This window comes from Papaver somniferum, chromosome 3 (genome assembly GCF_003573695.1).
Source record: "Papaver somniferum cultivar HN1 chromosome 3, ASM357369v1, whole genome shotgun sequence".
Classification (NCBI taxonomy): Eukaryota; Viridiplantae; Streptophyta; class Magnoliopsida; order Ranunculales; family Papaveraceae; genus Papaver; species Papaver somniferum.
The window spans coordinates 93,024,291-93,089,102 of NC_039360.1; the positions used below are offsets into that span (position 1 = coordinate 93,024,291).

At 37.9% G+C, this 64,812-nt stretch overlaps 2 protein-coding genes and 1 pseudogene across 6 annotated transcripts; 1 reads left to right on the forward strand and 2 right to left on the reverse strand.

Annotated features, from left to right (window-relative positions):
• The first annotated feature begins 11,215 nt into the window (after positions 1-11,215).
• On the forward strand, positions 11,216-13,681 carry LOC113356836. 5 transcript variants are annotated; one of them, XM_026600065.1, is made up of 5 exons: positions 11,216-11,371; positions 12,010-12,128; positions 12,447-12,500; positions 12,635-12,896; positions 13,092-13,681. In XM_026600065.1, exons 2-5 carry the CDS (start codon positions 12,051-12,053, stop codon positions 13,163-13,165), a joined length of 468 nt encoding a protein of 155 aa, XP_026455850.1. In that variant the 5' UTR covers positions 11,216-11,371; positions 12,010-12,050; the 3' UTR covers positions 13,166-13,681. The 5 variants fall into 5 exon arrangements, with proteins under 5 accessions (XP_026455850.1, XP_026455845.1, XP_026455848.1 ...); XM_026600060.1 differs by having other exon boundaries at positions 12,635-13,681; XM_026600063.1 differs by having other exon boundaries at positions 12,450-12,500; positions 12,635-13,681.
• An 18,459-nt stretch (positions 13,682-32,140) lies between these two features.
• On the reverse strand, positions 32,141-42,726 carry LOC113359743 (annotated as a pseudogene).
• Positions 42,727-46,677: 3,951 nt separating this feature from the next.
• Positions 46,678-49,602, reverse strand: LOC113356837 (abscisic acid 8'-hydroxylase 4-like). The gene is made up of 9 exons (XM_026600066.1): positions 49,338-49,602; positions 48,928-49,255; positions 48,549-48,698; positions 48,199-48,447; positions 48,005-48,094; positions 47,791-47,869; positions 47,595-47,701; positions 47,385-47,503; positions 46,678-47,278 (listed from the first exon to the last, which is right to left on the reverse strand). Exons 1-9 carry the CDS (start codon positions 49,535-49,537, stop codon positions 47,143-47,145), a joined length of 1,458 nt encoding a protein of 485 aa, XP_026455851.1. The 5' UTR covers positions 49,538-49,602; the 3' UTR covers positions 46,678-47,142.
• Between the last annotated feature and the right edge of the window lie 15,210 nt (positions 49,603-64,812).

The window sequence follows — 64,812 nt, forward strand, 5'->3', positions numbered from 1 at the left end:
CTTGTGTCAGGCCTATTACAGCTAAGAGGAAGAAGATGGAGGTAACCCCTTTTACTTCTAAAACTCCCGATCCTCGAGGAGGACGTAATAAAAAAATTGGGAGCGGGAGGTAGAGGAGACGATATTGAAGAACAACCTAGACAAGCAGAAGTTGATCAAGAATAACATCAAGAGGTTCATCAAGAAACACAACCCCAAGGAAAACCCAAGAAAGACAAGAAATAAGAAGGTGGCAGAACCCGAGAAAGAGAAGGGTGATGATGATCGGCGGATCACTGGTTTTCACATTCCTGATGAAGATGACGTAATTACACCTCGATCAGATGGTGAGCCTCATGGTCTTCCGGAAGATGGAGGAAATGTGTTGATTGGTTATGTAGAATCTTGGGCGAAGAGAATTTATGAGACTCCTGATCACAACCGTGTAGTCTGAGTATTGAGACACCAGAAGGAAGCTGAATGGAAATTTTCTGAAGAGGTTCCTAAGGTGATTGCTTACGTACAACGCAGTGCTTTATGGCCTATCATCAATTATGGACATAAGGAATATGATAGTGTGCCGGCCTCTGCCTTTAATGAGAAATTCTGTGCAGAAACATACACATTTCAACTTCCTTTTGGAGAGATGGCAATCACTCCTGATGAGACTAGTAAGATTGCAGGCCTTAAAGCAAGGGGTAGAAGTGTAGATTCTGATTTTTATGACATGAGTTGGGAAGAGCTCTACAATTTGTACAAGGAATACCTTGGTTGGAGTGAGTACAAAACTGAGTTGGATTTTTGTCGATCCTTTAAAGACGTCGATTCAATAAACTCCCTTTGGCAGAAATAAGAAGAATAAGAAGATCAAGTTGTTGAACTTGAAAATGGAATTTGAGAACACAAAGCAGAGATAAATGGATCCCGTCAAAGTGAAGCAAGCCGGAACTGCCTACTTGCTTTATACTCTTGGTAGAGACATCTTTCCCGACACTACCGGAAATAAGGTAAATGCTAATTATCTCCAATTGGTAAAGGATCTTGAAACTTGTAACAAGTATGCTTGGGGAACGGCTATGCTCGCTTACCTGCTGGACCAACTTGCCACCGCGTCTAGGTTGAAAAGTACAAACATAGAAGGAAACTTCACTTTGCTTTAGGTAAGTTTTGGGAATTCAGTTCATGGTTCGGCTTATAACCATAAAATCTTATAAGCCGAACTTGGTGTTTGTTTGTTCGGCTTATAATACCTGATTCATATAAGCCGAACACTTCTCTGTTTCTATCAATTCAACTCTTATGATTTTTGAATGTTTTTATTTGGATGTAGGTGTGGATATATGACCATTTCCCACTTTTGAAATTGGCCAAAAATCTTGAAAAGGATGTCGAGTGGGTTGATACAGATCCAACAGCAGCAAGGTACGAGTATGAGGACTCTAAGAAAAGGAACAAAAAACAGTTGCTGGCAAGTTTGAGGGAGACGTTAGATACAATGGGTGTTGATGACGTCGTTTTTCAACCATATGTAAAGGAAGATGAAGAAGATGAAGAGGTTGAAGATGAGGATATGCCGCTGGATATGTACCATGGTCCATTGTTTTATGCCGGTGGTCATGTAATGTACGATCCTCGGAGAATACTTCGTCAATTAGGATGCATCCAAAAGGTTCCTTTGTTTGACGAGAAATTCCAGTTGGTGCAAAAGGGTGGTAATGGAACTAAAATCACCACTTCATCATGGGAAGCAAAGTATGATCCCGAACCCACCCTTGAGTATTGGAATAATTTAGATACTAACATGTTAGATGTCAACAAGTTAGCACCTTTAGGTGATGATCCATGTGAAGAGGATGAGGGATACATGGATTGGTATAACCAGATTTCTCATCCCTTCATTATCAATAAGATAAGTCAAAAGAAAGATGATAAGATTAAGGCGAAGGCAATCTTGATCTCTGCCAAGTCTACTTCCGATGAGATAGTGAAGGATTACAAGATAATGGTAAGAATTCTTTCACTTTATACTCTTGCATATATAAGTTCATGGTAAAAATTTCTTCGTACTCATGGTTTGAAGTTGTTGTCAAATGAAAATAGGTTGTTGCGGGTAGGGAGATGTTGAAAAAAATGAAGAAGAAAATTGGTTGCAAAGAACCTTTGTCTATTGACGAACAGAAATACCTCCACAACCAGTGGGATGCAATTATAAACAAAGGATAAGGAACCGAGGAATCCTAGGTACACGCACAAAAGGATACCACAAAGAGGTCTCGACAAGTTGGTGAAGGTACAAGTGGAGGTGGTACTTGGGATGATGCGTCGGAAGATGAACGCCAAGGAGGAAGAGGAGGTGGTCGTGGAACTAGCAAGAAGGGTCGTCGTCGTTGATTGCACATTTAAGTTTGCCAAGTTCTTTTTAATGTTTTCTTAAGTATTAAGTACACTTTGCAAGTTCTTTGAGTTTTATGTGCTGAACTATCTTTTTAATGTTTTTGTTAGTACTCTGGATTCGTGTTATGGACACACCTTGAAATTCATGTTTTAATCGATAGCGTAATAGTTAATTATTTAAGTTGTTTTTCTAGTATTCTTTGTTATGTTCGGCTTGTCCTGTAATTGGGGTTGTAAACCGAATCTTGTATTTCCAAGGTTCGGCTTGCTCTGTAATTTGAGTTATAAGCAGAGCCTAAAAATATGGTATCTTTTTTGTTGTCAGGTTCGGATTACTCTGGTATCTTTTTTGTTGTCAGGTTCGGCTTTCAGTGAAATAATATTATAAGCCAAACCTTACAAAAAACTCTGGTATTTTTTGTTGTTGTCAGGTTCGGCTTATATATCTTGAGCCTAATCATCTCCTGTGTTCATGGTTCTAGTTTCTAGAAAATGACACATTCCATAACTAAAAAGTAAATCATTCAAGTATTTCGTTTTGATGGGTACATGTAACTTCAATTCTAATCAAAAGATCATCCTCATCATACACGGAAATCAAAAGACACAAAAGACGCGGATAAATCCATGAAACGTTGTTTTTATGGAGATCCTAAACGAATCTCATCCTCTTCACGGACCTCGTTCTCATCATCTTCACTAACCTCGTTCTCATCATCTTCACTGACCTCTTGCTTATCATCTTCATCCTCATCACTCGACATCATAATTACTTGTCCACTTGGAGGATTTCCAAAGATTTCCAAAGATCCATTTCCATCGCATAGTTTGCACACCAATCCATCGCAAATTTTTTTTCAAATCTAGGCCAAAAGGCTGCACTCATCAAGGGTGGTAATGGGCAACCGGGTCTAAGTTTGAGGCCGATAAAATGACAATTTCGAACGAATCCAATAACAAGTTTTCTATCCTTTACACCATCATTGCAAGGTTTATTTGGAGGCGCGTAAGTAAAGCTACTACACGTCCATGAGAAACAATGTACGACGCAATTGAATGTCTCTGCTATTAAAAACCCACAAATGGGCATTGCTATCCAATGTTCTTCGGAAATTAAAACATCCCCATGCAAACGGCGTTCGAATGCAATGTACTCCGCTGCCACCCCCGCATCTCTATTTGGACCTGTTCTCATCATTGTTTTATAGAAGTCTTTGTTTTTACGTAGGGTTTGTAACAACCGTTGCCGAATATAGTTCACTTCATTTTCATGGGGCACCGGATTATTCCCTTCCATAAAAGGACCAAGTTGTTCCGCCATGACGTAATAACCACAATTTTCATCACCTTGCATGTCGTCCATTGCTATAATATGCTCATGAATTATTGGTGATAGATCTTCCAAGTAGTTATCGTATATAAAATTGATAGGCCTCAAATACTTACCGTACTTATCTCTTCTAGGTCCTCTCATCCTACCAATTTCATGTACGGTCTTTTTCTCCTTTATCTTAGTTTGTGAGGGATACATCTTAGCCTTCCCCTTGACATACTCTTTACTATCCTTTATCTCATTCACCTCTTTGTTACTTGTTTCAGCTTTTTGAATACTCGGACGACCTCATTTTTTGGGAATTTGGACTTCTTCCTCCTTCATCAACTTCTCAATTTCCTTCTTTCCATTTTCATACCTTGCATCATGGTAGTCAACGCCGGATGGATCCCTTTTGAAATTATCCAATAGTTCCTTGTTGTGTTTTCTAGTTTAAAAATTATTCATTTTCTTACTCTTCCTACCTTTCGGATCACTCTTCTCCGGTTCCAAAATATTTTCTTGAGTGAAAGGATACATGATCGGCATCATGTTGTCCCAGAGAAATTTCTGTTGAGGTCGGGACATATTCCTATACATCTCCGCCAACTTTTTCCCATTTGTCGTGTCCCATATCTCTAAATCATCCTCCTCGTCTTCGGTTGGGAGAGGATCGAAGCTTAATTGTTTCCAAAAATGATCAATCTCCTCAAATGGTATGATACCATCCTTGTAACGAAGAAGGTCGTGGTGGCATGGAAGTCCCATAGATGGCCTCATTTTACAAACACATTCTTCCTCCAAATTGGCGCCTAATGTCTTAATCAAATCCACTTCTTGCATCAACAAGTCGATGCATAGATGAGAGACTTTATAAGTTAATTGAGTAAGCCATTTACTACCATAACGTTTGTGTCTAAACATAAGTTTATGCTCGAACGCGGCTTTAATTCTCACAACATCACTTTTGAAATATTCATCAATTGCATCAAAAACCGTGACAAAAGTGTCAACACATCCAAAAAGGTTCTTCTTCAACTGATAATGAGCCGACTCTACCATACTTGTGGCTTGGTTGTCGAAGTTTTTGTGCCGATTTGTGAAACACATCACGAACCTTTCTTTATTAGGTTCTAACACATCATTGACCAAGTAAGTAATGACTTCGGGGTAGTTCTTCCAATGCTCAATAAGCATTTTAAAATTTTCTTCATAGACATCCGCGGTGATTGACCATATCAAAGCTTCCCATTCGCCTTGGAAAGAAGCCCACAACATCTCATTATGTTCATATGCTTTCAAGAATTCCTTCTTTTTCTTTACTCGTGTTTCCAGCGGTAGTTTAGCAATAGTCTCTAATTCTTTCATCTTAAGTGGTTGAATTTTCGGTTGGCATTTTTTTATCACATTGCACCATATGTGAAACGTACAAAGAAAATTGAACGCATACGGAAATACCTTCTTAATAGCATACATCAATGATGAATCTTGATCGGAAACGAACACTTTAGGAAGATCACCCTCCCGGAAGAATAACTTCAATTGTTGTAACCCCCAAACATAACTCTCTTTTTTCTCGTTTTTCAAGAAACAAAAATCCACGGTGAACGGTGCTTTTGTCGAACTATGCCCCACAATGTTCATCAACGACATCTCATATTTATTAGTCTTGTACGTGCAATCCAATATAATAACTTGTGGGAAGCATATATCCAATTGGACGCATTCCGGGTGGGCAAGGAAAATGTGTGTGACTTGACCAAATTCATCCAACTTCTTTTGGAAAACGTAGTTATTCTTCACCCCTAACCACATTACTTGTTGCATCACCATCCTACCTTGCAAATTGAGTCTTCTACTCTTTTGTATTGCATTGTAGATAGTTTGCATAGTCGACTTGTTATTCTTGTTGTCCGCCTTCAATTTTCTAAGAATCCTAGACGGTGGCAAACGTGCTCGTGTCATTTTATCCACTTCTAGCATCTCCTCGGGTTTGAGTCGCGCTACTTTCGCATGTCCATGAAGGTCTTTGGGACGTGGGTGGTTATGACGACAATCCATATATTTATTCATTATCCAATATTGATCTTCCTTCTTCATGTTCTTATTCTTGAGGTTGAAAACGATCTTGAAAGGGCAATTTCTTTTCTTCGTCTTCGTCCTATTCTTTCTCCCGATCTTCCGAACATATACGGAACCCTTTTTAACCTTGCTATCTCCGGTTCCACTACGCTCACAAATCATTTCAAACCGATCCCATCGGCCTTGTTGTCCTTTAACTAGTACACAATTTACCTTCAACGCATGTTCCTCAAGCCAATCAAGAACTTCGGGTTTAGTTTTCCATGTCTACGTTCATTCCAAAACAAATAATTTGTAAGAAAAACTTTGGAATATTCCGACAACATTAAGGTAAACAAAAAGTTGTTACATACCAAATCGTTTTGGAAGTGATCCTTGGTATCCTCGTGAATCATGTCTACAGGATCAAGTTGATTTTCCATGGGTCCAAGCACGATCTACAAAGAATATCACAAGGTTAATTACCAGAAAAGGGACATAATAGCCATATTCGGCTCATTCGATAATCACATTAGGTGCCGAACCATGAACATTTTCAGGTTTCGGCTTATACGATATTATCAATATGTGCCGAACCACGAACTAAATTTCAACCCAAAGTTAACAAATTCATATTCGGCTCATACTATAATTATATTATTTGCCGAATCTATAAGGTTGAGGAGACTTCGGCTTATACTCTATTATAAATATAAGTCGAACCAACAAAATATTTTACCCAAAAATTAGCAAATTCATGTTCGGCGCATACGATTTTGAACATATAAGCCGAACTATGAATTTTCTTATTCCGGGCTAGACAGGATGTTGTTCGGCTTACTATGAAACTTTCATATAAGCCGAACTACTGTCTAGCAAAAGGGATAGAATTAAAAATTATAGGTTCGGCGCATGCTGTAAACATACTCAGTGAGCCGAACCGTTCAGGATTTGATTGATTCGGCTCATAGATGTGAGCCGAACCTCAACCTGGTTCGCCGAACCATGAAGAAAAAATCCAAACTTTTGATAATTTCTAGCTATAGAAGTGAGATTGAGCATAAGATAGAAGTGTACCTGTGTATTAGAAGCATTGGGTTCCTCATATATGTGCTCATCATCTGGATTTGGCTCATAAAAATCATCATCTTGAGTTTGTGTTTGAGTTTGAGCTTGAATTTGTGTAAAACCCTAATGGGCCAGCCATAAAAATCATCATCTGGATTTAGACCCATTGGTTATTGCTGGCCCATTAGGGTTATACTTGAAAACTACTACCACACTCATTTTTCTGATTTTTTCTACCGTCAAACCCACGCCCTGAAAACTTGAACCGCGCACCCATTTGAGGGGAAAAAATTGTTTAGAGGCCCATATTTTCTGAAATTATGCTTTCGTTTGTATCTGTCTTCGTTTTTTTTTCTTTTTAGTTTTCAAGCAGGCATTTGATTTTCTCCGTCGGAGGAGCTGAAAGTTCAATTTCTTTTTGAATCAACTGAAACACATTCTAGGTTTCGCTCTAATCTTATTTCATTCTTTGTTATTCAAGTATTCAAAGTTTTAAATTTCTTAGGACGAATATCACGTCAGTTTGTTCCTCGATCGAGTTTGATCGAGGTTTTCGATCTCTATCGACAGATCTACAAGAAGGAAAGACACGGTGGTTTTGATTTGTATCTGATTTAAGCTAGGGTCTGCTATATCAGTTGAAAACAGATGAAGAAATAGAGATTTAGAAAAGATTATTAATGGGTTTTGCTTGAAGTTGACTGTGTGAATGAATCATATGGAACTGAGTTCGAATTCGATAATAAGAAGATGGGTTTGGTGGTAATTGTGTGGTAGTGTGAAGCAATTAGGGTTTGATTGAGAAGACTGGGAAACTAGGGTTTATGTGATTAGATGAAGTTCTGAATGAAGAACATATTATGACGTAATTTGGTGATTGATTAAAGATTAATGAAATTGAAGTTTTGGTTCGCCATCAATTACCGGGAAAAGATGAACTACTGGAAGACTGGTGATTAATTAAAGATTTATCGGTGTAGTTAGTTTTTGTTGCTGGTACATGAGCTAAGTTTGAAGTACTGTGCTACAAGAGCGGAGAATGGTGGTGATGTTCTGAATGGACTGAAACAGGATATTTGTTTTGGTGAGTTGTTTTGCTCAAATGTGTGGGTTACTGTTACAGAGAAGAGAAGATGCTAGCCAGGGTCGCGATGAGAGTTGGTGTATGAACTGTAACAAATGGAAGAAGGGCTTGGTTGAAGGAAGGAATGAGTAGATATATGTTAGGACTAGTGTGTTGAGCTGAGAATGAGCTAGGATTGCAGGTTATAAAGAATGGCTCAAGTTGTATTGTTGTCAGTTGTTGCCAGGATATTGCAGGTGAAATGAATGGAATGGTGGTGCACCATTAGCAAGATGAAGTTGGCAGATAATTAGACTAAGTTGTTTATGTTATCATCTTGGATATAACTAAACGCAATAGTTCAAGGGGATGGAGAATTCACACAGTCGGACGATAAATGACTGAATGGAAGCTTAAATGGAGTTTGCGGCTAAAATGATGAATATGGCTCACGAGAGAAAAGTGAGAAGGGCTTTATTTGACTGCCACTTGACATTATATGTTGGCGCTACTTCATCCACGCATGGCCAGAGACAGAGAGGAGCTGTCTTTGTCAATTCCACGAGTCCAAGACATAAATTCTACTAGTGGTGTTATGATCTAGGTTAGCATGCCAAATGAGAAATGAAAGTGTGAACGTGGACTGCTTTCCTGCCACATATCTTTCTCTAAAGCATCATAACATCTTTACCATAACCAAAAGAAAATCTCATTTCTTAAAATAGGCAGCAGCAGAACTCGTTTTGTATGGTGGTTGTTGGGTCTAAAATTGGTTGTAGTTGGTTTCGATCCATTAGCGTTACAACTAGTTGAAGTATCGACATGAGTTTGGAGTCTCGAACAAATGGTGGCGTCGATTGGTTGAGACGGAGAGAACAAAGTGTTGTTGTGGCTGTAGAGAGAGCTCGGTAGCGATGATATAGAAGGTTGTGTGTCTTACTGGTGTTGGCTCGAGTGTGGAGTTAAGTTTGGAGTTTTGCTGTCATATTGCTGAGATGGTTCAAGGGGATGGAGGATAATGGTTGGATAAACTTATTTGAAGGAATTGGTGTTGTTATTTGGGAAGCTACATGTGTATTAGTATTGGTATTAATCATAATGGTTGAATAATATTTTATGAAGCTACGAAAATGGTTGCATAACATGTTATGCATCTATAAAATTTGTTGCATAACTTGTTATGCAGTCCCAAAAATGGTTGCATAACACCTTATGCAGTTATTATCGTAGGTGGATGACAAGTTATGCAGTTTTTTTTTTCTTGCATAACTTGTTATTTTTTCTTAGTATTGAAACCAACAAAAAATAAGGTTGCATAACTTATCATGCACCTACAATAATATCTACATAACATGTTATGCAGTAGTGAAAATGGATGCATAATCTGTTATTCATCCAAAAATATGACTGCATAATGCATTATGCATCGAGAAAATTGTTGCACAATCTTTTATGCATCGAGAAAATAGATGCATAACCTGATATGCATCCGTAAATATGGATGCGTACTGCATTATGCATCAATTTTTTATGTACGGACTAAAATCAACCAAAGCAATGGTTACATAACTTGTTATAAATGCATAATTTGTTATGCAGTCGAGAAAATGGTTGCATAATTCGTTATGCGTCTGCATAATGTGTTATGCATCGTTTTTGGTGGCTGCATAATGGTTATGTAGTCAGTTTTCGAAATTTTGCCTAAAATGATGATCGTCTCCGATTTTTCGTGAAAAACAAAAATTTGATATTGTTGTTTGTACTCGTTGCGCAGCTCTCTTAAAAAAATTTCCAACAATATAAAATTTGTAAAATTCCAAGGCGCGGATTTTTAGATATGTTATATCCAAGTTGCGTTGTCAATTATACTCATGATGCATAACCCATCATGTGGATGCATAATCCGTCATGCAGACATTTTTAATAATTTCATATAATTATGGGTGTCACGGAAATAATTATGGGTGTCACGATACCTAAAATTAATTGTGGGCCTCACAGTGAGAATATTATTTTTTTTGGGTATGCGCCTAAGTTTCCCTATCTTCTTTCCCTCGAGAGCCAGAGGTCCTCTTCTCTCTGCTTATAAAAGAAAACGAATAACCTATGGACATTTCTTCGTTTGTTCGCAGGGACGGACCCAGGAATTATTGATGGGTAGGGCTAAATTATCTAAGAACTACAGTGAAAGGAAAACCATGTAAAATTTTTTTTTGTTGTTGTACCGAGATATCGATTTTTCTTAAAAGAGTTGTTGACAGTGCCTTCTCCGTGCAAATGAACCCATCACTTGAAGAGTTAGCTGAAACACTCTTAAGAAAACCTAAATTGACAAGTTAAAGAAAAAAAATATAAATCACTATACCTTTAGAGCGTCCACAGTGGTGCGAACATAACTAAAGACCAAAGACTAAGAAAAAAGATCAAATTTGGGTTTAGTCCCTCCTGTGGCGTAGCGGATGACGAGTAAATTTGGTCGCGCGTTGATATAAAGTCCGCTTCATCGTCCAGCATAGATAAAGATTATGCCTGGCATGGGGCGTTGATAAAGATAACGCCTGATATGGGGCGTTGATAAAGATAACGCCTGGATGGGGCGTGAACTATAGCAACGCCTGGTGTGTGGGACGGAGATTATACGTTCGCCCGGGTTCAAAAATTAAAAAAAAAAAAAAATGGGGCGTTGATAAAGACAACGCCCCAAGGAAAGTTTTCAAAACTTTTCAAAATTGGGATCATGACTATATCAACGCCTGGTTGTCCGGCGTTAACTTTACGTACGCCCCATCCAGGCGGACATTATACCAACGCCCCATGCCAGGCGTTGATTATACCAACGCCCCATTCAGGCGGACATTATACCAACGCCCCATCCAGGCAGACATTATACCAACGCCCTGCATCAGGCGTTAACTTTACGAACGCGCGACTACAGGCGGACATTATACCAACGCCCGTCGGGTAGGCGGACATTATATAAACGCCCGACTATATTTGGATTTGGTCTTAATCGCCGACCAAATTTGGTCCGAGTTTTACTCTTTGATCAAATTTTGATCGATGGTCCGTCCCACTACGCCAGCCCACTCGACACCAAATTTGGGTTTAGTCGTCCACTGCAGTTGCTCTTAGGTCTGTTCAGAGAATCAATTAGGCGAGTCAAGGGTTCAAGATGTTTCCAGATTCCTTTCAACCTCTCTAACTCTTGGCTGTTAGCAACTGAGAATAATTTTCAGTTTTCAATCGACAAGATATAGCATAGGTATTTCTTATTTATGACATTCCTAGTCAAAAGAGCGTTCGTAGTGGGATAGGTATTTAGGCTATTATCAGCTTACACTGGGCTACAACTACAATTTCTCATAAATGCATATGGTAAAAAAAAAAAGCTCAACATGTGAGGGGGCGGGCTAAAGCCCCACTTAGCCCCCTCATAGATCCGTCAGTGTTTCTTCGCCTGTCTATCTTTCTTGATCAAGTTAGGGTTCGAAGAGGTGAGTTATATTTCATTTTTACTTTCGACGTTGGTTTGTTGATCTTATCGATTTTCTTATTTTCATGTTTGAAAGAATTTGGGTGTCTTGATGGTTTACGAGTTGGGATTAAGATTTATGTCTGGAATATGGTTCTTTTATGATTGAGCAATTGTTTTTATTTTAGGGTTTGAAGATGTGAGTTATGTTTCATTTTTACTTTCGACTTTGGTTTGTTGATCTGATCAATTTTCTTATTTTCGGATGTGAAAGATTTTGGGTGTCTTATGGTTTACGAGTTGGGACCAAGATTTATGTTTCGAATATGATTCTTTTATGATTGAGTAATTGTTTTTTTATTTTCGGGTTTGAAGAGGTGAATTATGTTTCATTTTTACTATCGATTTTGGTTTCTTAATTTGAGCAATTTTCTTATTTTTATATGTGAGAGATTTTGGGTGTCTTATGGTTTACGAGTTGGGATTAAGATTTATGTCTGAGTAATTGTTTTTTATTTGTTGAAATACGAGTTGTTTATTCTGGCAACCTCAATTTGTATCCATTGATTTATATGCTGCTGTTTATCATCTCGTTAAGATTGACAAAGTGGTCATAATCCGTGCTTTTTCATTGATATAATTGTTCAATCTCTCTTGCAGACACAAAACTTCAAGGTGGTTTTATAACTTTAACGGAGGAGATGGCGCTGTTGCATACGGGTGATGTTATGGTCTATGATGAATTTAATCCTCCAGCCGAACATGCGGATTTCTGTGGTGTAAGTAAATTTTTGTCTTGATGATTGTGCGTCAATTCTTTCGAACCCAGTATTATAATAAGTTTCATCACCCCAGCGATTTTACTGCTGTATCTTAATATTATAATAAGATCTAGCATAACTTACTAGATGGACAACAATATGAGCTTCATATTGCTTGAATCACGAGTGAATCTAAGATAGATACATTATAACACTAGCCATTACACATAAAACTGAGGTAGCAGGATATGCATATAACACTAAGATCATGTTATGCAGCCAGTTCATGATCAGCTGGGGATTTTGACTGGAAATTTTCATTTTCCCTTTATGTAGCAGACTCAGCATATGGACATCAAGGACAAGGCTGTTGTGACAAAGCGTTACCGGGTAAGCAAAAGCAGCATAATTTTGTTAGGACTGAAGGTTTTCAGCTATGCCTAGTCATAATTAGTAATAGTTGATGTCATTCAAAGTAGTTATGTCTCTTCTTGCCGTATAAAATTGCTACAACATATTTGCAGGCTCAGAATTTGGCTAACAAGGACAAGGCTGATTGCACAGATCATATTGACAAATGTGCCAAAGAAACCCCTAGGCCTTATTTGACTCGTAAAATTTTGTATACTGAAGACCTTTGGACAGAATGGGCTCTGCAACCATTTGATCTTTCAGTCCTAATAGCAAGGCGTAATAAGGATGGAGATATGTTCTTTATTCATGTTGCTAGTATCTATGAGGCAGATGGAGTGTCAGGATTCGGATACATTATCCGTGACTGTCATGGTACGCCTATTGTTGAATATTCTCAATATTTTGTTACTAAAGAGATTACTAAAGATGTTGGGCCAGTTTCAGAATCTTATCTAGAGCTGAAAGCTGTGGACAAAGTTTAGAACATGCCGAAAAACTTGCCCTCAAGTATGTTTCGATGGTTAGTACATCATGTGAAGTATCCTTTGCGGTTGATGATTGTTACAGGGAAGAAGTATCCGGAATGCGTATTGATGACAAGCAGGATGATAAGGTCACTGATGTTTGTGTTGATATCATAAAAAAGCTGAAACGAAGACACCCAAATGAGGAGGAGAATCATTTCTATTTCCATATTCATCCAGAACCATATGAAAGATTACTTAATGCTGCAGTATGTCTGGTAGGACTTGAAGCCAGTGGGAGGGTGTCAGAACTTTTATTTGAATTTAATAAGGGTCAGCAGAAGATGCCACTAGCCATGGACAAACTTTCTGAGTTGCTGAAACTTCTCCACACAGATGCAAGTACTCCAAGCTTATTTCATCCTTGAATGTGTTCCAACTCTCCTATGCTGGGTCAACAGAAGCTCCCTACTGCAACCTGCTTTATAAGCTGTCTTTTTAGTGTCGTGTGTTTCTAAACTCTTGTTATATACTGAACCTGATGCTTTATTAAGCTGCTGTCTTTCTAGTGTCGTGTGTTTTTAAACTCTTGTTATATACTGAACCTGATGCTTTATTAAGCTGCTGCCTTTTAGTCATGTTATATACTATCAGGTTTTAAACTCTTGTTATATACTATCAGGTTTTGTTGAAGCAATATAGCTAAAGATGTTGGTTAACTTTGGTCATTTTCATGCCCTGTGTCGATTCCCCTTAGATTCAAAGCCAACAGCCAAACTTTTGACTTACGTTATGTGCCATCCTTCAAATGAAGTTATGTCCTCTATGAAAATTAGGTTTACCCGCATACACTTGTCTAGTCTTGGCTCTTATGTCCTCTACGAGAATTAGGTTCCCTTTAGCATACAATTGTCTAGTTATTGACCAAAAAGAAAAAAGAAAGCAAAAAGAGAATTAGGTTCCTCACCTAGTCACACCCGCAAATGCACCTAGCAAATATTTTCCTGGTTTAATTGGGGGCCAAAAATATTAATTGGGGGCCATGCACTACAGGACAAAAAAATGTCACCCAATCCTAAATTGGGTCATCCCTTAATTTTTTTTTATAAATGGCAAAAATACCCTTATATGATTAGTATTAAGAACTCATTAGTTTGATTAGTGTGGTAAGTGTATTTAGATTAAAATCTGATTTTAGGATAAAAATTTGGGAAAAATGTGTTTTATGTGATGAGAAGAAGAGGAGTAGTTTTTAGAGGAAAAACTAGGGTTTTTAGAAATGAGTGATTCAAGTGGAGGGAATGAGGTTGGTGAAGCTTCAAACAACAACCATGATTGTGTTGATGGTTATATTGTCTCAACTAATAGTATGGAATGGATGTTTGATGAAGAAATGTTGATAGATGAAGCCTTGGATAGTGGTGCAAATGAAGATTGGATTGCTCAAAATGAAGGAACCGATCCTCCAAATGCAGAACCCGAAGCTCAAAAAAATCAGGTAAACTTCCTATACTCTTCAAATCGTATGAATGGTGCTCCAAGTGGTCGATTCATGGTTACCATGAAAGCACACAGAGTGAGAGTCGTTATAGTCATGTGTTGTGTAAACTAACGACTCTTTAAAGTCGCCAGTGCTTTGACTCAACAGTTGACGACTTTAACCTGCAACTTTTACAGGTTATGAAAAATCGTTAATGTGGTGTGATACACATTGACGACTGTAGAGCTTCCAAACTTACTGTAAAGTAGCAACCACAGGTCGTTATAGTCGGATGTTGAATAAACTAACGACTCTGTAAAGTCGTCAGTGCTTTGACTCTACCATTAACGACTCTAACCTGCAACTTTTACAGGTTATGAAAGATCGTTAACCTGGTGTGATACACAATGACTACTCTAGAGCTTCCAAACTTACTGTAAAGTAGCAACCACATGGTCGTCATCTATGTAATCATACTAACTACCGACCCTGTTCTAGTCGTTAGGTATGGTAGTTATATATACTAACGACCCTTGGTATGTAATATCATAATTTATGATTTCATAGAATCATTTCATTGAATCGTAAAGGCATACATCTTGCATAACATTGCATTGAAGGAAATGAAATACAATAGATAATAACGGTGCACTTAAGCCTTTAACCATAGATGTTGTAGTTATACATGGTGCCTTCCAAGTAAAATAGCAATCGTCGAACTCAAATTTTCCCCACGAAGCTCTTGATAATAGGCATGCGCCTTCCCCAACTGAAAACCAAAACATACTTAGTTAGTATCGATCAAAGCTTTGTATAAGTTTTACCTCTTGTTTAAATACTTACTCTTATAGCACACTGCATATCCGGAAAGGCTTCCCTTACGGCCGTAATTTCTCTTTTCAAGCAATGACACTCGAATGTTATCTCTTTGGAGCGTTCCTTGACTTGTTTCAAAGACCTTGAGTTGCAATTTCCGTCTAACGCCACAAAAACGATGAATACACGGTTCCACCAAGCATCCGATTTTTCATCAATATCTTTTCCTAGATCTTCAAAGTGGTTTTTGACTGTTTTCCAAGCTCTCACCATGGCACAATCCTCTTCATTAGTGTAGGGAGTACTCATGGTGTTTTTCTTGTTTTTGCTCTTGGATGGTAATTAAATGAGAAGGAAAAGAGAAGGTTGATGATTAGGGTTTTGATATGGAAGTGGTGAGATACGTGCCTCTATATATAGAATGGATCGACCAAACTGCCTCAACCACATTGGGTTGAGTTAAATTCAAAAATAAATGCAACCACTTTCATGAATCGTTAATCTGTTATGATTAAAACCAAACGACTCTTAGAGTCGTCAGTTAGTCCATATATAAGCGAACGACTCTATAAGAAAAACGAGCACAATGATATGTTTGTCAGGAGTCGTTCGTTTATATGTTAACCAAGTGACGACTATGTTGTCGATCAGAAGAGTCATCTTTGTGTGTTGTTAATAGGATGACGACTCTATTGAAGAAGAGTCTCTGTGTTAAATGAAGTTTACAGTCGCTCATATATCTTTCTGTAAAACTGACGACTCATGGACACAATTTCAAACAATCTATAGAGTCGTCACTCGTTGTTTTACAAACCATGACGACCCCTTTGAACCAATATTTGAAGCCACACATTTTATTGAATATGAAAAAACATACATGTTTGTAAAACACATAAATAGAAGGAAAACACATAAGATTGTTCACTACATCTCGATAGAACACCTAAACGATTTCAATCATATTTGTCGAATCGCCATTCACTTTCCCTCAACAGAGTATAGCAGTCCTCGTGCAAAAACTCGTGGCCGTACTTGAATTCGTATTGGCTGCGACCCAATGAGTACTGCGAAATTTTTTCCTTTATGAGTTTCTGTTTTTAAATACAAATAATCGCAGAAATTTATTTTAATGTACAATTGATTCACCAACTTACTGTATTCATTCGGGGTTCGTTAGGATTAGCCTCAGACCGAGCTTTCAATTCGTCTCTCAGCAATATGCACTCATTTTATATAGATTCGTACCTTTCCTTAATTTGTTGCAGCGTCCTTCTATTATCATTTTCGTTTAGTGCTTTAAAGATCGTAAATACACATTTCCACCAAGCATTGGATGTTTGATCTAAGTAACTAGGCATCCACTCCTCCTTTTCGATATCGTGCTTTGTGAGAGTGATGTGTGCTCTAACAATAGCAACATCTTCTTTCTTATTGAATTCAGTCGGAGCCATTTTTGGTGTTTGAAAGTGATGGGTTGCTTATTTGGGAAAAATAAAGTGATGGGTGAGAAAATTTCTAAGGGAAAGGTCTCCTTTTATAGGAAAAAAAACCTAACGACTACATTTGCAATAACTGCTCCTACTAGTCATAGTTATTGCAAACAGTTACATGTGCAATAACTTCTCCTACTAAGTCAAAGTTACCATTTTTTTTTTAAATTCTGCAATAAATTCGCGTACAGTCGTCAATCTATATATATAGGTAACGACTCTAGGTTAAAACTTGGCAGAATGGTCTACATTTGTCAATATAGAGTCGTCATTGTATAGAAAGAGTCGTCTGTTGTCGAGAGAAGGATCGTTTCTCTGCAAAAAGTCACGGTAACGACTTTTACAGTCGTTAACCTGTAAATAATATTGACGACTGTCAGGGTCGTCATGCAGACATCTTATATATTGACGACAGTGTACTTATTTTATTTTTCTTTATCTGTAGCTGGTTGTACGGGCGAGCTCTCAACCTGAACCTGTCTCTACTGAGTTTCCGGATACCTCCCAACACTATATTATCGATTTGGTACGTTTATAATGTTTATATCGATGTATATATTTTTATGAAAATTGTTTAATTATTGTTCTAATGAACGTGTTATTTGTTTCATGTAGACGTGGAAAACAAAGCCTGAAGTCAAGGAATGGATTATTTCCAAGGCAAAAGAGAATATGTGCGTAGTTGTTCAAAGCAAACACGTTGATTAAAAACAAATGGAGATAGTATGCGAGAGAGCGGGGGATAAGGAAGAAAGTCACAAAGGGAAGAACTACAAGTATGTGAAGAAGACGAGTAGAGTCTACAAAACTTCGTCGAAGAAGATAAAATGCCCCTTCAGGATTGTATTCAAAAGGCATCATGATACTGATCTATGGAGGTTGTATAGTATTCTGAATGGTCGTCACAACAATCTTCCACTTAGTACTCTCTTAGGGCACCCAGCATATGCCAGATTGAAACCACATCAAATGGAAAAGGTCTGGCAGATGAAGCGTTGTAGGCCCCTCCAGATCCTAAATACAATAAAGGCGAAAGATAAGACAAACTTGTCTATTATTTCCACAATCTACGCCGCCAAAGCAACGATCAAGAGAACTGAATGGGATGGTAGATTAATTATGCAACAATCAGAGTGGTTGGCAGAAAAACTTAACTACGCCATGCAAACAAGGGTTGGGCCGGTTGACAAAGTGACTCACATTTTTCTTGCCCATCCTAGGACGATGGAGTTGGCACAGTGTTTTTACCAGGTCTTGTTCATAGATTGCACCTATAAAACCAACAAGTATAACATGTCGTTGTTGAATGTGGCAAGTCATACTTAGGATAAGCAATCATTCACCGTGGCATGGTGCTTTATGGAAAAGGAAGAAATAGATGAGTATGTTTGGGATTTGGAACAAGTTAGGTTGATTTACCGTGGCAAAGAGACACCGCAAGTTATATTTACGGATAGGGATTTTGCAGTCATGAGTTTCGTTCGTCAAGTTTTTCCACTTGCTCAACATTTTCTTTTGTACGTGGCACATTCAAAAGAATCTTTTCAATAATTGCAAGAATCATATCCAAAAGATCAAACCTGCAAAGGGTAATCAACGTTCCAAGGAAGAAGACGAGCGTCTAAGTAGACTTTCAAAAAAAGAGAGAGCGTAAGAGAAAAGGAAAGACAAGGAAATTTTTGAGGAAGAGGGGGATCTATGGGAGGTTTTCTGCAAAGATTGGGACCATTTGGCCCATTCGAAGACCGAAGTAAAGTACTATGCAAATTTGCAAAAGTTTATTGATGTTTGGAGTATGAATCATAAGAAGGTGGCCGACTATTGCTTAGATACATGGTTGAATCCTTGGAAGGAGAAGTTTGTTTATGCATGGACCAATAAGTACAAGCACTACCAAAATGAGTCGACCAGTATTGCAGAGCAGTCCCATGGACGTTTGAAAAGAATTCTTCAAGAGAACACTGGTGGTGTAGTTACTGTACAGGAAGCTATTCAATAGTATGCCGAAGATGATCTTAGAAACATAGTGACTCAAATGGAGTATAGTAAGGACCGTTTTATTTGGAAGACAAAGAACTGCTACGTGGGGTTTCGCACCAAGTATCATGGTGGGAAACAAAGCATATGATGACTCAACTTCACAAATTTCGAGAGAATGCCTGCAATTGTGAAGTGTTTCAATGTAATTGTACAACTGAGAAGTGGCTTGGTCTACCGTGTAAACATAAGCTTGGTGGGTACAAGGGGCTCATTCCCATTGAAGATATCGATCCTTTTTGGAAGCAACTTTCATTCACCCCAAATCCCACAAGATCCACTGATGAACAATTTGGAGACTTGGAAATTGGCAAGTATATCAATGAGAAATATCGAAAATCGAATTGTGAAGGAAGACAAATATTGGTTTCTAATTTGTGGTCGGCTGTCCGTAAGAGCTTGGGAGTAGAAGAAGAGCCAATCAAACAAAAACCACCGGGTAGACCGACTACTAAAAAGTCATTTAGAGAAACCGTGAAAGCGTCCAAGAGTTGCAAAAGTGACCCGTCACGTCATGAGTATGTGGAGGCGGAATATGCGGAATATGAGAAGTCTCTCCTCCCCAAGGAAAGTGGTCGGCCAAAAAAACAGGATTTGACCCAAAGTGAGACAAAAGTGAAACAAAAGGAAGACATGGAGGTTGGTACCCAGCAAAGCCAAACTAGCGGCGGTATGGTGACTATAAGAGGAATAAAGGGAAATCCGATCACCCCTAGAGATTCTCAAGGAAGACCACATCGTGTTGCTTACACTTTGTATAAAGAGTATACCGATCAACTTCCTTACGTCATCTTGGATCACCTTATATCCACCGACGACGTTGACGGCGATGGAAATTGTGGTTACCATGTTGCAACGGAACAATTAGGGAATTTAAACGAGGCCGGCGAACTAAAGCTCACCCAAATCCAATATGCAAGGAAAAATGGCAGAAAAGCTCGTTGAGGAAAAACAACTATATTTGACAATGCTCATGTTAAGAGATCCAAAAGAGAGGGAAAGGAAGTTTAGGGAGTTGCTTTCTAACGTGAAATGGAGGACGGGGTCGAAGAAGGCCGGTTATAAGTTTTGGATGCAAATGCCTTTTGTTTGGCGGACACATTCACTTGTGTTGTAATTGTATTCAGCCAAGGCTTCCCTGGAGGATCTTGTATGTACGTACCCTCAAAAACTAGGTGCGAGGCGGAGATAAAGAAAAAAATAATTGTAATGGCTCATGTCAACGATAACCATTACATATGATTGAAGATTTCCGAAGAATGTCCTCTGCCACGGGTGTTTGGTGATTGGAGAGAGAACGACAAGGAGTGGAGAAACCAGTATGAGTATGGAATGAACATTTGGAATGCTATGGACCCAACCCCGGTTTACTTAGACATGGGCGATGAATCGTGAGACAAGATGCCAATTCTCAACTCTGCATTGCATTTTTAAGCATACTTTTTGATTATGGTTGTATCTTGAAACCCAGATATTTGTATTTTGAAGAATGCTTAATGAATACAATGCGTTTTATTTTGCGGCATAAATGTTATTCACTCTTTTTTCACTAAAGTCGTTATCTCAGAAGGATTGAAAAATCAACGACCCTAAGAATCAGTTAAGCTTATGAACTAGAGTCGTTATCCTTGTATACGTAAATCTTAACGACTCAAGATAAACAAACTAGACGGTACACTGGATGTTTTTCCAGTAGGGGGTCGTCAGCTATGTTAACATATACCCAAACGACTCTTATCGTACAAATTTAGGTGATTTACTGGAATTTTTTCAAACAAAAGGTCGTCATTGTTTTTAACATAAACCCAAACGACTCTTATCGTAAAAACTACATGGTCTCCTGGATGTTTTCTTCGTCAAGTATATTAACATAAACCCAAACGACTCTTATCGTAAAAACTACATATCTCCTGGATGTTTTCAACTTAGAGTCGTCAAGTATATTAACATAAACCCTAACGACTCTTATCGTAAAAACTACATGTCTCCTGGATGTTTTCAACTTAGAGTCGTCAAGTATATTAACATAAACCCTAACGACTCTATTGAAAATACCCCCAACGACTCTTTTTGTATACACTTTTCCCAAAAAAAATAGCCGTTGGGAATTATTCTATAAATAGAGGAATACATCAATGTGCAATTTCAATTGAAAACAACCTCATGAAAGTATCATTTTGAATGGCAACTCCTACATAAAATACCAATTCTATTGAAAACATACTTAGAAGATGCAAACGACCAACCAAATCAATATTAGCAATAGAAGAAGAGATACGCAAAAGAAGCATGCGACCTACTGATAAACCATACACTTACACCCCATATTCTACGAAGTAAGAAGAAGAGTTGGGCGAGGCCGAAAAACGAGCTGAGGAACAATCTCAACTCCGGGAAAGATTTAAGCAAGTCGAGGAAGAGACCGAATGGGTTAAAAACTATTACATCGTCATGGATCATCACGAAGAACGTCAACATGATAGTTTATTTTGGAGGGAAGTTGGTGGTCGTCATAAACGATATCCTTATTTTCCATCCCACATTATTCATAGGACGCTACTTGTTATGAAATGGTGCAGCAAGTACAACTAGTTTCTCACGAGGCATAAAGGGGATAGGCGTGCTGCCCAGGCTGCGTATACCAAATGGAGGGGAGAGCCATTTTATCACATCCAAGACGCAATAATAGTTGAATCTCGCACCCGAAACAGGAATAACATGTAATGTGTTCATGGGAATTTAGTTAGACCAAGTGTGTTAGGACTACTAATGTTATTTTCACCTTCCAATGAATATGCTAATATTTCTAAGTTTCTGTTCGACTTGATTTCAATTCATTTTCAACAACAGTCGTTACCCTTATAAGTATATTAGTGACGACTCTCCCTAAATCATACTAAGTAAATTTGCAACAACGTTCCCTAGAGTCGTCACGGTTGTTAAACATTGACCCAAACAACAGTACCTGCGAATTTAAAAAAATCAGACCGTTGGAATTTCTTCTATATAATAACACCCACTCCTCTTGAGGAAATACCCCAAAACTATTCTCTTTTCCACCAAACTATCCTAATATTTTAATTGCAATGGCGGAATGAGAACCGTATGAAGATTTGTGTCTCGTTAAATCCTTTGGTAACACGTTTCGTGAACGTCCAAATGATATCTATTCAATGTTTTGGAAGAGAGTTAAGGAGTTCTTCTACGATCGTACCGCGAATCCTAATAACCGGAAATGGAGAGACTTGGCATTACGATTCAACTACATTAAGAGTGCAATGAGAGAGTACGTAAAAGTTAGAAATTTGGTGTACATCCATCATCCAAGATCTCCTCTTAAGGAAAAAGTGAGTATTCCGTTAATATTTATACTTCTCTCATGCTTTAAAGTTACTAACGTATAACATTCCTCGTTTAATTTCAGATGGAACGTTTCAACGACTTATGGACAATACGTAATGGGGAAACTAAGTTCATTCACCACAAAGAATATAGTTGTATCGTCGAGCGAGAAGGTTCATTGACGAACATTTGATGTGTCAACTTCAAGGATACCCATATTAACTCTTATGTAATTCGAGATAGATGTAATGTTATTTTCCTAATGAAATCAAAATTCATTCCTAAAGTTTCAAACTAAGTGTCGTCCTCCTGTATAATATACAACAAAACGACTCTATGTAATTTCAACAAAGAGTCGTCAATTGTATCCATAGAAGACTAACGACCCTAGGAAACTATTTCTTAGGCTCTCCTGGATGTATTACATCCATAGAGTCGTTAGGTGAATTCCAAATAACACTTACGACCCTTACGATCTCTTACTTGCCTCTCCTGGATGTTTTGTGAATAAAGAGTCGTTAGGTATATCAATAAACAAACTAACGACCCTAGCCATCTTTTTCTTAGGCTCTCCTGGATGTTTTGTGAATAAAGAGTCGTCGGGCTGATATAGTTATAGTAAACGACTCTAATACTGAGAAGTGAAATCGAAAGCATCAATTGAAGGGTCGTTGGTCTGCTAAAATGGATGCTGCCGACCCTATTACAGAATCAAGAAAAAAAGTATTTTTCTAAGAATCGTGCACCTGCTAAAATAATAAACTACCGACCCTTCTCTAAAATAAATATTGGCAAACATGTACTTCTAAGCATCATTCCAAAATATCATGAAAAGTTATAAAACATAAGTTCAAGTTTAAAGTTTCCAAACCAAACACACAAAGTTGTTTAAACAAACCATCCAAACATAAGTTATATCTAAGAGAAGTTATAAAATATAACTTCAAGTTTAAAGTTAACAAACGTCTTTGCAACGAGGACCACCTCCTCTTTACGACCTCCCTGATGTAGATACTGTCTTCTTTCTCTTAGGAGGACCCTGAGTTACACCGCCAACATCTTGTTCATTTTTGGGTTGGCTACTTTGTCCCTTGTGAGAACGTTCTTCTTCCATATGTGCACGTGTTTTCCGGCTCCTCTTGCCTTCCTTAGAGAGCTCATCAAACATCTTATTTGCTTTTGGATTTTCAATGTGCTCCATGTATTGAGCGTAACGACGTTGCTTTACAGGATCGAAGACTTCCCCTTTATCAGCCAAGCAACATAGTGCCTTGACAAAAAGCTTCATCTGTTCCCTCTATATGCATTCAAATACAAGTTCAACGTTAACTTGCTTATATTTGAATTTAGATGAATAACACAATATAAAAAAGAAATACTCACCACTAGTTCAAGAATTGTAGAACCATCTCTAGGGTCAGCCGGAGAAGAAGAGAAGGATGCTATGTTGGTCCTCCTAGTTTGATTAATCCGGATAACCCTACCATGCGAGAAACTTTCATACCATTCAAGGTAATCTGGTGTTGCCTCGTTCCCTTTGTTGACATGCGCCAAATTTGTGACATCCACTAACCTAGAGTCTCTAGCATTCTAATGGGTGTAACTGGGTTCAGGGTCGTAAACCACCTTTATGTTCGACACGTCAGCCAGACACCTATCCAACTTATGCTTAAACGGAGGTACGTACTCTTCATCGGGTGAATCTTAAATAAACCCAAGTTGACGCATGACCCTCGTCGGATTTTACATCGAGAAACCGTAAGGGTGAAACAAAGGGCCATCGTACATCACGACATGTTCCATTGCGCCAGCTCTATTCCCCGCGTACGGATTAAAGCATACCTCTTCCACAGTGATGTTGTCCAACTTTTTCCGCATTGCTACCAACGACTCTTGTTGCTCCTTATCCTGAGAACCGGTGAACAAATATCGTGTACCTGTCGGATTACCTTGCTTCCAATCTTTATTGGGTTATACATCTTCATTATCTTTGATCAGTGACGGGAAATGATCATAAAACCACACCTATATTTAAAACAATGAAATAAACATACAAAGATTTAAGGAAAATAACTTAGACAAACAAAACAACTTTCATCAATCCAAATACCTGAAGTAGACCCAAATTGCCATTGATCTGAGAAGTTTGTTCCCTAGATGCTTTGGAAAGCTAACTATTCAAATGTGAAACTATGGCAGTCACCCAGAAGTACTTGCTCACATCTTCCAGAGGACCCAAAATCTGAAGAAGGTTGGCGCTAGCCCTATTACCTTTGCTGTCGGGAAATATAACAGACGCAATGGCGTAAAACAAATACGCGCCCGCAGCGTAACGACATTCCAAATCAGTGAGACCCTCCTTTTCTTTTTCCAGTGTCCCAGCTGTAGATGGTGTATTTTTGACAAAGGATAAAATCGTAAACTCATAATTATACGAAGCTCTGATTCAGCAATCAGACGTGAGTATCGAGACACGACTCTCTCATCGAATTCTCGACGGAGAGTACTTTCTCTCAGAGTACATGTAGATATGTAGTCTCACGACTGGACAACGGCATATCTCATGAATACTGAACACTTTCAGTGATTATTTCTATATAGTATCACGAGATGGATGGCTTCTAGACAGCTTGCTCTGCTAGTATAGAGCGATAACTTCTTCAGGAACAAACAACGAGTTCACCCTGACTATATAAGGATATGACTTACCGAAAAGCTCATATCGGGATAATTAATGCTCCTAGACAGCTTGCCCTGCTAGTATAGAGCCACAAAGTTAATTATTCCTAATTGCTCGTATTCCATGGTCGAATCCACGACTGGTCCTATGGAATGGAAATAACGATTGTTCTGATTCTATGATCGATCCACGACTTGATCTCATAGAATAGCAATAACTATATTATCTCATTACTCCGATTTCATGATCGAATCCACAACTGGTCTCATAAATGGTAATAGATAAATCTTAATTACTCCGATTCTATGGTCGAATCTATGATCCCATGGAATGGTAATGCTCACTTTATTATTCTGAATTCGTAGTCAAATCCTCAGCTGATCCTATGAATTAATAATAAACATCTTATTATTCAGTTTTGTGAATTATTCTCCGCTGAATTCCACAATTAGTAATAAATAATCAACAACCGGTCATTTGAGCTACCTCTAAGTAATCCCCGATTCAAATGGTGAAGGTGTATTCAACGACGATACACTAACAGTCACCGCACGGACGACTATTTGAAAAATACAACGAAACGATGAACCTATGCAAAATAAAGAAGAAAATAATAAACAATTAAAAATATTGACCAGGGTGCTGGGATCACGGACACACGACCGAACGACCGTGTCGTGGTCAATCCCACGCCAGTTTTATATTTTTAATGCATTTTTATTATTTTTCATGATTTGATGAAAATTCTCTCGTTTTATCAAATCTCCTTCGTCTCGAGGAAACTCCTCGGTTTCATGGTACTTTCATAAATCCATAAAAAATAATATAAAATTAAGGAAAGGAGTGTGGGGCGTGACCATTGGCCAACCGGCCATTCCTTGGTCCCAACCGGCCCCACACCCATGGTTCCTTATTATTTTTTATTATTATTATTATTTCTCTAATTTCATGAAAAAACTCCTTGATTTCATGGTATTTTGCACAAATCATCAAATAATAATAAAATAAAATAAATTATGAAAACTTGTGGGACCGGGCCTTGGCCGGCAGGCCATGCCCTAGACGGTCCCACACGCCCCTTTGTTTTATTATTTTATTATTAGTTTTTCTTGAATTCATCAAATTCCTTGATTTCATGGTATTTCTCTCAAATTAGGAAAAATTCCCTCAATCATTAAAATACCTAAAAATATTAAAAAATTAGGGAAACTCGTGGGACCGGGCCCTAGCCGGTCGGCCATGCCTTCCACGGTCCCACACGTCCTTGTTTTTATTATTTTAATATTTTTTGCTTCCCTGAACTCATGAAAACTCTTTCAATCCATGGAAACTCCCTAAATTCATCAAATTTCTCAAAATTCATGAATTTTTCATAAAATCATCAAAATATTATAAAATTAAGGAAAAGGCACCACGTGACCGTGGTCACGACCGGCCGACCATGCCTTGACCACGACGGTCCCACGCCTCCTCATCCCTTATTTTATAATTATTTTTCATCATCTCATGGTGTTTTCCTCAGTTTCGTCGTAACCCTAATTTTGGCATATTTTCTCGAATGGATGCTAAGTTGCACACCAGAAAATATCAAAATTCTCAGGACTGAGACCCGGACGCCTTGGGGACACGAGCACACTATCTTGACCGACCAAGATTGGCTCTTTGGCTCACGGAAGCCGGTCCCATCAATTTTCACAGTTTTGACCTAATTTGCACAATTGCTCATATTAGGTCCAAAACTCTTCCAAACACTTTGGATTTTCATGAAGTGATCTTCAGGCGGTCACGTGACAATCCAGGTCCGGTTTCATGACTCCATGGTCGGTCCCTCGCCTCGCCTCGTCATAATTAATTAGGTTTTCTCACCTAAGGCTCAGACGAGCATTTTTGAATAAATGATTAAGCCAACATCTAATCATTCTTCCACCAACAAATCGTCAACTCTTCAGGAGTTCTTTGTATTTGCTCACGTGAGCATATGGACACTACATGGTTGATCCACGGTCCCATGTAGTCGCTCCCTCCTTCGTCCCATGGTTAAAATTCTGACGAACCATGAATTGATCATCAATTGATCAAATTAGGGTTTCTGAATCCAAGGATCATCATTCCAGATTCCAACCTTAATAATTTTACGACGACCTCATGGTCATTAATTTTATTAATTATGCTCGGTTCAACGACCGGTATTCTAATTAATATTTTTGGTACGCTGCCAATAATCCATTAGATGAGCAACACATGCTCAGACGATCAAATATTCAACAATTAATCACGTGAGCAGCATTTGCTCAAATGAGGAATATTTTCTCAAACCAAGGAATAATGGTTCAACAATCGATATTCAACGATCCATCGAATGAGAAATACTTGCTCGCTTCATCGTAAGAACTATACCTCTGTCTCATGACATGTTCAATTTATGAGTTTCAGAACATCATGTTCAACTCAACAACTACATGGACTCATCGTACCATCAAACCACGAAGCCATCAATTGACTAACAAACCACGAGACGTCAATCGTGTCACTTGGGGGGATATCACTTAGGGTTTTGGTCTGGCGGTCTACGGCACGTGTGTTCAAACACACGATGGAATGTGAGCAAGTCGTGCAATCAGTTGAAGGAATTCATGAGGTAGTGGGTGGAAAATCGACCAAGTCTCCTCACATTGAGCAACTGGTTTCAAACACGATCTCCACTTCCCCACTCCTTGATTCCATCAACTGTCACACTTCATGGAATCATGGTGTCTACAATTCCAGCAATATAAATAAGCCTCTGAATCATGATTGAATCAACATCATCAGTATCATCAATCTCACGTCAAACTGACAACACGAGATCATCAACTCATCAATTGAGAAACTACTCTCAATTGAGCAATTTCAATCACTCAGAGCTTATCGTATTCAGAATTCACACACCCACAATCTTTGATTACCATTGATTCCACACATTTCTCAGCTTCCCTCCTACAGATCAACCCATCCTCTCTTGTGACCGAATTTACTCTGGAACGGTCATTGTCTTGATTTAGGCCGGAGTACTACAGATTGATCTCTCGAATATAAAGCACCCCCTTTGCAGCGGTGCATCTGTGTGAGGTTTAACATTTCGCTCGGTTCGAGAAGTCTCCTCCGTACGGTCGTCTCCTCAATTCCTTAAAAACCAGCAAATCGTTTTTCCCCATTTACACCAGCAAACATCTCCCTAATCTTCACAAGTTTGAACTCTTTCTTATTATAGGTGGTTCCCTTCTCAAATAGCCTATCAGTGGTGGCTTGATCCCATCCAAACAAGTTCTTGGTCCACCCATAGATATCACCTCAATCAGGCCTTCTCTTGAAATTATCACTGGTGGATTTACCTTCGACGTGAAACCCTAATATCTGTTCAGCATCATCAGGAGTAACTGCCATCTCTCCAAATGGGAATTGGAATGTGTCGAATTCAGGGTAATACCTTTCACATAGAGTAGATACTGCAACCTTATCATAATCAATCACCGAGTTCTGAACGGCAATATACAAACCAGAGTTTTCAACATAAGCTTTACTCTTGAACATTCTTTTTCTAAAGGCCACAGCTCCATTTTTCCGAAAGAAGATTGGTGCCCGAAAGGACGGACGACATTCTTATGATCCTACAAAAGAGAAACAAGTCATAATTTGAATGTATTTACAAAGTTATATCAAATAATCGAATAACAAGCAAATATGGTATACTTACGATTGTCTCATAGATGGAACGATCCCACGATCCCGGATATCCAAATAGAACTTTACAGCCATCCCTAGGTTCTCCTCTCGTTTTACCATTGCTAAGACGAGTCATCTGCAAATGTATTGGAGGAACGTGTCTCGCACTAGGTGCAATGTCCGTTCCATCCTTCTTTACCCTCTTTTTAGTCTTTGGCTGTTCAACCTCTTCAACGCCCTGTTTACCAGCATCATCACCTTCTTTACCTTCATCATCCTTATCACCATTTGGATCATCATCCTTCTCTTCATCCTGTTTCTCCTCCTCTTCACCCTCATCCCCATCAGCATCATCATCATCATCCCCATCACCATCCCCATCACCATCCCCATCACCATTACCATTACCTTCTGTGGGAGGTTCTTCTTGTATCTCTTCTTCTTCTTCCTTATCATTGTCTTCAGCAGAAATAACATGAGAGGATGAATATGACGAATCCGACGACTCCTCACCTTTGTCTCTTGGTTGGGTCATGAAAAAGGCTACCTCACTCGGCTTTCTTCCGCGTAATGGACCGACATTTAAGTACCTATCATCCCGCGGAAGTTTGGAAGGAGGGGTTATCATCAATTGAACCTTGGGTTTGGCCTTCTTCTTGTCACTACAGGCCATAAACATAAAAGAACATAACAAACAAAGGAGTTAGATTCATGTCTTCAGTTAAAGGGTCGTCAATTTAAGAATCTAACAACCAAACGACCCTTTAAGACACACCAACGACTCTGTATAGTGGGTGACGACTCTTTCCTTTTTTTTGGACAGATTCTGTCATGTGCTCCTGTAGGGCCGTTGGTGTATAGGCTAGAGTCGCTTATACGATACCAATAGGGTCGTTAACGTACAAGAACCGTCGTTACCAAAGGGTCGTCAAATTCATACTAATACCCGAACGACTCTAATCTAGGTCACCGCAATTGCAGTTTCAGAAAAACGGTCGTCATCTTCAACCTAACAACCTAACGATTTTTTATAAGTTTTACATGCAACTACAGGGTCGTTAGGGTTTTAACATTGCGAAACTGCCGACCCTAACTCTATAACTTCAGTTTTTCGGTTATCAGACTCGATTGCACAATCAAAACACACCAAAAAAACATCAAAATATGGAATACAAGTTGGGTTTTAGTTCACATACCATCTAATTGGGCCCATGCGTTTCTTGGGTTTCGATTTTTCGGGTTTGGAGACTGAGACTGTTTTCTGCTTAACCTTGCCTTTCAATGCTTCGACGAAATTGTGGAGTTGAATTGCTTTGCGAGCGGTCTGCTTTGTCTTGGCCATGATTGTAGAAGAAGTTAATCGTCGATCAAAGTTTTATCATCGACGATTATGCGATGAATCGGATGAAGAAATCGTTTTCTTCGAGGGTCGTTAATGGTGGTAGTGGAGAAGTTGAAGAGGAGGAGAGGAAGAAGATGAAATGAAAGTGAAACTGATTTTAGATTTTAGGTTTTGTTTAGGGTATAAATTGGGGGCCTTGATTAGGGTAGTTAATTAGTCTTCAACTGATTTCTAAGACTAAGGGTAAAATAGTATTTTCATAGGAAGATTAATACACCCTTAAATATAATTGGGTGCAAACAAAATGTCATGGCCCCTAATTAATATTTTTGGCCCCAATTAAACCAGGAATATTTTTGGCACAGATGTAAGCGACAGCAACGTAGTTTAGCCAAAAGTTGATTTTTTCTGTCCTGAACATTTAATGAAACTATCTTGCTACTAGTTTACATGGGAAAATATTTTGCTCTAGCAGCTAGAAGCAAATTTTGAACTAGCAGTTTTGTAAAAGCTGGATACTATAGATGTGATGTCAGCATAAGAGAAGAAACATGCCATGACATCACATTATAGTATCCAACAGCCACAAAACTGCTAGTTCAAAACATGCCATGAAATATATCTAGAGAGACGTAGTGTTAAAAATACGCAACGTTTTCTTCCTAATCTACATCGATTTTTGGCTAATCAGATCTAACCCACATTGCCATAGACTCTTTAGAGAGTGTAGATAGCGGTTATGATTAGATCTTTACCATGTCGTCCTGTTAGATGCCTTCTCATTTGTCATCAGCCTCTTCAACCCGTGGCATGGTCCTACTACTACGTCCTATTCAGATACGTGTCACTTTTTTAATCCGGATGCCTGAGATTGCTTTATTATTATCCGTTAGATGTACAAGTACAACAGTTAGATGTCTTCTCATTCGTCGTCAGCCTCTGTAACCTGTGGAATGGCCCCACTCCTACGTCCTATTCAGAGATGCTTCACTTATTTCTTTTACTCTTTAAAATCATCTCTTCCTCACTTATTTCTACTACTCTTTAAAATCCTAGTTTAAATGGGGGCCACGAATTTGTTTGCCCCCCCCCCCACCCACAAATTTTTCAGGGGTATAAAAATCGGAAGATGAATATATTATTTTATCCTTAATTAACATTTTCTTTTTTCAAGTAACGATCCTTATTAACGACCCTTCATCGATATTAACGACAGTTTAGGGTCGTCATATACATCATGATCAAAACAATAACGACTCTAAACTGTCATACACTAACGACTCTTTTTAGAAATTAACGACAGTGTATAACGACTGTTTAAGTTGTCAAATGCGTAACCAAAACAGTAAGGACCCTTCCAAATAGTCATCAGGGAATTGATCATTTTTATGACGACCCAAAACTGTCGTACATTTCCGCCATTAATGAATCTTCGACAGTTTAAAATCGTCACTTAAACAGTCTAAACATTAACGACTCAAATGTCTCTCGGGACGACGTTCTTAAGCACTTTGAAGAGTATGGAACTGTTTTTGAACTGAAGGTTAGTTCTGTTACTCTCTTTTGTTTCTCATGTCAAATTTATGTTTTCTTTTTTTAGTTTTTAAAGTGAAGGTTAGTTCTGTTACTCTCTTTTTGTTTCTCATTTTTTTTTTCTGCTAATTTTTAGATGGCAACCACAGCTTCTCAAGGAAGCACGCATTCTGTATACATAACGTATCATAAGCAGTATCCAATGTATAAGGCTCTTCAAGATACGAACATGCGTTCGTTAAATGGTAAGAACTTGATCGTTGACAAAGATCCAAGAACAGCTCTTGCTTCTAAACCCTTCGATCGTTGAGTTCGGTGGAAGCAAAACCGTCGGAGGTCCTTCAAGCAAAGGAGAAAGATCTGATCCAGACAAAAACAGTAAAAAAGAGGAACAAGATACTTCTTATGGTAATAACCCGTTTTCAAGTCTACAAGGTGATGATGAAGAGTATTATTGAAGGAGATATTAAGAAAAGAAAGTGGTTATTGAAGGAGATATTATGATCGTTAGGAAGCTAGAGTCTTGTGTTGTTTATTTTCCAAGAAGGTATGCCAACCATGTTGCTGATAAGCTTGCAAAATAGCTAGAAGTAACATTAGCTCCCAAGTGTTGCTGATAATATGGTGGCAGAAACCACTTAATCTCCTTTGTAACGTGTGTGTGTGTGTGTTTTCTTTTGGTAGTTTCCTTTGTAATGTGTTGGAACAAGACTTCTGCAAGGTCCTTATGTTTGTGAAGTTATGCATATTTCTGGGTCTATTGATTAGCTAGAATCTTCAGGAAATAAACTAAGACACTGATAAAGGATAAACGAAAATACAACAAAACTGCAGCGTGTAGGATAAACTGCGGGTATTCCAACAGTATGAATAATTTTATATACCAGTAGAAATCCCCTTGGCGATCGTGAAATTCGATTTTGAAATCGCCAGCCAACTCTGTTAGACCAAGCTCCTCTGGTAGAGCAAAACCCATGACGCCTTTCCTTGGAGCACTAAACCAGAAATCTTCTGACTGCAAAGATAGAGCAAAAACCATGATGCCTTTCCTTGGAGCACTAAACCAGAAATTCTGGCTGCAAAAATGCAGCATATCCATGACGCAGACCCATCTGGACATTCAGAAATGAAAAATTAAGAAACTAAATGACAGTTAGAAGGTGCACCATCAAACCATTGATTCTAGGGTTCTTTTCGTAGAGAAAAGAACACCTGTGAGTAGGAATAACATGTAACATGTCAGTCATATCAAAAGAACATACAAGAATGCTGATGGAAAGAGCTTCACAGCTTACCATTATGATCAGAAACAGTAATGGAGGGTCTTATCCAGTAAGGACACCTGTGAAGCCGAAATCCCCTAAGCATGCATCTAGACAGAAGGAACTGTCAGTAATGCTGCTGGCATATTGACATTTAGTTTAGACCGTGAAACATTATTGATTTCCTATCTGCGGCCAGGCTGATTTTGCCCATGAAAGTATGTTACCATGACATTTAGTTTAGACCGTGAAACATTATTGATTTCCTATCTGCGGCCAGGCTGATTTTGCCCATGAAAGTATGTTACGATGCCCTCAAAGTATTTGACATACCTCTATAAAAAATAAAAACCAAGATGCCTGTAAGACAAACTTCTGAAAGATTTTCTAAATATTTTAGTTATTTGTAATAATAGATAAATATACTGACAATCTGACTCAGAAGACCAAGTCCTTTGCCATCCACACATCTTCTCTGGTTGTAGTAGTCCATTGATTCCTCAGCTGTTGGAAAGAACTGCATGAATACACGATTGGGATCAAAAGATAGTAAGTAAGAGAATGACTACAGACAAAAGAAAACTTAATGAGAATTAAGATCAGAAGCATCATATAACCTTCAGGTATAGAAGAAGGCTAGAGATCATCAATCCTGTCCTTGCCATGCCAGCTTTACAATGGACACCAAACACATTTTCTATATCTTGTCTTCTTCAAACCATGGATATGCACTTTGACAAAATGATGTTATGAGTTGAATTGGAGGGTAGATATGGTCATCGAAACAAGCAACCTATGGATCAGTAAGACATGATAGATAATTAGAAGCAACATGAAAAAGGAGTCCAGCAACTATTCTGCAGTACTTTGGTAAAAGAGCAGAGTCAGGAAGATTGGTCCACATAGCCTCCCTCCGATACTGAAGTCCACAAAAAAGAGCAAATGTTTGTGGTTTTCCAAACTAGCTGTTCCAGAATGTCAATTGAGTATCCCGTGAACATTGGACAAAACCAACAGGTTTGGCAATGGGAAAATAAATTGTAACCCATCGTTTATGCTTCAACAATAAAAAACCTAAGACAGTTGGTTCTTTAAGTACAACGAGAAAAAATAAAATAAAAATAGAGAGAGAGAGAGAGAGAGAGAGAGGGAGACTGAAAGAAATATAACACACCTTTCCCTCAAATAATGAAGCATCATACAACCTTTCTGAACAAAGATTATATACCTTGTACTTGTCCTGTCAATGAAATTTGATTAAGCACTTTGTAGCCATAATAGATATATCCATGCAAAACATGCATTTTATAGAGCATAAGAGAATCCTAAATGCGAGTCTGTGAACAGCTTAGAAGCATACGGCAGTTCAGCGCAGTTTCGGAGGATAAAGCATCCCAAACACCATCACTTGATATGATAAGCCTCCCTCCAGCAGAAGAAAGTTAAAGCAAAGAACAACTTACAGTTATTGTAATGATGACAAAAGCAGGATTAACTGCCAACCGTCATTAAACACATTCTCCAGAGTTAAGGCATAAATGTAACAGCGGGAACAGAGGCATCACAAACTTCACTTGCTGTACGTATGGAACAGGAACGATCACCAACGTCCATATCTCCGATAGATCTAATCTGAAAATTGGAGTTGGCTTAAAGGGTCAAATCGTTTGTTTTCCTCGATAATTCTCACATTAATGAAGTTCTCCTAATTCAGAAAAGTAGTGGAATACGAAGCTGAGACCTACCAAAACGAGATTGTAACAAAAATATCGTTAATGAATGGTTCACCAAGAATCTCAAATTCAAACAGCAAGGCAGTGCTGTTTGTTGTCATGGCAAGGATCACTTTTACTATTTGTGTGTAAAAGTAACTTTGTTGTCATGGCACTTTTTCTTCAGCTATGTAATTTCAGTAGCCAAGAATTGAAGAAGCCTACACGATAAGCAGTTGGGGCATCTGGTCTACAGATTGAGCAGTTAATTAAAGTTCACCACAACAATTAACCATACGGAAAAATCACAGAAGAAATGACTTGTTATTTAACCATACCACTCTATGTTATACTTATTACAAGATAATCTGCATGTTCATTACTGCACTGATCCTCCATGATGATAAAAATTGCATAAATTTTAGCCTCTATAAGATAAAAACGATGCACTATTTTATCAAACGAAAAGGAAAAGAAATGTTTCAGATACAAACACTTTGCACATCCTAGCCTCGTAAAGTAACACAATACTCAATTTGACCATGTCAATATTATCATTTTTCAAACTTGTGACATTAAACCAGAGCATCTTCTAGGCCCAAAATACGTCTATACGAAGTCAGTGAATTAACTCCCAACCACAATCCATTTAGAAGATACAAGTACCTGTCACCACCAACAATATTAAGCCGTCCAACCTCGCCATCGCTTGCTGTTATGCGATCTTTCCTGTTGAAAGTGTTAAGATTCAAGCACCGTTACTGGAGAGAAATGTTAATGAAAAAGTGAAGCAACAACCAAGGTGTTAACCCCGGAACTTACTCCTCTTCATTGCATTCCAGCCTATGATCTTCCGTTAAAGAATATATAGTTCCTTCAGAAGATTCTAGTATGGAACGAGAATCACCAACGGAGGCCATGGTAACCACAAACCCGTCTATTATCACTGACAGTTGTTCCCGACGTTCTAACTGAAAAAATTTAGGCACTTTGTTAATTCACATGAGGTCGGAATTAACCACAAGAAAATAAAAGCAGATGCAAGACAAAAAAAAAAAAAAGAAGGTCTACCTACAGAGACTAAGGCAAGAAGGGCCATCACAGTACCTTTATCTTGTAAATCTTTGTCTGTTTTCACGAACCCTAAAGCTCTTGGCAACGCTGACATTCATTCATCTCTGCTAACATCTGCCGGAATAGCCCACACAACATTATTAAGAAGATTCTCCTTAGTATATATAGCAGCCGTAGATCCACTGTGTCCATCAAATGAAAGAAAAGTTATATTTATTGTCAAACATCGTATAACCCTAAAAATCTGACAAGTCATATGACTGCATTGACAGCCCAAATTGAAGATTGGACAATTATATGATTGGGTGTTTGCAAACTAATAACTTTTGAAAATGGATAACTAATGAATAATTCATCCACATACTCCACATACTGCTAATGTAGAAGACAACTCGACTCAATCCAGGTATGTATCCGGCGAGCTTTTCACTAATGTAGAATGAGCCAAATCAAGAGTAAGTTTTTTCACTGTTAAGGGAGGATGCAGCAGTATTTGCACTAAACACAGAACAATTCCAGTTCCACACACCACTGCTGCCTAAAGCTGATTGGGAATTTCGTAGTTCATCAAAACATTCGAAAAATTGATCTATGCTGCAGGTAACTCAAACAAGAGAGCAAAAAAACAATTAACATCTGTTTGATACAATGATAATCATCGAAGAACCATCTGTAAATACAGCATTCAACCTTCCTAATTTGTTAAATTTTATTTTGCAGTGATAAGAAAAAACACTGGAGTCATGGTATACACTAAAAGGTAAATTTGGAAAAATGAATAGAACACATGTGGTAACGACATAAAGCGAATACGATTATAAATACTGCACTCAAAAATGATATGTGTTTTAGCGGTCTCAGCAACTCCTGGCCCTAATTAGCTAGGAGGGGTAAGGTTCTAAACAGTTCCAAAGGCCAATATGGATCAGTCTTTTTGAATGTACAAATGAAGCGAACTTGTCAAAGCACAAAATTAAGCGAAACAAACCTTGCTCCAAACTCTGGTGCTGCTTCTGTTCTGTCAGTTAGGTTTTTGTGGGCGTATAATGGTACCTAATCCGGTATACCATGCGACCCTTGTAATAATGGATCAATTGTCGTTTCATAACCTGTTTGCGGGAAAAAGTCCAGTGGGAACCACCTTCACTGCATTGTGTCACCTTATCTGTAGCTATTACAGTAGAACTGATGGTAGAAGGATGGAACTGAGATGCCGAATTATGATAAACAGAGTTTGTACCCTTACCGTATGCAAGACCTTCATCTTGGTCCATAGTCTTGAGAGATTCCCACAAACATATCATCCACATTATGGTGCTTGGATGAAGTCTCAGTTCTACAGGATCAATATAGATGTCTGCATCCAGTTTCTGTATATCCAGGGTACCATTTTTCCAAGGTATACCTCATAGTCCCCGAGAAACCACCACCTTCCCCAGTCAAAATGGGAGCATTCGCATCTGAAGTGGACCTTCCCGTATAACATTCACTGAAGGCTGCTCCTGAAGCACTTGGACTTTGTGTCTGGTTGTCAATATCATCCATCTGAATAAGTTCAATAACTGCTCCTTCGAACTTCAGAGAGTTTGTCAATCTTGAAATTCCAAGAAAACTGTCAAATTTTGCAGCTGAACTTGCATTAGCTTCTTCAGAGACACATGTTCCATATTCTGTCTCAGTAATACGAAGAACCAAAGCTCTATGTGATCCTGATCTTTTCCCATCCTTCTCTGAACAAGGCTCATATGCAACAATTAGGTTTTTTATCTTTACATGGAAACTTGCAAGCAACCATCTGACCAACTTGGCAATCGTTTTGACTCCTTCGTGAACATCCAGGGAAATAGATGCTGCAGCATTATTTACCGTTTGGTTCTCGACATTGTCTGAGGAATTGTGAACAGACTGTTTACAGTCTTGACTAGAACTACAAGTTTCAGCCGCAGCTGGTATATCATGCCCCACACGTGGAGCAAGGATAAGCTCAAGTTCTTCTATTTCAATCTCACAATTTTTTAATTTCCAGGGAAATTTCACTAGTAAAGAATTAATCCTTCCTTTACAATTACTAGGGAAATTTCCAAGGATAAGCTCAAGATCCTTCCTTTACAATTACTCATTGGCACCCAACCAATGGATCCTTCCTTCGGGAGAGTAACCTAATGAAAGACTAAGTGGCTCCTCCAATAAAGTGCTAAACCCCATACATCACTAAATAGTGCAAACAGCATAATTTTATCATGTGACATGGATTTTACGACTTGGCAGAAATTCTTAACAACTGTAAGAAGTCCTAGATCTTGCACTCTAATTTTGTGGTCATTCTCGACAGCACTTGCTAGCGTTTGACTAGAAATATTTACAGATGATGCAGCTAGGAGACATCCTACATACTGTTCTGCCGATTCTTCGATAGAACTAGTAGAACCACTTCCCACCAAATTGTTGACGTGAGGTTCATAAACTAGCCCAACATCCACCAGGTTTAAAACAAAAGATTCTGCATAAGCAGCAGTATTTTCAGAATAACCCTCTTGGGCACTATCAGTTCTCCCTTGTTCCCTCTCAGGTGAAGGTAAACTGAAAAAGGAGCATACTGCATCCAACCAATCCACTCGACCGCCAGGAGCAATCAATGTTCCACATCTAACAGTAATAGATGTGAAACTGTGGAAGATATTTGGTTCCTTCAGAAGAAAAACTGTAGTGCCAGCAGAACCTAAAGACAATGCGTTAGCACCTTCTCCATCACCTCGTCGCCTAGTAGAGTTGCTACAAGAGATCAGGAGAAACTCGTGACCAGGGGAACTATCAACGGAACCCCACAACTCACCTTGACCATGGCCTAGCCAAGTGAAACTGGAACCCTTGATTCCTCCAAGATCTGACACAGTTAGCAACTCAAACTTTTGAATTCTCAGTTTAGCACAATGCCAGGAGCCTGAAAGTTCCTTCTGTGTTGAGCATTTTATATCCTCTACCTTGTTCAACTTAACCAAAATCTCCAAAGCATCACATTCCACAAGAATCGATGCTTGAGATGCAGAATCTGCTTTCATTGAAATGTTGTTATCTCTTGGTTCCATATTTGAACTTACTTTACATGATAACACATCCACGGCTTGATTTAGAAGGCGGTTTAAAATCTGATACTGCAAACTACCAAGATCAATTGAAGCAGAAGAGAGACGAATGTGCACAAAAACTGAAGAGCTCAAAATTATCTCTTGTCGGGTGCGAGAATTTATATCATCCAGATCTCCTACTACTGTCACAGATGCAAACTCGTAACCTTTACCTCTCACTTTATTTCTGCTCCCGGAAAATAGCTAGGTTTCGAGCTCGCTTTACTATCCAAGGTCCAGTTACAGGTCCATCCTCTCATTTTGCAAAGATCCTTTTGAAGCCAACGTTTAACACCAGGGTCACTTCTTTTCAGGTTCGCGGAACATGTTGAGCTGTGCATATCACTGACTTTATTGATATTCTTTGTATTGAAAGACTCGCTGACTTCCTTTGACAGATCCAAAAGCATGCTTAGCAGATTGAGGTTCACCCAGAAAACAAATGGTGGCAGCTTCACAGAAAAAGATGATGAAGGCATCGACCTATCGTCCCCATAACTTGAAGTCATACTAAATTGGCAGTGACTGACACTTGAAGTCCTCAGCAATTTGATTTTGACTAAATCATCCTTCGGGAAGATTTGATGCCTAAAACCTTTTCTTTCGGATTTTTCTGACTCGGGATCTTGGGGCAAAGTGAACCCAGGGAGAGCACCTTCAAGCTCAGCCTGCAAATGCTGGATTAAAAGAGCCTGACTTCAAGCACTATTCTGACTACTATTAGCATTATTTCCAAAATAGAAGTAATCATGAAGTTCGATATGCTTCACAATCGCTTCAAACTTCATTTCGTGAGAACAAATCTGTTGACCTTGTCAAAATTGTAAAATTAGTCTAATAAAAAACACATGTAAGCAATATAGAAGAGGTGAAGAGAGTAGTACAACAGAATAAAGAATATGAATTGCATCTCTCAAAACACAATAATCACCTGCAAATCAAGAAGTATGCCTTGACAGTTCACACCAAGAAAATGCACATTTCCAGGGTTGCCAATCTTATCACATGAATACTTCCGGTCTTCATCATTCAAGGAAAGCACAATGGCAACCCCAGCAATGGTTGCCTTAAGATTTTTCTGACAGGTTGCTGTTCTGAAAAGCAAGGGAGAAATGAACTAGAGATTAAGCTCTTAAACAAGAACAACAAAAACCATTGTTAACTGAACCAGGAGGAAGACAAGCAAAGAGCTGTGCAAAACAATGATGCGATTCTGATAGGAAACTGCTAACCAACTCGATAACAAAAATTTATGATATGAGATGTATCCAATTGGTACACTTACAACTAAGAGATACCAATGCTAAGAATTACATACCACAAGGAATATTCAATGATCCAGAAGCAAGGGACGATGCAGCAGTAATTGCACTAAATACAGAACAAGTCCAGTTCCATACACCACTGCTGCCTAAAGCTGATTGGGAATGTCGCAGTTCATCAAAACACTCGAAAAACTGATCTACACTGCAGATAACCCAAAGCATGAGAGCATAAAAAACAATTAGCATATGTTTGATACAATGATAAACATCGAAGAACCATCTGTAAATACCGTATTCAACCTTCCTAAATAGTCAAATTTTATTTTGCGGTGATAAGCAAAAACATTGGAATTATGGTATACACTAAAAAGGTAAATTTGGGAAAATGAGTAGAACACATGTGGAAACGACATAAAGCGAATATGATTATAAATACTGCACTAAAAAATGAGATGCGTTTTAGCGGTCTCGGCAACTCTTGGCCCTAAGCAACTAGGAGAGGTAACAGGTAAGGTTCTAAAAAGTTCAAAGGCCAATATGAATCAGTCTTCTTGAATGTACAGATGAAGCGAACTTTTCAAAGCACGAAATTAAGAGAAACAAACCTTGCTCCAAACTCTGGTGCTGCTTCTGTTCTGTCAGTTAGGTTTTTGTGGGCGTAAAGTGGTACCCAATCCGGTATAACATGTGACCCTTGTAATAATGGATCAATTGTCGTTTCAAAACCTGTTTGTGGGAAAAAGTTCAGTGGGAAACCACCTTCACTCCATTGTGTCACCTTGTCTGTAGCTATTACAGCAGAACTGATGGTAGAAGGATGGAACTGAGATGCCGAAATGTGATAAACAGAATTTGTACCTTTACTGTATGCAAGACCTTCATCTTTGTCCAAATTCTTGAGAGATTCCCACAAACATATCATCCACATTATGGTGCTTGGATGAAGTCTTATTTCTACAGGATCAATACAGATGTCTGCATCCAGTTTCTGAATATCCAGGGTACCATTTTTCCAAGGTATACTTAATTTCATATTCCTTGAGAAACCACCACCTTCCCCAGTCAAAATAGGAGCATTTACATCTGAAGTGGACCTTCCCGTATCACATACACTGAAGGCTGCTCCTGAAGCACTTGGACTTTGTGTCTGGTTGTCAATATCATCCACATGAAGAAGTTCAATTACTGCTCCTTCGAACTTCAGAGAGTTTGTCAATCTTGAAATTCCAAGAAACTATCAAATTTTGCAGCTGAACTTGCATTAGCTTCTTCAGAGGCACATGTTCCATATTCTGTCTCAGTAATACGAAGAACCAAAGCTCTATGTGATCCTGATCTTTTCCCATCCTTCTCTGAACAAGGCTCATATGCAACAATTAGGTTTTAAATTATCTTTACATGGAAACTTGCAAGCAACCATCTGACCAACTTGGCAATCGTTTTGACTCCTTCGTGAACATCCAGGGAAATAGATGCTGCAGCATTATTTACCGTTTGGTTCTCGACATTGTCTGAGGAATTGTGAACAGACTGTTTACAGTCTTGACTAGAACTACAAGTTTCAGCTGCAGCTGGTATATCATGCCCCACACGTGGAGCAAGGATAAGCTCAAGTTCTTCTATTTCAATCTCACAATTTCTAAGCTTCCAGGGTAATTTGACCAGTAAAGAACCAATTGATCCTTCCTTTACTATGACTGGTGTGGCACCCAACTAAAAAAGACAACAGACGTTTTATTTCAGAATAAGTCATAAAATAAAAAATAAAAAAAACATAAATAACTGAGGTATTTTGCAATTGCACAGACACTGGTAAGTGTAAAACATGATTCCTGGTGCACTATAAGACCACCTGCTACTTGATAAGCAAATCAGCTAAAATACTCAAATATGTCCAATTAGACCTTTCAATGGATCAGAAGGTTCAATTCGATGGGTCCTTTAAGAGTCAAAAACTTAATCTGGTGACCTATGTTGTTTATTATTAGTAAAATAGATGACTTACTTAAAGTATATAACTGACTGACCTATGTTGTTTGTTGCTATATTACATCTTGCAATCACACTATTAAAGTTTCTTTGCAAAATGTTTGAGAGTTGTTTAGAATGATGTATAGAGGCTTTGCAGAGTTCAAGCAAACTGCAAAGCAACACGCCACCTCTAGTTGATTAACTTGATTTCGATGGTATCCTACATTATACTGCCTAAATGATATTATACTATTGCACCCCCTGCCTAATTTTAAGGAAGTCTCTAATTAAGGTGCGTAGAAAAGAAAGACTCAGTGGTTCCTCAACTAAATAGTGTGAATAGCCTAATTTTATCATGTGACATGGATTTTACGACTGCACCTAACAACTATAGTTCCTCTATCTAGTTGAAATTATAACTGCATATCTACACAGCTTATCTATTAGTCTCCTCAACTATCTCAATACAACTTTAGACCAAATTGAAATAAGCTAACAGTTCATGCATATGTAGTAAATAAGAAGTAGCTGAAAATTCATATAAAAAGGTATAACAAATAGTTTGTGTAAATCACAGAAATTATTACCTTTTGATTAAGATAATCAACGTTAAGAGCAAGATCACTAAGCTGAACAGTACCAGCACCAATTTGTACCAAGTTGATCTAAATCAATATCACCAATTATAAACTTGCCTAGTTTCTTCTTAAACACGAATTTCAAAACATGAAGAAGACAGGTGTTGGTTTCAGTTGGAGAAATTATAGAGAAAGGAGAATAAACAAGAGAATCAAAACGTGCCCCTCCAAGGAATAGGTGAACATAAATGTTATTCCCAAAAAGCCCATAACATAAACATATTATTCCCAAAATGCCATAAATAACACCCGGACGGATATAAATACATTAGGGTAATCTTGTATCCGATTCATTCCGTCTGAAAAATTCATAAACTAGGGTTTATGGCGCTTGAGGGTTTTTCGAGGAGGTGTGAAAAGATTGGCACGGCAGAGTCTGATAAACCCAAAGTAGACGCTGAGCTTGTGAAAAATTTTGAATTACCAGGTGACTATCAAACTTTACCCAAGTGCTATATTTTAGATAAGTAATGTTTTGGAGCAACACTTACTAGTCGTCAAACCTGAACCTGGTGTTCCATTGGTTAATATTCCTGATACAACACTTGTTAGGTTGTTACTCCCCGCGAAAAACGAAGTGTATTTATTTTGTGATGGTGCATTGAATCTTTCTAGAGCAGGAGTAGGAGTAGTTGGTATAAATCATGATGGTGTTATTGTTGCTGTCTCAGCAAAAAGGTCTAAGGATCTGGGTTCAATCAAGTTACACGAATTAGAAGGCATAGAAGAAGCTTTTGTTTTGGCAGAAAAGCTGGATTCAAGCAAGCGCTTTGTTATTGCTCTAGATAGTTTAAAAGCTGTTAGATGTCTGTATTCATGTTTTGCTAAAAGAACTTATGCTGATGACCCAGCAGCAGAGCCCTTGGTAAAGGGAAACCTAGATAGGGCTGATGATAATTCCAACCCTTGGGAAACACAGGGGAAGAAGCCTAGTAGAGCTCAGATTATTGAAGATTTATATAATGAAGAACAAGAAAAAATGTGCAAAGAATTAGCAACTAAAATCATGCATACGTTTAGATCTGGGTGGGCTAGCCGTTGTTCTTTTAAAGTTGTATCTAGGGAAAAGTTGTATCTAGGGAAATTAATACCCCTGCTGATTTTGCTTCAAGATTGGTGGAAGATGACAAGATAGTTAGGGAGATTCGTCCAATTGCACTCAGTAGTCTTCCATTCTATGCCTCCCTCTCAACTTTGGTCCAAAGGGTGGTCGGTGGAAGTTTTATTATATTTGGTCCAAGTTATGGCTTTGTTGAACGTAAAGCAGCACAAATGAGGAGGATGCGGGAAGTAGCTGTTGCTAAATGGAAAGGCTTTGCTAGACAATGATATGGTTATGTTTCTATTCTCTTATTTCGCTTTTGTTGGTACTTTAAGAAGACAATGACGGGGTTCTATAGTCTGTTAACCTTTTTTGTAAAACAAACAACTTAATTGACGTTGCTTTTTTTTTTGACAAAATATGGTTGACATTCTGGTTTCAATTGGGTTTTGAGTATTTTGTTCAGTTCTTTGTTTTATTTTTATCATTGCATTTGTTTCAGTTCAGATTTTTTGTGTGTAAATGTTCCAAAGCTTCAAGTATTTCAGTTGGTATTGCCATCTGGTGGACCATCTGACACCAAATAGTTGAGCTATTGGAATCCATTTCAGATCGTGTTAATATTTGTTTGTCAGCATCTCGAAAGACTTCAGGTAAGTGATCTTGGACTTTCTTCGATTTCAAATTGCAATATTACATCTCGTCATATACCTGAATGCACAAATTTAGGATTAATTTCGATAGTTGATCGTCGTAAGCTTTTGAGAGAACTTCATATAGATGGATGGAAAACGAATAGAATAGGTGATGAAGGACTAATGGTTATAGCTAATCGTTTCCCTAATCTCCAAGAACTTGTTTTAATTGGTGCAAACCCCACCACTTCGAGTTTACGGCTTCTGGCTTCAAATTGTCGAAACTTAGAGAGCTTGTCCTGAATTTGGTGAAGTTGAAGGTAAGAAATGCAGGGGAGACTTGCGAGGGTGCGGATTGGTTAAGGGCTAGTAAAGGTTCTTTAGCTGTAAATTTGGATATGGGTTCAATGGAACCCCTAGAAGCAAGTAATAGGTGGTGTTCCATCTTCAAGCAGTATTGGTTGATCTGAGGTTAGGTTTTTTCGCTAGGAGAAGTTTTTCTGTTTGCACTTTTAGAAGGTGGTCAAGCAAAGCAACAACAAAATGTTGTTTTGCTGTGCTTGGTTGATTATGTTTGTCAGGTTTCCTTGGTTATATTGGTTGTTATTGTTGAAATTGCCTTCAAGATTAAATAGATGTCAACAGATGGAAGCTGTCCGCATAATTTTGTTATTTTAATCACAGAATGTGTTTTAGTATTGCAGATGAACCTCCATTTTCTTGTTTTATTTTGCATCGCCATGCTCTGTTTTGTGATAATAGGGCTTGTGTAACAGTTGCATTTGCTGTTTCGATTATGTTTTCCCACTGCATGTCTTTTTTTATACAAATTTCCGCTGCATATGGTATCAAATCTTAGTTCCACTATATAGAGTTTCTGTTCCAGCGAGTGCTTTTGCTGTTATGCTCCAGAAGTAGTTCAATGCAGACCCTGAAATGCTAAAATAAAGTTCCGATGAAGTCACCATGTTGGCTCTGTTTTGAATCACGGATTAGCTGTGGTATTATTAAAACTTCCAGTCCAGATAACAGGACTTTGTGGTGGATCATTATCTTATTGTCCACAATTGAGACTGAAGTTCAGGTCCTTGTGTTCTGAAGCTTGTAGAATTGCCCATCTCGACTCTCAATCATCGAAAGCATATTAGCCGAAGACTGGAGAGTAGAGTCTGCTTGATTTTATGCAAACTGGACAAAACCCTGCGGCCTAGTTCTGGTGGCTTGTTAATGGCAACCATTACATCTCATTGCAAAATAAAATAAGAATAGCAAGGACTCAAAGTCTGCCGTGTTTAATTGAAGGCTCAGTATGTTGTGTTGCAGTTGCAGGACTGCCCCATTCATGTGGTAGGGTTGAAATATCAATTCATTGTCTAGGTCATTAAGTTCATCTCATATTGTTGATAAAAAGGTCCTTTTGATAAAGAAAAAGAGCACGAGGAAAGTCCTGTGTTCAATTTATCAATCGACAGAACAGTTATGGATCCATCGGATTCATTCTTAACATCGCCATTACCTCGTATCATCGGAAAAAAGATTAACCCGTGACCACTTAACAAGTTGTGATGAACCTTATCTAAACTCACCTGTATCCTAATTTTGTAACCATCAGCGTAAAACTATCAGCATAAGCAGGTAACCTAGCTTCTATTGAACTTTCTTCGCTGGTGGCCTTGGTATAATATTATCAGACTGAGAATGGTGCCACGATACCGAGCACAAACCCATAATCACTTCAAACAAGTGAAGGATAGCAGACAGACTTTAAAATAGCAAACATAAGGTACCAGCACAGTCAGCCTCTGCCATTTTGATGCAATTAAAATAGAAAGCACCTTGGAGTAATTCCAGCACAACTCTAGGCAGGTGGCCGTTCTGGAAAATCATGCTTAATCAACGTAAGATATCCAAAATCCGTCAACTGAGATTGCGTCCGAAGACTATTCGATACAGTCTGACAGTCGATCCTATGCTAAAGAGATATGCTTGGCTAAAGATTGCACCCAAAATCCATAGATGACAGTCGGTCACCTATGCTAAAGATATGCTTGGCTAGTCAATGATGTATCCAATTATACTAGAGGTGGGCTCAGATTGATTGTCACATAAACTCAGATTTTTAGTTTTTCATACAGTTGTTGTTTTTGGCAAATGGTTAAAAAGTTAAAAAGATGAAACTCCTTTCTTCGTATTTTTTTCTCAGGTAGTTCTTTTTCTCATGTAGTTCGGCAAATGCTTCTTAGACCCTTCAGCAGACATTGATGGCCAATTTACCATTTACTTGATGCTACTCTTAGGCTGTCGGTTGTCCTAATAACATTGGGCAGGTTTTGGTGTTGGAGGGGGATGCCAAAACCAAATAAAAAAGTTGTATAGGCGAGTCATGAGTGGCTTTCCCTTCACTCAGAGCCAGAGGACAACGATTAGTCCTACAAAGATATATCCATACACTCTTGAAACCATTGACCTTTTACCGTCCACTTCTTGGAGGGTTTGATAAAGGCAAACACTACCGCGTATGTACTTTGAATGAGACTCCAATCTTTACCAAATTAAACAAAAACAGATATATTCCACAAAATCTTGTGTCTTTAGAGAGTGACAACAACAACAAAAACCACTTCTTTCTATGGGCCAAATACATTGCCAACACTTGTCCCTTCCTTGTTGTCACATACTTTAATCATTTACAGGATGACAGGTGTGAGCACGTACTGAGTACGTGACGCTGTATAACGCACACATAAATGGCCATGCATGATTGAATACTTGATCAATCTACAGTTCATAAGTAGTAGTAGGAATGTGGGATCAATTGCTACAAAATTTTATTATGAAATGCTGAAATAAACTTAGTAAGAGATATTCGAGTACCAATTGTTTCAAAATGAAATTGATAACAGAATCAAAAGAAAAGATAGAGGATATATTTTAATGTCTCCCTAGTTTTTCTTCAAATCCTGAATGATGATGTTAAGAGAGCTAAGCTAGGAGTACCCCAATCCCTCCTAAGTTGATGACAATCCATGGTGTGTTTGATTATTAGTGTCTGATTCTGCTTTCCAAAATCTTGCTGGTAATCCTTCTTGTGGGACTGGAAATGGGCCATATTGAATCCCACTTTGAGATCCTATCACTTCCCACCTGTAAACCAAAACCAACAGCAGCAAAACAAAATTGCATTGTCAGATTATATTAGCACTTTAATTCTGTCTCTTCCATTACTGTGTTATGCTTGCTTGTGTCATACCTGAACTTGGTTATTAAGTGGTGCAGTAATATAAGAATCTCCACTTTGGCAAGTTCATTCCCTGGACATGAATGTACTCCATTTCCAAATGGCATAAATGTATTGGGTCTTGGTGCAACCTGCAAAATCAACAGAAACCTCATTGTGTGAGTTGCAGAGAGGTGTCTGATTACCATTTGAGCCTAAAAATAATTGTGCACAGAGCCGTACCTCAAATCTTGATGGATCAAACTTCTGAGGCTCGTGAAAGAATTCAGGGTTATGATGAATATTTCTGAATAAAGGCATTACCTTCCAACCCTTGGGAATAAGGTAACCTGTCACACAAAAATTTCTATGATTAGTAACAATGAAATTCCTTGTTGCATTCAAGAAAAGAGCAAAGACCTCTTAGTTTCCACTCTACCTTTGTATTCAACATCTTCTACAGCTTCTCTGAATGTGAATGATATGATGCTTGCCATTCTCAAACTCTCCAATACAACCTGAAAAATTCAAAAACCAACTTATTCAAAAATACGTAATAAAACTAAACAGTCTGTATTTGGTGAGACGTCACATTTGGGGTCAGAATAATAAAAATAAAAAGGAGATGGAGATAGTATGAATAGTAAACATACTCTAAAAGTGACAGGCATATTTCTAGTTTGAGACCATGACAAGGGCTTGATTCCTCCATCATTCATTTCATATATTGCTTTCTGCTCAGCCTGTTAAGAAGAGACCACTTTATATCTTTAATAATGGGAATCTAATAAGGTTGCTAAGCTGAAAATTTGAAATTCAATAATGGGGCACTTTTTCCTGTTCTTACTTTCACTGCTTCTAGAAGTTTTGGGTGATCATGGAGGTACTTGAGAATCCATGTAAGAACACTAGCTGTAGTGTCTTGAGCAGCAAACAAAACTCCAATTATATTGTCAGCAATTTGATCGTCCGTCAAACTTCCCGCCTTTTCATCATCGGAATGCATCAAACAGCCCAAAAGATCTTTATCCTCTACTCTTTTCTCCATTCTTTTACCAATAATTTCACTTAGAATCTTACTCAATCTTTTTCTTGCCTACAAAAATTAATTCATAAGAGCAGAAACTAACATATATGTACATAACTAAAATATCTCGAACGTAAAAAAAAATGTCACAAAATTAGCAAATTATTTACCAAGACAGCCTTGCTGTATAGAGTTCCTGGCATATTTGTAGGATAAGAATTGTATCCTTTATCTAATATGAAGTAATTTTTCTTCAATTCTTCTTTGTAATAAGAATCTAACTGACCAAAAATTGAGAGTATGCCGATGTCAAACGAGAACTGCACGACAGAATTAACAAAAGTTAGATTTTTTTTTTTTTCACATAAAAGAATGAACAAAAGGACAACTATATCGTTATCGACATAGATTCATATAACTAGTTTAAAAAACCCATTAAGGCTAAAAAGATATCGCGACTTTCATTTATACGCCTTACTTTAATGGCATTGATCTTCTATAGTAAAACATGTGTGTGCCGATTACAGAAAGTATGAATATATGACCGACCTTTTTCACTTCATGGTAAGTATTAACAATGTGGTTATCATTGCCAACCCATGAACTTAATGTCGTGATGACGATGCGTTCGATATCTGGTACAAGTCCCTTTATGCTTTCTGGAGATAATGAACCTTGAACAATTTTTCGAAGACGAGAATGATAATCTCCTTGGTGAAAAAACAGAGCTGATGGTCCTATCATTTTCTCTTTACTTTTAGGATACGTTGGATTGAACAAATTAGCATGCGTAACTAATACGAATCGCGCTGCTTCAGGACTCGTCAACATAATACTTGGACAACCAAGTATATGTGTTTTGAATATCTCTCCATACCTATTATTTTCAACCAAATAACCATATGATGATTAAATTCCATTAAAATTCAAATTTTATTCAGACGACAACTAAAACGAACCTTTTTTGTTTACTAGCAAAGAAGACATTAGGGTCTTGCGAATACAGTTGTGGTGTCTCTCCAATATAAGGCCAACCCATTGAACCTGGTGGAAGCTTTGCTCGTACTCGATCATGGTTTTGGTTTCTCTTTCGATGGAAGAATATATATGTTAGGACTATAGGAAGTAACAGAAGCACATGTACAAATAAACTAAACATCTCTGTCTCTCTAGATTTTGGGATTGTGTTGTCTGTGAATGGGAGAGTTGGGTGGTGTAATGGAGAGTTTATATAGAAGGAGACAGTCATGTAGATAAATACATAATCTTATTCAAAAAGATTTGTTTTTAAGATATTTCCATTTTTATTTTTATTTTTCAATGATGATGGGGCTGTCAGTTGTCAAACACATAACGCATTTTATGTCTTAAAAGAAAAGAAAAAAACATATAACACCTTGCTGGCCACTCCAATCGCAACCGGTTGACCCTCGCTTGTTGGTAATGAGTGCGGCTCGATGTGGTTGGGCCACATATACGAAGTATGTGGTCCATTTTGGTCACGTCTTATAAAATAGAACTTCTTTTCGGCAAAATAGTTTTATCATCTCACTGTTTATCTTAACTTCCTAATTTTCTTTTCAAAGAAAATAAAACAATTACAGAGATTTAAAAATGCTGATTTTCAATTTAAATACTTATCAAAATATTAAGATGAGTCACGTATCATATTGTATGTGGCTGGACCACATCTCAGTTGGAGAGGTTAGTGTCCATTGTTAGGGTTAGGGTATTTGAATCCGGGCTAGCCTGGCCCTGCTCAGACCCGTGCAAATAGACAATTTTACTATTCCCTAGTGCAAGTTTATAGCATATCCTAGATGGAATGGAATGAAATGGAAACAACTCTTTTCCGTTTGGACAACCCCCACATAATAACACAAGGAGAACAATGAGGTTGGCTTGCAGACCCACCAGAACCAACAAATGGACTCCTTAGGTGTGTGATTGGTTCCTAGCCTAGGGTTCAACAAAATCTACAAACCCGCATGGGGGGATAACCGCCCATTGCCAAACCTCATTTAATGCAAGAAAAAAAAAAACTTAGTTTTAATTCTGAAAACAGTAAGAAAAAATCTCAAAACTGAATTAGGTTTTTCTATGTATCTCAACTAAATGAAAAATGCTCCGCTCCGCTGTTTTACACTTGCCACGATAGGTTTTGCGTCGTACTGAGAGAAAACAATAGAAGTCCTAATAAATAAAACCTCATCATTTTGTACACCTGTCTTGTTATCTGTGGATTACTTGATAAAATCTTTCGCCTGGACCAGCAAAATCAACACGTGTAAGATGTATAAAGAACGAAGACGTGAATGCTGAAATCGTTAGACCGACTTTGCAAACAGCACGTGGGATATTTCTTTGAGATCTAGGAGCTGATAGCCTATATCTAATGGTTGCAATAAGTAATGACATGGCATGTCAATATGGAGGAAAGCTGGAAAGGATAACCAAATCTTTTCTAGGTGATTGGATAAGTAAGCTTAGAAATAGGGATTTGCTTGCAAAGGAAAAAAAAATGCATCAAAAAAAAAAAAAACCTTTTTCCTTTCTCTAATACTATACTATATTTATATTCATTATTAAATAAGACAAATATTATGACAAGAAAATAATGATGCACACAATATCTTGAAACTTCAAAAAAGTAAGAAGTTTTCCAAAATATCTAAATCCATGCAGAATAGATACTTTTTTTGATACTTTTTTTGATCAATCAATGGGAAAGGATTTATTGAAAAAATGTATTAAAGGGTACCTCAATCCAATAAATACAACTGACAAAAAAAAAGGAGACCGATTATTGAAATCGATCACCCAAAGAAAAGGAAAAAGAACAAAGAGCCAAGTGAAGACAATAAAAAGCAAACACCAAACGACTCATATCCAACTCAAAAAACCGGCCGTTAGAAATGCAAATCCCATCAAGCTATCATCATGTTAGCCATCAAGCCCAACATTTTAGTGTTTGACTCCGTCCAAAAATAAGCTTGAATCTTTATATCTCGAATTAGACTTTCCAAATTTCTCTTTTTGTGATTGAAAATTCTAGAATTCCTTTCTTTCTAAATGCACCACCATATTGCGACAGGTAAGTCACCCTAACCATGACTCCAAATTTTTATAGTTGCCGAAATATTACTATTGCTGAAATATTACTCCAAGTCTTTCATCACCCCAACGTAGAATATATATTTATTTTCTGTAAAATCCTTCTTCAACCCCAACTTGTTAAATCATGTAAAGACGACATGACTTAATTTTTGGTAGACATTCTCAAGATAAATGTCTAGTAATCTTTTACTTAACTAAAATTAATTTCAATATATTAATTAACCTTTTTCTTTAATCACTAATGGAATCATAAAATTAATCCCAATACATTAATTTACATTTAATAGAAAAAAGATCACAAAGCATTGCTATTGGAGATAAAAAAAAATAGAAAAAAAATAGTGATCTCGAAACGCGGGATCATTTTTGGACTAGCATATGACTCGCCGTTATACGAGGCTGGCCGGGGATCGTTTTTAGGTTTACGAGGGATCGTTTAATGAGTCTGACCAGGGACCAACGGATGTTGGTTTTAGAAACTTATGAGAAATCAAAGTTTTTGGTTACGGGGGAGTATGGTCGTAAAGCTGAAACTTAAAGGAATTGACGGAAGGGCACCACCAGGAGTGGAGCCCGCGGCTTAATTTGACTCAGCACGGGAAAACATACATGGTCCAGACCTAGTAAGGATTCACAGACTGAGAGCTCTATCTTGATTCTATGGGTGGCTGTGCATGGTCGTCCTTAATTGGTGGAGCGATTTGTCTAGTTAATTGCGTTAATGAACGAGATCTCAGCCTACTAACTAGCTATGCAGAGGATTCCCCCCGTGACTAGATCTTAGAGGGACTATAGCCGTTTATGCCACGGAAGTTTGAGACAATAACAGATCTGTGATGCTCTTAGATATTTTGGGCAGCACGCGCGCTATACTGACGTATTCAAACGAGTATATAGCCTTAGTCGACATGCCCGGGTAATCTTTGAAAATTTCGTCGTGATGGGAAGATGCTCGCCAGGTATCGGGTGCGCTGATCTGGGCATCTCTAATTAAGACCGCCAGATGCACCAATGCGCACATGACTGATTAAACGTGCGGAAGAAAGGATGAAATACAGAGGTCGACCAAAGTTGACGTGGGATCAAATCGTGAAATGGGATCTGTCTCGTAGAAACTTATCGTAAGGATTGGTGTTAGATAGACGTCCGTGGAGAGAAGCGATCCACGTTAAAGAGGTATGGTGTTTGAACTTGGCTCGGTCTTCGGCTTCGGGGATAGAGAATTGTGAGTGGGGATTCGTGATGGGTAAGTTGTACCTCCCTTTTGATATTACAACCAGCGAACATATAAAACCATCCTAGCAGGATTGTGAAAGGGGACTTTTCTGTTGTATCCCTATAGCTCGGGAAGGGATAAAGTAGAAATGTCCATTGTGGTGGTTTTGAATAGGTAAGCCCATCATAATGGGGACTACACCCCTTGTACCAAAAAGAACACGGCTCGGAAAGCGTGAAGGATCTTCGGTCCGTATGTGTATCATCTACAAAACATGTACCTTAGCCAGGATAAAAGGAATGGGTTGCATCGAGGCGGCCATGACGACCTACAATCTGCCATATATTCATAAGATGAACCGATAAAAAAGATGAGTTTTTGGCCTGTATTGACGTTCATCTCTAGCCTACCCCAACTAGCTTGGGACAAAAGTCTCTGTATTCGGTTTCCAGTTTCTAAAATGTATTTCATAATGTGTAGTTTCAAGTAATCAAGATTAAATTTGTACTATGTAATAGTTAGCTTTGTCTAGGAAATTGTATTGGCTTAACTTTTGGTGGAGCATACAATGGTAGATCATATCATGAAAATCACAGTATTCCAACCGGTAAAGCTAAAAAAATTCAAATACTAATTGACAAGAGAAAGATTCAACATATCAATTCAAATGACACTAAGAATTATAACACATTTCAAGAGCTCAAAATCTGCAATGGGAAAACAAATATGTTCTTATTCTGTTGAATAAGAATATGATCTTGCGTCCGTCAAAAGGACGATGTACTTGTATCCAAAAAGGCAATCCACAAACAGTTCTATAGAAAAAACACTATAAAACTAAAACTAATGTTGCAATAAAAAAAAGGGTAAGAGATCACACCCTGGGGAAGAAAACTTCAAGAGAAGAAAGAAGTAAGCAGAAAAACAACGAGAAAAACTTAAATCTATCGACACAGTGAATATAAAGCACCACAAGATAAAATGGGAAATGAAGATGAGGTTTGTTTTAGTAGTGGTCGTCTCAGATCTATTCCCATGGAACAAATCTGAGCCGCCGGCAAGCTAGGGTTTCTGGTTTTCTCTTATCTCAAGTTTTTAGAGAGAGAAACAAGTTTGTGTAGTTTTCTTAAACCACTAGAAAGTTACACATAATTTTCCTTTTTGTATTGCTGTTTTTTTTTTAAGAAATCAGAATCACCATAAACATTTTTCTATCTTTGAAATTCTTCTGCTCCTTACTGGAAGTCTTTTTGGAAGATGAATGCTTCTCAAAGAATCAAGATTTTTGTATGGAAATGTATCCTTTTTTCTTCTCAGTCAATAAAATTAAAAATAAACGAAAACTGTATAGGGACTAGATTAAACTAGCCTAGCCGTGAGGCCACCACTAGTCCAACATATTTGAATCGAAAGTATACCTCTCCAGGCCACTCTACAGATAGAAGAAAGCCTGGCCTACCCTCATAAAACTCAAAAATATCTTCAGCCAACAAACATGCTTGTTTGTCCAAAGCATCCGCAGATGGTAGATTGGATTGATTAATTGAGTAGATCGGCATCAACACGGTTCTTCAGATTAAAGGTGTTGTTGGCTTAATCTTAAACGATTACCTTAGGGTGATTGAACATAAGATAGATCTAGACCCGACGAAGGAGTTTATGTTGAGATAAACGGAAGAGCCTTTGTCCGACTCATATCACTTTGTTGAATAGAGTTGATACCAAACAGATTTTTGTTCCTTTACTGTTTGGAATACGAACCAAAGAGATTGTTCCAAGTACGTGACTTATTAAGAGGTCGGAGGCGTGGGAATACAGACGGAACTAAGTGAACTACAGGGTTAGTTACTTGGTCTCAACTATACGAAGTTAGGTGTAATTTTGTATAGTGGCTTAATCCTGAGAGTAATCAATTCTGGAATAGGTCCCGAGATTTTTTTGCATTTGCAGTTTCCTCGTTAACAAAATCTTGTTGTGTCATTTATTTTTATTTTTCGCATTATAATTGTTTTATTATAATTAAAGTAAATCACACAAACGTTAATTCTTATTTACTTGATAAGCAATCCTATTGTGTTTGGTTAAGTCCAAACCTTTGTATCAAGTAAACATACTTTGTTGTTGTATTGTCTCGATCTTGTATCCATAGACGATCACACGAAGTGTGAACCGATTAGTTGTATTGTCTCGACTCAGTCCATAGACAATCACTTTCGGAGAAAGGACTTATAGGTAGGAAAAGTTTTAGCTTGAGATATATTTGGGTACCCTCGCCTTTTTAATTGGTATCAGAGCAGGCAAACACGAAAAGATCTAACAATCTGTGTTTGGTGCGATCCAACCTATAAGAATGAACTCGAGTTCTCACAAATCGACTTCAATTAACGTGTCACCAAGATTTGACGGAATAAATTATCTATGGTGGAAATATGATATGATATCTTTTCTTCAATCACGAGACTTTAATACTTGGCTATTAGTCGTCGATGGTTATACTCTTCCAAAAAGAGAAAATTCAGAAACTGAGTTTAAACGCTTAGCGGAATTTTCGAGCGAAGAAAAGACATTGGCAAAGCAGAATTCAGATGGTTTGAATGTTATTATTCATGCTGTAAGTCGCGACCTACAATATCATGTGCCAACATGTCAAACTTCGAAAGAAGCTTGGGATAATCTTCAGATCGTATTCAAAGGAAATTCTTCAGAGAAAGAATCTAGACTTCAAACCCTCACTTCCGAGTGGAAAAACCTTCGAATGGATGACAACGACACTTTTGAGGAGTTCCACGTTAAACTCTCTGAGATAATTAATGCCTCTTTCTCGTTAGGAAAGACTATTTCTGAAAAAGATATAGTATGCAAGATTCTCAGATCGTTGCCATATAGATACGATTCTAAGAAGCATGCAATCATAGAAGCAAATGATCTTTCAAATCTCACACGAAGCACACTTATTGGTAAGTTAAAGATTTTTTTATCATGAATCACAGTCTATTCAAAGTAAAGGAATTGCTTTTAAAGAAAAAGTTCCAAAAGCTCAAATGAAAAGGAATAGAAAGTTGGATGATTCAAATGAACAGATTGCAGAAAATTCTGATGATGAAATTGAACAATGTTTGTCATTAATTACTAGACAGTTTCGAGATCTCTTAAAGAAAATAAACAAGAGATTCGTTAAGGATATTTATCGATCTTCTCGACCGCATGATCGAGTTCTTGTCAAAAAGGATCGGGAAGAAGATGATAAATATCAGCCGCAGTGTTTCAAGTGTAAAGGGTTTGGTCATATTGCTAAAGACTGTCCCAATCTTAAGAATTACACTGGAAGCAAGGCATTGGCTGTAACTCTAGATGAGTCCTCTGAGTCATACAATTCTGAAGAAAAGGAAACAGCTGATGTTGCATTAGTTGTCAATATTATTCCTTCCTCCATCATTAGTGATTCACCCATTTTAAAAATGGACATGTCTTCCAATGTTATTAAATCATCTAATGGTAAAGGGAGAAATTAGACAAGATGCAAAAACTGTCTTAATAGAATTACTAAAAGTTGCCCATGCAATTTTAATCTATCCCAAGATACTTCGCTGGTTCGAAGTAATAGAAAGAGATCTTTTCATACTATACTAGATCAAGAACACTTTGGTTGTTCAAAATTCCATAACGAGAGAAAATCTAATACTAATGCCGCTTGATCGGTATTAGAATTCTTTCCTCATCTTGTGTGCCAAATTTGAGTGAGGAAGAAGATAAATCAAGGCACTTTTGTGTAGATTATGGAAATAATATCTAGTATTTGAAGATATTTTGATATATTCGTACTTTTAGGAATATTATATTTTTGGAAGTATGAAAAATATAAAAAGATTCTTCTCCTTCTTTGATAATTCCTTGTCCGAACTATGGGTCTGGATCAAATGGTTTCTCTGGAGAAGATGCAAGATCAGAAAGATCATCTCAAAACTAAGTCCGGATTATCTCTTGACATTAAGGGTAAAATCAGAAAGGGAGACTGGCTTAACAAGAAGGAAAGAGAGAATACTCCGAAGAAAGATCAGTGTATTGAGGAATTGACACACTTTTGTGTTCAATCGAAGACAGAATTACATGCTCTTCCAGAATCCTTCACGAAAATTTCTCATCTGCAAGAGATTCTAGTCAAGCAACAAGGCTTTTTCTACTTGAAGAAATTCAAAAGCTGAAAAGTAGTAATGCACCTTCATTCAGTTCTGACATGAAGGACAAGGATCAAGGAAATATAGACATCAATTTTTGATTTCTTTCATTGATTGTATTGGACTATTATGAATAAAATTATTTGATTAGTAATTTTTCTTGTGATACTTTTTGGTTTACATAAACTATGCTTAATTGCTTTTACCTTATTGCTATGTATGTTTATGGGATGTTTGATTTCGGTTTTATTACCTTAATATTCGATCTCATATATTGTGAACCCTCATGGTTTGGGTGACTTTTTGATTTAGCGGGATTAAGTTCTAGCCCTAGTAGGTAGGCTTTATCAAAGGATTATGAGGGGTTCTAATAGAAACAGTATGTGAAAAAGTCACAATATGTTGAATCGGTTTTGGTTTAGCATAAAAGCATATGTGTTTCGACGGTTTTCAACTTTTGCTTGCAATTGTTAAAACCGGTTTTCAACCTTTCTCTGGTAAAGGTTGAGGTATGTTGTTATTCTTTTGTTCACGCATAAGGATAACAACGTGGTGATATTTAGATATCAATTCTCCCTGGACGAAGATGCAATCATATTGGAGAAGTGGATGCGAAATTTGAGGTAACACTCTTGTTAGTTAATTTTTTTCCTGTTTAAGAAAAGCCTGAGTTTATATTATACATTTTGTTGCTTTTGATTAACGAAATTTAGGTTTAATTGATATTTATTCCATGATGTATGTGTGGATGTATGTTTCAATTGGTTCCTGTTAAGAAAAACTATTGGTATCTTGCATTATTGTGTGGTATCAATCCTTTAGGCTTACAAAATTTCGGTACAATTGATGTGTGTGTGATTCACTTGGTTTCGGTTAAGAAAAACTATTGTTATCTTGCTTTTGTATGGTATCAATCGTTTAGGCTTACAAAATTACGGTGCAATTGCGGTGCTAATAATGTCTATTATTGTTTCAATTGCTTCCGGTTGAGGTGAATAATTATGCAAGTTGATTTATTTTGGTTTGTATGAATTATTTATGGCTTAACGAAATAATATGTGTACGGGATGAGTTGTTTAGTCCAATTCAATTCCGGATAAGAAACTAAGTTAATTCTGTTCTTAGTTTGTCTTATCAAAGTGAGGTTTCGGTTATTCAAGTCTAATCGAATGCCTAAACAAAGAAATACTAGTTAACTAACCTAGTATTTGGTTTGTTTAAAATTGAAAGGTCTAAGTTTATGGATAATTAGAACCTGATGAGAAAAATGGATATTATTCTTTATTTTGGTCTTATCGAATTAAGCGGTTATTTTGGAACAATCGGTTTAGCAAAGGAACTAATGCGATTAGTTGTTTTTGGTTTGCTAAACTAAATGGGAAAAATTGTTTCGGGAAATTGTTTCCTTGGTAACATATCAAAATAAGACTACTTGTAGTTTCGGTTTTGATATTGGTTATCAGAACATGATGTGTGGAACCTTCGTGCCTAACTCTACAGGTTTGCAAGTCTATTCTGAGATTTGTAAGATTTTTTTCGTGTTGTCCTTTATTTTTTCGTTTCTTTGTCATTTTTGTGACAAAAAGGGGGAGAAATATATGGAGTAAACAAGTGATACTTGCATTGATTTTATATTAATTGGTATCACTAAGGAAAAGAACATTGGTATCTAACGAAAAAGTGAAAGCACAGACTAAGGGGGAGTAATATGTCATATAGATTGGTATAACAAAGTGTTAGAGCATAGCTCGGTCGACCTCGCATGCGTTGCTATATCAATCATGTTTGTCAATGTTAGTGATCAAAACTATGAGTCTTTATTTCTAGTCTACATAGCTAAGTCTCGGACTAGGATAGAAAAGTGTAGTTGAGCTCAAGGACTTCATGACGATTCATCATACAACGACGAAGATATACTCAAGGAACTGTGGAACTTCATCAACAAAAAGGTATGTGGAGACTTGAACTTATCTATCACTCAAAAGTCTATCTCTTCTATCTCCTACTTCTTATGAGACAAAAGTCGTATGCTATATAGACTGGATCATACACATTTGATATTTCGAGCCGAGTATATCTCGCCTATCTATATCTCGAAATCTTGTGTTGGTAAAGCGTTTCGCTTTGATCGGGTTTATCTTCACCTAATGACGAAAGTCATAATGTTTCAATCACTTTAAAAATCGCTTTGACGAGAAATAGTGTAACAAATATATAACGTCCTCTAAGAATGTTTTCAATGGTTGGAATGAGAGTTTATGTCAATATAACTAATAATGGATATAAGGATTGTGTGTTAACACATATGTGCATAAGTCCCATTCCTTAATACGAAGTTTGCGAACTTTGTTGATTGAGAAAAACCAGAGGAATTGGCTTTTCCAAGTCCGCAAACTGACGGAAGTTCTCTTACCGAGAATTTCTGCTAGGATTTCCAAAAACTCGTTGTAGATGGAGAAAAACGATTTGCTGGTTTTTAAGGAATTGAGGAGACGACCGTACGGAGGAGACTCCTCGAACCGAGCGAAAAGTTAAACCTCACACAGATGCACCGCTGCAAAGGGGGTGCTTTAGATTCGAGATATCAATCTGTAGTACTCCGGCCTAAATCAAGACAATGACCATTCCAGAGTAAATTCGGTCACAAGAGAGGATGGGTTGATCTGCAGGAGGGAAGCTAAGAAATGTGTGGAATCAATGGTAATCAAAGATTGTGGGTGTGTGAATTTTGAATACGATAAGCTCTGAGTGATTGAAATTGCTCAATTGAGAGTAGTTGCTCAATTGATGAGTTGATGATCTCGTGTTGTCAGTTTGATGTGAGATTGATGATACTGATGATGCCGATGATTCAATCATGATTCAGAGACTTATTTATATTGCTGGAATTGTAGACACCATGATTCCATGAAGTGTGACCGTTGATGGAATCAAGGAGTGGGGAAGTCGAGATCGTGTTTGAAACCAGTTGCTCAACATGTGGAGACTTGGTCGATTTTCCACCCACTACCTCGTGAATTCCTTCAACTGATTGCACGACTTGCTCACATTCCATCGTGTGTTTGAACACACGTGTCGTAGACCTCCAGACCAAAAACCTAAGTGATATCCCCCAAGTGACACGATTGACGCCTCGTGGTTTGTTAGTCAATTGATGACTTCATGGTTTGATGGGACGACGAGCCCATGTAGTTGCTGAGTTGAACATGTCATGAGACAGAGGTATAGTTCTTACGATGAAGTGAGAAATTATTGCTCATTCGATGGATCGTTGAATATTTATTTTTGAACCAATATCCCTTGGTTTGAGCAAATATTTATCATCTGAGCAAGTGTTGCTCATATGATGAATTGTTGAATATTTGATCGTCTGAGCATATGTTGCTCATCTGATGGATTATTGGCAGCTTACCAAAAATATTATTTAGAATACTGGTCTTTGAACCGAGCATAATTAATAAATTAATGACCATGAGGTCATCGTAAAATTATTAAGGTTGGAATCTGGAATGATGATCCTTGGATTCAGAAACTCTAATTTGATCAATTGATGATCAATTCATGGTTCATCAGAATTTCAACCATGGGACGAAGGAGGGAGCGATTACATGGGACCGTGGATCAACCATGTAGTGTCCATATGCTCACGTGATCAAATACGAAGAACTCCTGAAGAGTTGAAGATTTGTTGGTGGAAGAATGATTAAATGCCGGCTTAATCATTTATTCAAAATGCTCATCTGAGCCTTAGGCGAGAAAACCTAATTAATTATGACGAGGCGAGGGACCGACCATGGAGTCATGAAACCGGCCTTGGGTTGTCACGTGACCTCCTGACGATCACTTCATGAAAATCCAAAGTGTTTGGAAGAGTTTTGGACCTAATACGAGCAATTTTGCAAATTAGGTCAAAACTGTGAAAATTGATGGGACCGGCTCCAGTGAGCCAAAGAGCCAATCTTGATCGGTCAAGATAGCGTGCTCGTGTCCCCAAGGCGTCCGGGTCTCAGTCCTGAGAATTTTGATATTTTCTGGCGTGCAATTGAGCATCCATTCGAGAAAATATGTCAAAATTAGGGTTTCGACGAAACTGAGGAAAACATCATGAGATGATGAAAAATAATCATAAAATAAGGAATGAGGAGGCGTGGGACCGCCGTGGTCAAGGCATGGTCGGCTGGTCGTGACCACGGTCCCGTGGTGCCTTTTCCTTAATTTTATAATATTTTGATGATTTTATGAAAAATTCATGAATTTTGAGAAATTTGATGAATTTAGGGAGTTTCCATGAATTGAAGGAGTTTTCATGAGTTCAGGGAAGCAAAAAATATTAAAATAATAAAAACAAGGGCATGTGGGACCGTGGAGGCGCGGCCGGCCGGATAGGGTCCGGTCCCACGAGTTTCCCTAATTTTTTAATATTTTTAGGTATTTTGATGATTTGAGGGAATTTTTCCTAATTTGATAGAAATACCATAAAATCAAGGAATTTGATGAATTCAAGGGAAAATAGGATAAATAATAATAAAATAATAAAGCAAAGGGCATGTGGGACCGGATAGGGCATGGCCGGCCGGCTAGTGGCCCGGTCCCACAAGTTTTTCATAATTTTATTTTATTTATTATTATATGATGATTTGTGCAAAATACCATGAAATCAAGGAGGTTTTTCATGAAATTAGAGAAATAATAATAATAATAAGGAACCGTGGGGTGTGGGGCCGGTTGGGACCAAGGCATGGCCGGTTGGCCAATGGTCACGCCCCACACTCCTTTCCTTAATTTTATATTATTTTTTATGAATTTATGGAAGTACCATGAAACCGAGGAGTTTCCTCGAGACGAAGGAGATTTGATAAAATGAGAGAATTTTCATCAAATCATGGAAAATAATAAAAATGCATTAAAAATTAAAAATTAAAACTGGCGTGGGATTGACCACGACACGGTCGGTCGGTCGTGTGTCCGTGCTCCCAGCACCCTGCTCAATATTTTTAATTATTTATTATTTTCTTCTCTATTTTGCATAGGTTCATAGTTTCGTTATATTTTTGAAATACTCGTTCGTGCGGTGACTGTTAGTGTATCGTCGTTGAATACACCTTCACCATTTGAATCGGGGCTTACTTAGAGGTAGCTCAGACGCCCGGTTGTTGATTATTTATTACTAATTGTGGAATTCGGTGGATAATAATTCACAAAACTGAGCAATAAGATGTTTATTATTAATTCATAAGATCAGCTGAGGATTCGACTACGAATTCAGAATAATAAAGTGAGCATTACCATTCCATGGGATCGTAGATTCGACCGTGGAATCGGAGTAATTAAGATTTATCTATTACCATTTATGAGACCAGTTGTGGATTCGATCATGAAATCGGAGTAATGAGATAATATAGTTATTGCTATTCTATGAGATCAAGTTGTGGATTCGATCATAGGATCAGAACAATTGTCATTGCCATTCCATGGGACCAGTCGTGGATTCGACCATGGAATAGGAGCAATAATAGATGATTCTGGGAATTCAGTAGTGAATGTCATGGCAGAATTAATCTTAATTAGGAATAATTAACTTTGCGGCTCTATACTAGCAGAGCAAGCTGTCTAGGAGCATAACTATCCCGATATGAGCTTGTCGGTAAGTCATATCCTTTATATAGTCAGGGTAAACTTGTTGTTTGTTCCTGAAGACGTTATCGCTTTATACTAGCAGAGCAAGCTTTCTAGGAGCCGTCCATCTCGTGATACTATATAGAAATAATCACCGAAAGTATTCAGTATTCATGAGATATGCCGTTATCCAGTCGTGACACTACAATATCTACATGTACTCTGTGAGAAAGTACTCTCCGTTAAGAATTCGATGAGAGACCCGTGTCTCGATACTCACGTCTGATTGCTGAATCAAAGCTTCGTATAATTATGAGTTTACGATTTTAGCCTTTATCGAAAATCCACCATCTACATTAAGTTCACTGCTTACTGAGGAAAGCTGTGTTCCTCAATCAGCATTAAATGGTGATTTTCCGGCTATAAATAATAATACCAGTAATTGAACTTAGTCGTAAGTTGAGACGTTACCGGATCTAGAGAGCATGAGCAAACCACGACTTGATGAAGGCTTCAATGTCATGATTGAGGCGTCGTTTGATGAGCATAAATTGGTGTTGAACCGCTGGTTTGGACGACGAGTCCGTGGTCGGTTAGGATTCGCGGGTTGGGCCCAATAAGGAAATCCTTAGAAAATTAGGTTTTGGAACTAAAATTGATATAAAAGGGATTAATCTTTTTTTTCCACGACCATATCTCCATCCTCTCTTCACCTTCACGCCAGCAGGAGAAAATTCCGGCCGCTGCTGGACCACCACCTGCCGCCGCCGATTTCCGGCCAAACCGACCAGGTGCGTTTTTTTTTTTTTTTTTTTGCTGATGTTGTGACCTTCATGAGTTTTTCATGTTTTGATCATGATGAAGTTATATACATGTGTGTATATTAGTGTGAGTTTTATGAAAAACCCTCGTTTTTGAAAACGTATGTTCGTTCGTTCGATCGTTAGTTTTGCAAACTAACTATAATCCCTGATTTAGGAGAGATTTTTTTTTAGTATATGAACCTAGATTCAGTGATAAAACTTAGTTTATGATCTTTCATGTGTACCAAGGTTCTATCATAAAAGAAGTGAATTTTCATGAAATCGGAATAATCTTTCGTTTTAAAGACAAATAACGATGACACGAAGGAAAATATGTATGATGAACTTGTGTCCAGTGATAAAAATTTTCTTATGAGCTTTCATGTAAATACAAAACTTTATCATATGTATGAGATGTGAGCTTTCACAATATTTTTTGAAATAAACCTTCGTTTTAAAGACAAATAATGACGATACGAAGGAAAAATATTTATATATATATATATATATATATGCAGCCGTGACATATATTGTGCAAAATATGATGATATATTTTATTTGCATGAGTTTGTTTTCGTTAGATAAAATCCTTGAGAATTTATGTATGCAAGTTGCATTAATTGCTGTTTTTTCGAAAAATCAAAACGTGGGTTTTGAGGATTCTTCAAAGATAGACAATATATTTATGATAGAATATTTTATTTTTATGAACTTCATAGGTCAGTTGTGTGAATGTTCACATTATGAAAATTGTGTCCGTGATTTCATGAAAATCAGTTTCGGAAACTAAATAAAGTTTCGTTCGTTTTTTGCAGTTTTCGAAGAGACGAACGATTTTGAGGTGTTAACTCTAGCATTACTATCACTATTGTTAGTGGAAGTATAAAAGGTAAGAGTTAAGAGTTACCATTTTTTGCTGATGTTGGTTTGTTTACATAGTAGTAATCTTTGATCTTCCGGTTCCAGAAAATGTCGACCAACAATAACAGCAATTACGATTACTGGTATTCCTCTTCTTCCTCTGGCTCTTCTGATGAGGATTCCGACGCTCCTGTAGCGAAATCAAAGGATAGGGTTACCCAGGAAGGGGCGAAGCCTAATGTTCCCTTGGGTGAGCGAAGAGTCTCTTTTGCTGAACTCGAAAAGAAAAGAGCTGAAGACAAAAAGGAGGATGCCCGTCAACGTGAAAAAGATCGCACCCGGCGTAAGAGACAGAGGGTTGAGGAGAAGCGTCAATTCTTGGATGGGGTGCCTTCTGATTCTGATGCTGATGCTTCTGAAGGAGAGATCACATGGGAACCATCCGAGCGTTACATTAAGCCTGATCGATATGAAAGAGAGCATCAGAGGACGATGAAGAAAATTGAAGCTGAAGCTGCAGCAGAAGATAACTCGGATTCAGATGATGATGTTATCTTCCGTCCACCGGACTTCACCAATGATCCTGACAGTGACTCTGAAGAAGATGATTCCGAGAAGGACAGTGACGATGAAGCTGACAATTCGG

What these genes read in the sequence shown, in the direction of transcription:
- LOC113356836 (XM_026600060.1), top strand. Translation starts at nt 12,051, where the DNA reads ATGGCGCTGTTGCATACGGGTGATGTTATGGTCTATGATGAATTTAAT. An exon ending in AACATGCGGATTTCTGTGGT is followed by an intron (nt 12,129 to 12,446) that starts GTAAGTAAATTT and finishes CCCTTTATGTAG; the next exon opens with CAGACTCAGCATATGGACAT. An exon ending in TTGTGACAAAGCGTTACCGG is followed by an intron (nt 12,501 to 12,634) that starts GTAAGCAAAAGC and finishes ACATATTTGCAG; the next exon opens with GCTCAGAATTTGGCTAACAA.
- LOC113356837 (XM_026600066.1), bottom strand. Translation starts at nt 49,537, where the DNA reads ATGTTTAGTTTATTTGTACATGTGCTTCTGTTACTTCCTATAGTCCTA. An exon ending in TTTGCTAGTAAACAAAAAAG is followed by an intron (nt 49,256 to 49,337) that starts GTTCGTTTTAGT and finishes TGAAAATAATAG; the next exon opens with GTATGGAGAGATATTCAAAA. An exon ending in TTGATCCATCAAGATTTGAG is followed by an intron (nt 47,504 to 47,594) that starts GTACGGCTCTGT and finishes TTGATTTTGCAG; the next exon opens with GTTGCACCAAGACCCAATAC.